Below are 72,089 nucleotides of genomic sequence, written 5' to 3'. Positions count from 1 at the left end.
TGTGACCAAACACATCTGCCAAATTTATCATATTTTGGATAGTAAGCTCTGTTGGCTAGTGGTTGCCATGTTTTCCTTTCTGCGTTGGACCCTATGACCTGATATGGGGCAGTCCTGTGTAATGTATTTGCGTAGCTGTCAGGAGCTTCATGTCCTTCAGCGATCCCAATATTGATACACGCCTCCTCCGGGGATGATTAATGGTCCCACATGTTGGCTGTCACTCCTGACGGCCATTGCCACACACTAAGTCAATGCGTCCTATACAACTGCAATCACCGAGACGCCTAAGTAAATGCAGTGGAGACATGGCTTCGAGGTGGAGCGAAATCCAGGTACAATTTGGACTGGAACATTTAACCGAACTTTAACCCCTTCCCGACCTGTGACACAGCGTATGCGTCATGAAAGTCGGTGCCAATCCGACCTGTGACGCATATGCTGTGTCACAGAATGATCGCGTCCCTGCAGATCGGGTGAAGGGGTTAACTCCCATTTTACCCGATCTGCAGACACAGGGGGAGTGGTGCTTCAGCCCCCCGTGGCTATGATCGCTCTGATTGGCTGTTGAAAGTGAAACTGCCAATCAGAGCGATTTGTAATATTTCACCTAAAAAACAGGTGAAATATTACAATCCAGCCATGGCCGATGCTGCAATATCATCGGCCATGGCTGGAAATACTGAAGTGACCCCCCCTACACCCACCGATCGCCCCCCCAGTCCTCCGTTATGGGGTCCGGTCCCCTCCGTCCGCCTGCCGGCTCCCCCGTCCTGCTGTCCGCTCCCTCCTTGTTTGGATTCACCCCCCCCCCCTGTGGTCCGATCACCTCCCCTGTGCTCCGATCCACCCCCCCACCACCCCTTCATACTTACCGATCCTCTCGGTGTCCGTACGTCTCCTCGCTGGGCGCCGCCATCTTCCAAAATGGCGGGCGCATGCTCAGTGCGCCCGCCGAATCTGCCAGCCGGCAGATTCCTTACAAGTACATTTTGATTGCTGTGGTAGGTTCTATCACAGCGATCAAAATAAAAAAAATAATAAATAAACCCCCCCCTTTATCATCCCCATAGGTAGGGACAATGATAAAATAAAGAAAATATTATTATTTTTTTTTTTCGTTTTCCACTAGGGGTAGGGTTAGGGTTACGGGTAGGGTTAGGGTTAGGGGTAGGGTTAGGGTTACGGGTAGGGTTAGGGGTAGGGTTAGGGTTACGGGTAGGGTTAGGGTTATGGCATGTGCACACAGTGCGGATTTGGCTGCGGATCCGCAGCAGATTGGCCGCGGATCCGCAGCGGATTTGGCTGCGGATCCGCAGCGGATTGGCCGCTGCGAATTCGTAGCACTTTTCCATCAGGTTTACAGTACCATGTACACCTATGGAAAACCAAATCCACTGTGCCCATGGTGCGGAAAATTCCGTGCAGAAACGCTGCGTTGTATTTTCCGCAGCATGTCAATTCTTTGTGCGGATTCCGCAGCGTTTTACACCTGTTCCTCAATAGGAATCCGCAGGTGAAATCCACACAAAAAAACACTGGAAATCTGCTGTAAATCTGCAGGTAAAACGCAGTGCCTTTTACCTGCAGATTTTTCAAAAATCGTGCGGAAAAATCTCACACGAATCCGCAACGTGGGCACATAGCCTTAGGGTTAGGGTTGGAATTAGAGTTAGGGTTGGAAATAGGGCTAGGGTTGGAAATACGGTTAAGATTAGGCTTGTGGTTAGGGTTACGGATAGGGTTAAGGGTGTGTTGGGGTTACAGTTGTGGTTAGGGTTGGGATTAGGGTTAGGGTTGGAATTAGGGTTACGGGTGTGTTGCGGTTAGGGGTGTGTTGGGATTAGGGTTGTGATTAGGGTTATGGCTACAGTTGGGATTAGGATTAGGGGTGTGTTGGGGTTAGTGTTGAAGTTAGAATTGAGGGGTTTCCACTGTTTAGGCACATCAGGGGTCTCCAAACGCAACATGGCGCCACCATTGATTCCAGCCAATCTTGCGTTCAAAAAGTCAAAGGGTGCTCCCTCCCTTCCAAGCCTCAATGTGCGCCCAAACAGTGGTTTACCCCCACATTTGGGGTACCAGCGTACTCAGGACAAACTGGGCAACAACTGTTGGGGTCCAATTTCTCCTGTTACCCTTGCAAAAATAAAAAATTACTTGCTAAAACATAATTTTTGAGGAAAGAACAATTATTTTTTATTTTCACGGCTCTGCGTTATAAACTTCTGTGAAGCACTTGGGGGTTCAAAGTGCTCACCACACATCTAGATAAGTTCAATCGGGGGTCTAGTTTCCAAAATGGGGTCACTTGTGGGGTGTTTCTACTGTTTAGGCACATCAGGGGCTCTGCAAATGCAACGTGATGCCCGCAGACCATTCCATCAAAGTCTGCATTTCAAATGTCACTACTTCCCTTCCGAGCCCTGACATGCGCCCAAACAGTGGTTTACCCCCACATATGGGGTATCAGCGTCCTCAGGAGAAACTGGACAACAACTTTTGGGGTCCAATTTCTCCTGTTACTCTTGCAAAAATAAAAAATTCTGGGCTAAAAAATATTTTTGAGGAAATGAAACACATTTATTATTTTCACGGCTCTGCGTTATAAACTTCTGTGAAGCACTTGGGGGTTCAAAGTGCTCACCACACATCTAGATAAGTTCCCTTGGGGGTCTAGTTTCCAAAGTGGAGTCACTTGTGGGGAGTTCCTACTGTTTAGGCACATCAGGGGCTCTGCAAACGCAACCTGACGCCCGCAGAGCATTCCATCAAAGTCTGCATTTCAAAACGTCACTACTTCCCTTCCGAACCCCGACGTGTGCCAAAACAGTGGTTTACCCCCACATATGGGGTATCAGCATACTCAGGAGAAACTGGACAACAACTTTTGGGGTCCAATTTCTCCTGTTACCCTTGGGAAAATAAAAAATTGTGGGCTAAAAAATCATTTTTTAAGAAAAGAAAAATTATTTTTTATTTTCATGGCTCTGCGTTATAAACTTCTGTGAAGCACTTGGGGGTTCAAAGTGCTCACCACACATCTAGATTAGTTCCATGGGAGGTCTAGTTTCTAAAATGGGGTCACTTGTGCGGGAGCTCCAATGTTTAGGCACACAGGGGCTCTCCAAACGCGACATGGTGTCCGCTAATGATTGGAGCTAATTTTCCATTCAAAAAGCCAAATGGCGTGCCTTCCCTTCCGAGCCCTGCCGTGCGCCCAAACAGTGGTTTACCCCCACATATGGGGTATCATCGTACTCAGGACAAACTAGACAACAACATTTGGGGTCCAATTTCTCCTATTACCCTTGGGAAAATAAAAAATTCTGGGCTAAAAATCATTTTTGAGGAAAGAAAATTTTTTTTTTTATTTTCACGGCTCTGCGTTATAAACTTCTGTGAAGCACCTGGGGGTTATAAGTGCTCACTATGCATCTAGATAAGTTCCTTGGGGGGTCTAGTTTCCAAAATGGGGTCACTTGTAGGGGAGCTCCAATGTTTAGGCACACAGGGGCTCTCCAAACGCGACATGGTGTCCGCTAACGATTGGAGCTAATTTTCCATTCAAAAAGTCAAATGGCACGCCTCCCCTTCTGAGCCTTACCATGGGCCCAAACAGTGGTTTACCCCCACATGTGAGGTATTGGTGTATTCAGGAGAAATTGTCCAACAAATTTTAGGATCCATTTTATCCTGTTGCCCATGTGAAAATGAAAAAATTGAGGCTAAAATAATTTTTTTGTGAAAGAAAAGTACTTTTTCATTTTTACGGAACAATTTGTGAAGCACCTGGGGGTTTAAAGTGCTCACTATGCTTCTAGATAAGTTCCTTGGGGGTCTAGTTTCCAAAATGGGGTCACTTGTGGGGGAGCTCCAATGTTTAGGCACACGGGGGCTCTCCAAACGCGACATGGTGTCCGCTAAAGATTGGAGCCAATTTTTCATTGAAAAAGTCAAATGGCGCTCCTTCCCTTCCGAGCCCTGCCGTGCACCCAAACAGTGGTTTACCCCCACATATGAGGTATCAGCGTACTCAGGACAAATTGGACAACAACGTCCATGGTCCAGTTTCTCCTTTTACCCTTGGGAAAATAAAAAAATTGTTGCTAAAAGATAATTTTTGTGACTAAAAAGTTAAATGTTCATTTTTTACTTCCATGTTGCTTCTGCTGCTGTGAAACACCTGAAGGGTTAATAAACTTCTTGAATGTGGTTTTGAGCACCTTGAGGGGTGCAGTTTTTAGAATGGTGTCACTTTTGGGTATTTTCAGCCATATAGAACCCTCAAACTGACTTCAAATGTGAGGTGGTCCCTAAAAAAATGGTTTTGTAAATTTTGTTGTAAAAATGAGAAATCACTAGTCAAATTTTAACCCTTATAACTTCCTAGCAAAAAAAAATTTGTTTCCAAAATTGTGCTGATGTAAAGTAGACATGTGGGAAACGTTATTTATTAACTATTTTGTGTCACATAACTCTCTGGTTTAACAGAATAAAAATTCAAAATGTGAAAATTGCGAAATTTTCAAAATTTTCGCCAAATTTCCGTTTTTTTTCACAAATAAACTCAGAAATTATCGACCTAAATTTATCACTAACATGAAGCCTAATATGTCTCGAAAAAACAATCTCAGAATCGCTAGGATCCGTTGAAGCATACCGGAGTTATTACCTCATAAAGGGACACTGGTCAGAATTGCAAAAAACGGCAAGGTCATTAAGGCCAAAATAGGCTGGGTCATGAAGAGGTTAAATGTAGAAAATTTACAAAAAAAATTTCAAAATTGCTTTTGACTCTTTTCTGTCTCATATTGCTATGTAAAGAATCCTTAAAGGGGTTGTCCAGGATTAGAAAAAAATATAGCACTTTCCTCCCAAGACAGCCCAATACCAGTCCACTGGATGTTGCAAGCCACAAACCCAGCTAATTCTTATCAAAATATGAAAATTTGGTGACTTTAAACCCTTCCAAACATTTTCGCACATCACACGCTAGGTGTGAGATTAAAGAAAAAAAAACATTAAAAAATATTAATAAATTAAACATATTCGGCATCGTGGTATCAGTAAATGTCCGATCGAAATATATAACAATACAACCCCTATGATAAATGTCATTAACAATAAAGAAAAACACAAAAAAAAAAGATTCCAAAGCGTTCCTCGCAAAAATACGCCCGTCGGTCTGCACCCTTAGGGTAAAAAGATCACATTCTATCAAAATTTTGCAAAAATTCAGCAAACCAAGAAAAAAAAATTCAAGCATATATAAAATCAATTCAAGGATGGAGGACTGGAGGAAATTGGTGATATTTTTGCGACTTTCTAAAAAGTCACAATTGATGAATCGGACAAAAACGTCTAGAGACTCAAAATTATCCATAATGATGAACATAAAACAAAAAGAACAAGCGAACACAAAAAAATAGACTGTAGAAGTAATGCAAATGAAAAGAAGAGTAAGTCGCAAAATAAAAGCAGGCGAAAAATGGCAAAAAAAAATAGATAAAACAAGCACAAATGCAATAAAGAGGTAAATACAGGCAAAAAAAAGACAAAAAATAAACATAAAAAAGGCGTAAATGCAATAATAAATCCGGACCTCAGTTTTTCTATTTCCAACCATGGACTTTGCTTCAAGGCTTTGTTTGCCTTTATAGGATTTATAGTTTTACCACCAGAGGGCAATATAAGTCGTCTACATGAACTAATGGACAATAGGACTTTCATGGAAACAAGAAGTCATGTAAATCAGAATATATCGTACACCCTTGTAAATAAAGTCTATGCTAAATCGACATAAAAAAATAAAGACTCCCCCTTCATAAATACATATCTCTGGCCAGGCCCTTCAAATGTAGGCCCTTAGACAAGATACCTTAACAAATATAAGCAAAAAGGAGACCCAAGACCACACTCCTGAAATAACAACCCCTAAACCAACACCCCTGCAACAAATATTTACCCCTACTTAAAATCTTGAATACACAGATGACACAACATCGATAGCAACAAGCGTACATGGAATGAAAGACTTATTGTCAAGATGGAAAGCTCAAACATGGATTGATACTCAACACAAAGATGACAAAGATATTGACCACTGCCAGGTACGACCGGGACGCAAAAGGATGGTGACGAACTGGATGATGTGAAGAACTTCAACCTACTCAGATCAATGATAGCTCAAGATGAGGCGACAACATCGGAAGTCAATAGGAGAATAGATATGGGCAAATCAACAATGAAGTCAATGGACAAGGTCTTCACATCAAGGAGCATTTCACTGGGGATGAGGACACAGCTCATACATACTTGTAGTTTGACCTTTTCTGTGGTAACATATGGATGAGAAACCTGGACAATAAAGAAACAAAACAGAAGAATTGATGCCTTAGAAATGTGGTGCTAGAGAAGGATGTTATCAATACCATGGATGGCAAGAAGAACAAACAAATCAATTTAGGAACAAATCAATCCAGACATGTCACTCAAAGCAAGGGTCACCAAGATACGACTTGCCTACTTTGGACACAGCATAGGAAGAGGGCAATCTTTGGAGAAGGACATCAGAAGAACAGAAGGAACAAGGCGAAGAGGAAGACCTGCAACGCAATGGCTTGATACTTACAAAACAACAGAGGAGAAGACCCTGGTGGACCTATCTAGACTTGCACAGGGTCGATCTTGATACAGAGTATTAATCCATCGAGTTGCCATGACTTGTGATTGAGCCGAAGACTGTTAAAAAAAATTGTATAAATATAGAAGCCTCCAGACCCCCCCGAGATAAAGACCCCCAGAGCATAAATTTATAGAAACCCTAGAACAGACTTCTAAATAAATGCAGATCTCACACCAAATCCTCTTAAGACAAAACCCAGACCAGACCCTGTGTATAAATAAGACAGAATCATCTTATTACATCAATTGACCAGACCACCCTTACCTTTGACCTCAGTAATTTTTACCCCAGGCCGAACCGATTTAATAAACTCCAAAATCATAATTTAGTTATTTTTGTTTTAAGAACATGAACATTTGCTTTTTCTTAGCTATTTCAGGTTTTGTTTTTTTTTTTCCCATCAAAATAGAAAAAAGTTTTGGCTCTCAGATTATGGCGACATAAAAATATAAATCGTATATATTGGTAACAGCTGATCGGTGGAGGTTCCAGTTCATAGACCACCACCAATTTTATTCTGATGATCGTTCCTAAGGGCAGATCTGTTTTGGAATCTCTTTTACGCTGATTGCATGAGGAGTGGAACTGTTTATTTGCTAACTACTTTGAGAATTAATAAGGATTGGACAGGAACAGTCGAAGACGTAATACATGGGATATTGGGAAAGTCTCCGTACAGTCCACCCTCCATCCCTGTCCTTGAGGATCGGCAGCCTTACAGCTGGGTAAACAGTGGTTCTCTCGGGAGATAAGCGTGTTTGTTCTGAGGTGGTTAATAAATAGCTGTTAACATGTCGCTGGTGGTTTCTTGTAGTGTCAGCACATGGAGAGATGACGTGTCCACACAGAAAAGGCACGCACTTTCTAGAATCCAAAACATGGATGGAGTAGACATTGAAGGACGTTCCTGGATTTTTTTTTTGTAAGACTTGGATTTTTAATTGCGGCGTTCCTAGACTCATAGCAAATACTGGAGGAAAAATAAAACGGATAACAAACAGGCTTGGGAGAGTTGTATTTTTTACAATTATGAGATGAAAAAAAGTTTAGAACATTTCTTTTTAGGGAAGATAACCCCTCCACTCCCCACCATCTTTCCACGTATTTTCATGTTTTGCCGGTTGGATTTCATGCAATTTATTGAGCGTTATAAATGATGTTACAATTTTTTTTATGGGTCAGTACTTTAAGGGCTCATTTACAAGTACAATTTTTCAATGCACGAGTAAACCAGACCATTATTCTGATCATAGTTTGATCAAAGTGTGGTCTGAGGATCATTCATTTTTCTTGAATGTGGAGAAATAAAAATAAAATTTTTTCCAATTTTTCACCTTCTGACTGTCCGTAAAAATTAGATGCCATCAAAGATTTTTTCACAAGATGGTTGATTTGTATTGCTGGCCTTAATCCAACCCTCAGATAAAAATCGGACGTGCCTCTAATATTTTCCAAAATGGTAATGATGATGGCTCTCCTGTGGATGGTGCCCAAGTAGGATCCTATCCCATGTAAATCTTGTAGAAAACTTCCCACTCTAAGATTTTCCATGAATACTTGGTCTCAGGAGGACATCGGACATGTGCACAGCCCAACAGCATATACTAGGTACGAGTGTGATCAGTGATAACCACAGATAAAACTCTGACGCAAAATATCGAACATGTGACGGAGCCTTTACAGTGATAGCAAATATATATATTTTTTAATATTTTGCCACTTTCGTACAATGAAAACATTTATATTTTTCATTAATTGATTTCTCTGTTACCGTAATCCGAGAGCCAATTTTTATTTTTCTGTTGATAGGAAAAAAAACAAAAAAACAAGACCTTGTATGACCACGATGACGAAGAAATAAAAAATGTTATGTCTCTGGGAAAGGGAAACAAAATCACAAAAACTAAAATTGGCTTTGATGGGAAGAGTCTAAAAGTCAAACAGAAATTTTTACGCTCTCTAAAAGTATGCAAAAAAAAAATACAACCTGGAAAGTAGACAAAAAAAAGTGATTATTTTTTAATGAAAAAAAACAAACAAATACTTTCTTATTAAGCAAAATATTTAAGAAAAAAACTATATACCGTAAATTCGGTATTGCAATAATGGTACCAACGTAAAGAATAAAAATAACATATTGATAGCACAGAGTACTTGGTGTACAAATAACAACAAAAAAGAAAGATAGCACTGTTCTTCTCACCCTATGACCCCAAAAACTAAATAAAAGATTGAGCTTCATGTTTATTCCTGCGGATTGTCTCTGTTGGCACCAGCTCTTGTTGAGATGGATCGAAGACAATTTGTTGACAAAGGCAGAAGACTTCTATTGTAGTCAGATGGGTAAGGGTCAAGGCTGACGTCACAATGGTCTGGGCTGGCAGAGAACGAGCTCTATGGGAGACCAGCAGTCAACAGGTAGACGAGGATAGAAGATCAACTGGGTCAAAGAATCAAGAAAAGAAGATTTTGCAGCTTACGGGTCCTTATTCTCAGGCCGAGACATAAGATTCGGCAAAAATGCAGTGGTGGTAAGATACTGAAGGAGAAAAGAGAATGTGAGCAAGAGGAGAAGCAAGATAAGAATAAGGATAATGGCCCAGAGGAGAACTCTATGTGGTAAGCAAGCACAGTATTATACCATCTCTCCCTAATAAACCAAAATATTCAATTTATTTTTGGAGAACTCGTCAGTATTTTGCTCGTGGGCTTTTGAGCTCAAAGTTCATAAAATATCAACCGTACAGCATGCCAAGTAATCAGATGATGGCAGCTTCAAGTCCACTATGGGGATTAAAGAAAAAATAAAAAGTATTTAAAAAAAACAGTTTTAAAAATATGAACAAATTGAAAAACATATAAAATAAAGAAATAAAAAGTGGGCATATTTGTATCGCCACTACGGCAAAATCCTGATATATCATCAAATAAATAATGCGGCCCAGCTCTCTGGCACTAAACACTGACACTTCTAGCTGTCTGGTACACACAGGATAACACAACCAGGTTATATTTTCCATCTTTGAGGTTGTGGGTACTTTTCAAGCCGCGAGGAAAAAACTTATAAAATTTTAGATATTTTTAATAAGGGAACAGAGCTTACAAAAATTGTCATTACAAAAAGACAAACATAAAAGGCAAAAACAGTATAAAAATTAATGATAAAGGAAGATCTTATGGATTGGATCAATGACTGAGTCACTGCACATGTTGTTTCTCCTGGGTCTCAGTAGATGTGACTTTATAAAGGTCCCACCCAGGCCCTTATCCCATCTTTTCCCAGAGACCTTGCTTGTGGAACAATATGACCACCAAGTTTCCGAGCTTTTTGCATTATACTAAACACACCAACCTTACAGAATTCAAGTTGATGTTACATTTTTGTGGTTTCCCAGGCTGAAAACACTGGCACTTGAAACTCCATACATTGTGTTAACAGATTATAGCGATGGCATAGACATACTGCATGCCCATTGTGTAGTGTGATGTCCCTGGTATAGGTTGGAGACAACAAGTCTACGTTATGTTGACCTGCATATGATCAGGAACTCCTTGACAATCAGTACGTACTCTGAAAAAAGATTTTGTCTTCTGCAGACTGCTGACTTTTTGTTAATTTAATTAACTATTCAGAGACAAGATGCTTCCAGGTGTGCAGTGATATGGATGATAGAAATAAAAATCCCATAACACTATCAATGAAAACTACAGCTCAGAACAACAAAAACACAAGCCCTCACACAGATCCATCGAGAGAAAAATAAAAAACTTGTGGGTCTCAGAAACTACGTTTTTTAATACAAAATCATGAGGTTTTTTCATAAAAACAAAAAAATTACTGATAATGTATTATTGCTTTACTCGTACTGGCCTACAGAATCACATTGTCAGATCATTATACCATACAAGTGAGGTAAAAAGCAAAATCCAAAATACAATGGCGGAAGTGCATTTTTTCACCCCTCTTGGAGGTTTTTTTTTTTTTTTTCAGTATATTCTATGATAAAATGAATGGAGTCCAAACTCTAACGCTTTGTACAAAAAAACAAAGTCAATGGATAAATAAAAAAAGTTATAGCTTGTGGAAGAAAAATATGAAAGCACAAATAAGAACAATCCATCAGGAAGGGTTTAAAGATTAGAGATGGGCAGACCCCTGGATGCTCGGGTCGGACTGAAAAGTTCTTTAGCAAGGTTGGTTATCAAGAATAAAGGGGTCCCCACGCCGTTTTTAGAAAGTACGTTAAAAAAAGCAGACAGTTGGGGGCTGGTATTCTCAGGCTGGTAAGGGGTCATGGATATTGTTTCCACCCCCCCAGCCTAAAAATAGCAGCCCGAAGCCGCCCAGAAAAGGCGCATCTATTAGATGCCCAATTCTTCCGTTTTGCCCTGCTCTTCTTACTTGCCCTGTAGCTGTGGCAGGTGGGGTTCATATTTGTGTGGTTAATGTCACCTTTGTATTGTCCGGTGACATCAAGCCCACGGGTTAGTAATGGAGAGTGGACTATAAGACACCCATCCATTACTAATCCTATAGTTATATTGGAAATAAACACACAGCCATAATAAAGTCCTTTATTTGAAAAAAAAACAACACACTTTTCTTACTTAAAAATAACAAACACCGTTATACTCACTTAACGCCCATTCCACTGAAGCCCTCGTCACCTGTAAAAAAAACAACAAAATAATAAACAAAAATACTCAGCTTATGCACAATTCCATTGAAGCCAACATCTATACAAAAATCAAAATAAAAATACAATATCCCTCACCTGTCCATCGTTCTGTCCCATGCCGTAATCCAGGTCTGGGGATAAACAGTTTTCAACCTGGACAGTGCCAAGATGTGACCATTTAGGCTGAGAACCACTGAGGAATGAGCTGCTTCGAGCTCAGCCTCTGTGACATCATCAAGGGTACTGCTGGTCACTGACGCTGCGTTCCCACCCGGGCCCATGAACTGTGGGGACCTCGGTGAGATCACTGCTAGTGTCATGACACAGCTGTCGAGTGACCTGCGACCAGGGGCTACTTTCCTTTTCCTTTCCTTCTTACTTTGTGCAGGAAGAGAAAGAAAGATAAACAGGGAAGGATAAGGGATTATCAAGTGTACAAACCAGTCGCTTATAACTCCTCCGGCACTCCTTCTCATACCAACTTCTCTCCATTTGTCTTGCAGCAAGAGCTAAGTCTGACAAGGACTTGGTAATAAATCCCAGATTTTATAGGGAAAAGGAGTGGCTAAGGCTAAGTTCACATTAGCGTTCGGGGTGCTTTGTGCAGGGCTGCATACATCCTCCGTTAAGCCCCGCCTACTTCCACATACTTCTGCATGCGTCCTGCGTACTTATCTTTAACATTGGGTACACAGGACATGCAGATGTATGTGGATGCGTCATTTTTACGCACTTGCATCAAAATGACTCGGCGGCCGAGTCAAAACACCACATCCGCATACATCCGCATGTCCTGCGTACCCAATGTTAAAGATAGGTACACAGGACGCATGCAGAAGTATGCGGAAGTAGGCGGGGCTTAACGAATAACGTACGCAGCCCTCCATAAAGCCCCCGAACGCAAATGTGAATCCGACTTAACCCCTGTTCTGCTGGAAGGAATAAACACGTTTAATAAATCGGAGAAGTGCTTCTTCTCAGCAGCGGAGTAGGAGCAACCAAATGCTGCAGTCTTCTGGCTCCGCTCCGTTGCGGTAACCCCGTGACAGCTAGCACAGTGAGAAAAAGTTTCATGGTGCAGCGATGAGTTCACCACAGTTTACTGTGAGAAATTTCTAATTTCTCCTGATGAACTCTCTGAGCTCAGTGCTGTACCGTCAGACATGTTCTCACTATGCTAGCGGTGATCTGTCCGAAGTTTCTTATTTTTAAATAAAAAAGTTAAAGCGTGTTTTTTTATTTCAAATAAAGAACTTTATTCTGGCAGTGTCTTTATTTACAATATAACAATAGGATTAGTAATGGATAGGTGTCTTATAGACGCCACTCCATTACTAAGCCATGGGCTTGATGTCACCAGACAATATAAAGGTGACATCAACCCCAAAGATATGAACCCCACTTGCCACCGCCACAGAGCTGGACACAGCACCAGAATTGGGGCATCTAATAGATGCGCCTTTTCTGTACGGCTGTGGGCTGCTATTTATAAACTGGGGGGGGGGCAATATCAATGGCTCCTTGCAAGCCTGAGAATACCAGCCCAAAGCTGTCTACTTTAGCTTGGCTGGTTGACAAATATGGGGGGGACCCTATGCCTTTTTTTTTAAATAATTTATTTAAATAAATAATTAAAAAACAGCATGGGAATCCCTCTATTCTAGATTACCAGCCTTGCTAACGCTGACAGCTGAGGGTTGCAGCCCCCAGCTGTCAGTTTTGCCTCGCTGGTTATCAAAAATACAGGGGAACCCATGCTGTTTTTTTTTTCCATTATATATTTAGAGCACAGGTGTCATGTCGGACGCTGTTCACACTAGGGCGTCCGACAGACAGCGGTAATTCCACATACGTCCACTCAGTGGCGTTGGCTAGACTTTATCCAGCTTGCTCAGGGTTAAATCTAGCTGGTAATCAGGTTGGAGGTTGGGTCACGCCCACGGCCTTTAAATAGTCGTGCTGGACTTTGGGCGTCGCCGATTATAGCTTGTGCTTTGTGCCTAGTGATACCGGTCTGGAGTGATGGTCTTGTTGTAGGAATATCGTATCTGGTGGTGTATTATCCTTTGTTCATATTCCTCCTTCCTATATTTGTATTTGTTTTGCCCTGTGCACATTATAGTGTATTCCTATGTGTCTGCGGCGTGGTGTGTTTTTCTGAGGGGATTGGTGTGTGGTCTCTTCACTGGGTGGCGGGTGGTGGTTTCAGCTTAGGACTGAAACAGGAGACAGGGTCAGGCCTGGCGGTCCAGACATGCACACCTTTAGTGTAACTTCTGGGAAAGGGACAGACAGGGTTTCCCTAGCCTGAGGGATACCGCAGGGGCCCGGGTAATCAGCCTTAGTCTACCCAGTATCCCCGTGACATTATAATCGGCCCCCCCCCAAAAAAAAAAGTGTATTATGTCATGGATCCCATGACTTCCATAACCCGCCAGTTGGAGGCGCTGTCCTTACAGGTCACTGAATTGAAGGGGGCAGTTCAGCAACAGGGTTTTGTGGTATCTAATGTGCAAGGGGAAACTGCAGGTAGAGTTGCAGAGCCAAAAATCTCTTTACCTGAGAGGTTTGCTGGGGAACGCAGTAAATTTGTTGTTTTCCGTGAAGCTTGCAAATTATATTTTCGTATGCGCCTGCTTTCCTCAGGTAATGAGGCTCAGCGTGTGGGTTTGGTTTTGTCATTACTCAACAGAGATCCCCAAGCATGGGCGTTTCCATTACCTTCTGATTCAGCTGCATTTAACTCAGTGGAGAGTTTTTTTTCTGCTCTTGGACTCATATATGATGATCCTGACAGATTGGCTCTAGCAGAATCTAAAATTCGCGCTCTCCGCCAGGGGGAGTGAATGGCGGAGGATTACTGTTCTGAATTTCGCCGCTGGGCGGTGGACACACAATGGAATGACCCGGCGCTGCGGAGTCAGTTTGTATATGGGGTTTCGAGAAGGGTTAAACAAGCCCTCCTGATGTATGAGACTCCTGCTTCTCTAGAGTCTGCCATGAGTCTTGTTGTCCGCATTGAATGCCGTTTGCGTCAGGGGGCGCTAGAGACGCCACCTATGGGGGAGGTCGTAGGTGCACGTGAAGTTGCTGCAGGTGAGCCCACGGAGCCTATGCAAATCACAGGGGTGTCACGTCATCAAGCCCCCTCACTCAGGAAGCAGGGAGCCTATTTTTGCTGTGGTAAAAAGGGGCATTATGTAAATGTTTGTCCTCTGTTTTCTAAGAAAAGCGCAATGGCGGAAAACTACTAAGCTCAGAGGTTGTGGAGGAGGCCAATCTGTGCTTATGCATATCCTCCATGGTGGTCTCTCAATGTATGCTCCCTGCCAGAGTTATGGTCACTGGCAGAGGGCTGCCAATCGCTGTTTTTGTGGATAGTGGTTCGGCCACATTGATGAGGACTTTGCGCGCGGCCGGGTTCATGGTCGAAAAATTGCCTCATCCTATCCGGATGGTCACCATCAATGCTACCCCTCTCCCACAGGGGGAGATTACTGAGTTTGTGGCTGAGGTGAAACTCCACATTGGGGTCCTACATTCTGAGCAAGTTACATGTAAGGTGCTCAGTAATCTTCCTGCACAAATGGTTCTGGGCTTTCCATGGTTATCTATGCACAACCCGGTTATTGACTGGAAAACTCAGGACATAATTCAGTGGCCCGGATTTTGCCAGGAGAATTGCCTGGCCACATGTGTGTCTGCTGTGACTCCAAGCATTCCTGAGTCACTGCTGGATTTCGCGGATGTGTTCTCAGAGAAGGGTTGCTCAGAATTGCCACGACATCACCCCTATGACTGTACTATTAGGTTTAAACCAGGGGCCAAATTGCCGAAAGCAAGGATGTTCAACATCTCTGGTCCTAAGAGGCAAGCTTTAAAAGACTACATTTCTGAGAGTCTGAGCAAAAGGCACATCAGGCCTTCATCCTCGCCGGTGGCAGCGGGGTTCTTCTTCATTAAAAAGAAAGATGGTGGACTACGCCCGTGTCTGGATTTCAGGGAGTTAAACCAGATTACGGTTCGTGATCCATACCCTATGCCACTGATACCTGATTTGTTCAACCAGGTGGCTGGTGCTAAGTGGTTTTCCAAGCTTGACCTCAGGGGGCCTACAACCTCATAAGAGTCCGTCAAGGTGATGAATGGAAGACGGCTTTTAATACTCCTGAGGGTCATTTTGAAAATTTGGTGATGCCATTTGGGTTGACAAACGCGCCTGCAGTTTTCCAACATTTCATAAATGATGTATTCTCGCATGTTCTGGGGAAATTCGTTATTGTGTATCTAGATGACATTCTCATTTATTCATGCGACCGTGATACTCATTTAGAGCATGTGAGGCAGGTGTTACAGCTACTCTATGCTAAACTTGAGAAATGTGTATTTTCGGTTCAGGAGTTGCCTGAAATACATAAAACTCAAGATTCCATCCTTGAAATTGGGTCCAAGGTTTATTGGTCCATTTAGGGTTGCCGCCATCATTAACCCGGTAGCCTACCGTTTGGCGCTCCCTACGGTATATAAAATTCACGTGTTCCACAGATCTTTATTAAAAAAGGTGGTGGGTTCTGTGGACACAGCGCCTATGCCACCTCCAGTCTTGGTGGATGGCAATTTGGAGTTTGAAGTCTCCAAGGTGGTTGACTCTCGAGTAGTGCATCGCACATTACAGTACCTGGTACACTGGCGTGGTTATGGGCCGGAAGAGAGGTCCTGGGTATCAGCCTCGGACATACATGCGGACTGGCTGGTCAGTATGTTTCCCCGCCGCCATCCGGGCAAGCCCTGTCCTATAAGTCGTGAGGGCCCTGGGGTCCCTCGTAGAAGGCGGGGTACTGTCATGTCGGACGCTGTTCATACTAGGGCATTTGACAGACAGCGGTAATTCCACATGCGTCCATTACACGCTCAGTGGTGTTGGCTAGATTTTATCCAGCTTGCTCGGGGTTAAATCTAGCTGGTAATCAGGTTGGAGGTTGGGTCACGCCCACGGCCTTTAAATAGTCGTGCTGGACTTTGGGCGTCGCCGATTATAGCTTGTGCTTTGTGCCTAGTGATTCCGGTCTGGAGTGGTGGTCTTGTTGGAGGAATATCGTATCTGGTGGTGTATTATCCTTTGTCATATTCCTCCTTTCTATATTTGTATTTGTTTTGCCCTGTACACATTATAGTGTTTTCCAGTGTGTCTGCGGCGTGGTGCGTTTTTCAGTTTTCCCTGTCTGTGCTTTCTGTGGGGATTGGTGTGTGGTCTCTTCACTGGGTGGCGGGTGGTGGTTTCAGCTTAGGGCTGAAACAGGAGACAGGGTCAGGCCTGGCGGCCCAGACATGCACACCTTTAGTGTAACTTCTGGGAAAGGGAAAGACAGGGTTTCCCTAGCCTGAGGGATACCGCAGGGGCCCGAGTAATCAGCCTTAGCCTACCCAGTATCCCCGTGACATTAGGCTGATGAATATTCACATCAGCCGCAACCTGCTCTCACTGTTATTAACGGCAGCAGGCGTAGGCTGATGTAGTAGGAGTTTCATCAACTGACGCCAGTGACCGGAGGTAAACTTTTTACCTCTGATAACAGCTGTGGGCTCATGCTGTCATTTGACAGCCTGGGAACGGCGGTTGTCTGACCGACAGTAATGATTTTACTGCCGATCAGAGGCAGTGTTTGCCTGTCATGCACATGATAGCGCGAGAAACACCCGATGTTCGGGGAGCCGAACCTGGACAATAACACGGACTTCCTGGTGAACTCTGTGTTCGGGGTCTGTGACCAAATGGTAGGTGTTCAGTACAGACCTCGAACTTTACTGTTCGGGTTCGCCCTTCTCTAGTTAAGATACCCTGACGTAAACCAATTCCCCTTTTCAGTAGATGTATGAATTTGAGAGATCCCTTGGTGAGGGGCCACTTTATAGGGGTATTCCCATCTCTAAGATCCTATACCAATATGTAGTAAGTGTAATAATGTAATATTAATATTAGCAAATATCTTCAGTTAGAAATGTAGTATATTTCTTCTGATAAGCTACTGTATGTATCTTACCTCATGTGCAGGGCATTGCAGTAGCTTAGTTGTGAGTGGTCGTAACCATAGATATCTAAGTGTCACTATGAGTGGTCATAACCATGGTTACTTAAGCTACTGCAATGCCCTGCACCTGGAGTAAGCGACATAGTGAATCAGAAGAACTATACTACATTTCTAATTTGAAGTATTTGCTAATATTCTAATTATTACACCTACTACATATTGGGATAGAATCTTGGAGATGGGAATACCCCTTTAAGGGAAGAGTCAGACTGCCGTATAACTCAAACGAGGCTCGCGAACAAAATTGCAAACAAAAATCTTTGAGGTTAGGATATATAAAGGAGCATTCCTTTCTGGAATATTTATGGCATACTAGGGTGGTGGTGGTCCGGCCGCTCCATTCATCATCTAAGGATACCGTGCCATTCGGACCCCAGAGCTATGAGGCCGGTTTAGAAGATGGGATAGAATGTACAGTTGACCCTACGTGGTGGGATTCCGGAAGGGAAGACCCTTTTTTATAGTTTGATGTACGCAGCAGATCTCTTATCCTTCTAGCTCCTGACAAGCATCATGGCCGACTCTATAGAAAGGAGTTTCTTATCTTCTCATTCACAGATTTGACAATGGAAATTATTGATCCGACTCTTGGAGAGTTTCCCGGATCTTTCACCAGACAAGCAAGTAAGGTCCGATTACCACCGCGTTCACTTCCTTACAATACTTAATGGTTGTTCACCTCCGGAAATGAATGATCAAAGAATATGAGTATTGACTGTCCCAGGGGAACGAAAAAAGAAACTCAATGAGTCATCTACAATAGGGATTGTATTACATGAATGGATTCCTGGAGGAGAACAAAATGAGGAGATTATTATGTAAATTAATAATAATTAATAAGAATCTTTGCAATATGAATGTTTCTTGATTTATGCTAAATATAATAAAGGCACAAGTAGCTCATTTGTAATTAAAAAAAAAAACTTTTAGTGACGGGAATGCACCACAATGTCACAGCTGCAGAGAAAACAGAAGAGCTCAGAAGAGGCCATCTTCCTATGGAACTGGCAGGATGGCTGGGTCCGGCTCCGACACTGCAGAGGTAACGCTACCACTGCTAGCAACATAGTGGAGAACAGCTACGGGTCCAAACCCCAATCATCAGGAGCAAACTGCACCTTGGTGAGCAAGAACGCAGGGAAGTGGTACATTCCTGAAAGAAAGTACAATGCTCTATGGAAGGCAGCAACACAATGGTTTGGGGGTCTACAGTAGTATGTGACTTATTGAATGGCAACATCAACTCTGATGCAGAGAATTTATGCAACCTTCCTGCCCCCTGAACGTGCATGTTGTGGGGGGGTGAGTGATTTATAAAAGTTTCCAGGAGGTCTACTTTTTTCTGGAAGCCTTTTGGACATTCTAGTAGAACTGGCAAGTATGGGTTTAAGCCAACATCTCCGGTGATCTATAAAGATGAGATATTCGCAAAATACCCGTGACAGTCTAGGGGTATAGAGAAGTTAACCTCAACATATCTGGGGGTCGACAGAAAGGGATATGATGAAAGAGGGCGTAGGGTGATGATATCAATATCTACTTGGTTGGGTTCTGATGCCTGGCGCTGATCCAAGGGCCCTTCTCTATGGATAGGCAATGAGTTGTTATGGTGGGCCAATCCTCTTTAATTCCTTACCGCCATCCGCCAGTGGCGGGTGTATAGAGCGGGCTTCATAGGGTGAGTTAACAACATACTTGGCAGATAATGACTGTATGTTACAGCCAGGACCTGCCTCTAAGGCCGGCGTCACACTAGAGCGTTTTACGACATATGAGAGGCGCAAAAACTACGCATTGCACACGGACCAATGTTTCTCTATGGGGCAGCTCCTATCTGCGGTATATTTCTCTGCCGTATTTTACAGGCTGAGAAATTCGCAGCATGCTGCGTTTGTCACCGTATTGCGCAAAAAATCCCCCAATGAAAGTCTATGGGGGCGAGAAAAATACGGATTACACACGGAGCAGCAGTGTCACTTGCGAGAAATACGCAGCGGTGTTCTATAGAAAAGCCGGTAATTCAGTGCGGTGTACAGTAAAATCACACTGACAGGTTAGAATAGAGAAAATAAATGTCTACACTTAGAATAGGTGTGTGTGTGTGTGTATATATATATATATATATATATATATATATGTATATATATATATATATATATATATATATATATATATATATATATATATATCCGTGAGACACATATATATATATTTAATGCAGCGTTAGATAGCAGAAAAGCCGGTAATTCAATTGCCGTATTTTGCTATCTCCTTATCAAACCAGACATGATATGAAACATGGATTACATACAGTAAACCATTTCATATCCCTTTTTTTTTGCATATTCCTCACTACTAATGTTAGTAGAGTGTGTGTGTTTGGGGGCTCTAGCTGTTAAAGGGTTAATTCATGGAAAAAACTAGTGTGGGCTCCCGCGCAATTTTCTCTGGCAGAGTGGGAAAGTCAGTGACTGAGGGCAGATATTAATAGCCTAGAGAGGAACCATGGTTATTGCCCCCCCCCGGCTAAAAACATCTGCCCCCAGCCACCCTAGAAAAGGCACATCTGTAAGATGCGCCTATTCTGGCACTTGGCCACTCTCTTCCCACTCCCGTGTAGCGGTGGGATATGGTTAATGTCACCTTGCTACTGTAAGGTGACATTAAGCCAGGTTAATAATGGAGAGGTGTCAATAAGACACCTATCCATTATTAATCCAATAGTAATAAAGGGTTAATAATACACACACACACAATAAGAATAAAGTATTTTATTGAAATACACACGTACGGTTGTAAAATCTTTATTGTACGCTTAATCCACCTGAAATAAAAGATTGGAAGTCAGGCCGCACCCTAAATTAATAACGTCTCTATGGACAACAGGGTGCCCGTCCACACCAGGGGATCCATCCCAGTATAAAGTCCAAATGCAAAAGAAGAAACGGACAGCACCACAGCAATTGTGACAGAACAGCTTACGTGTTTATTCTGCCATCTGCCCACCTGAAGACCCTGGTTCTGTAAAAGAAAAAAACAACAATATCCCATACCTCTCTGGCGCTCAGTCACGTCCCACGCTGTAAATCCATCTGAAGGGGTTAAAGAATTTTACAGCCAGAAGCTCTGCTAATGCAACTGTGCTCCTGCCTGTAAAAACTGGGGAATGAATTGAAAGCAGGGCAACGTAGCATCGTAGACTTGCGGTGCTGCGCCTCCTGCTGGTATAAACTCATATGAACTCTAGCGTGGGAATTTTTCTGAATATTTTCTCACGCTAGAGTTCATATGAGGTTATGCCAGCAGGGGGCACCGTTGCCCTGCTTTCAATTCATTCCCCAGTTTTTACAGGCAGGAGCACAGCTGCATTAGCAGGCTCCTGGCTGTAAAATTATTTAACCCCTTCAGGTGGATTAAGTGTATAATAAAGATTTTACAACCCCATGTGTGTATTTATTTCAATAAAATACTTTATTCTTATTGTGTGTGTGTGTGTGTGTGTGTGTATTATTAACCCTTTACTACTATTGGATTAATAATGGATAGGTGTCTTATTGACATCTCTCCATTATTAACCAGGCTTAATGTCACCTTACAATAGCAAGGTGACGTTAACCCTTTATTACCCCATATCCCACCGCTACACGGGAGTGCGAAGAGAGTGGCTAAGTACCAGTGGTCCTATAACCATGGTCCCTCTCTAGGCTATTAATATCTGCCCTCAGTCACTGGCTTTCCCACTCTGGCGCAGAAAAATTGTGTGGGAGCCCACGCCTTTTTTTTCCCGTGAATTAACCCTTTAACAGCTAGAGCCCCCAAATTTTGCACACACACTACTAACATTATTAGTGAGGAATATGTAAAAAAAAAATAAGGGATATGAGATGGTTTACTGTATGTAACCATGTCTCATATCCTGTCGGGTTTGATAAGGAGATAGTAGAAGCCGGTAATTCAATTACCGGTTTTTAAGCTATCTAGCGCTGTATTAAATAAATATATATTGTAGGGATTTCACTCACTCAGGTGCGATGGCTGACACTTCAGGAGGCACGTTCCTTTAAAAGTTCATAGGTTTATTACATCATAAACCATGTGGCAAAATAACAGCAAACAAATAGCCTTTAGTTCAGGAAAAGGAAAAACAAAGTGTCCAGTCTTTCAGGCTCAGACCTGGAACTTTAACACTCTGGAGGCTAGCAGCTCCACACATATCTCCTGTGTTAAGCATTAGCCTGTCTTATATAGAGCTAACCACACCCAGTAACCCATCACATGATTAGCCATGTGGTCTGACATCACCACAGGTCCTGACAGACATATAGGTAGCTATGGTTACATCACAGCGGCAAGCCATCTATGCGACACATATCTCCCGTCGATTAGACACCCTTTAGCGACGCTACATACCTCCCCCCTCTGCCTAAAGCCGTGGGGCTTGGCACTTTTCCCCACTAGACAAGGGATTCTTGACAGGGCATCAGCATTACCGTTCAGCTTTCCGGCCCTATGTTCCACATGGAAACAGAAGTCCTGCAGGGCTAAGAACCAACGGGTGACCCTAGCATTTCTACCCTTCGTTTCCCTCATCCACCTAAGTGGGGCATGGTCGGATATCAATCTAAATTTACATCCCAGCAGATAGTACCGTAATGTGTCCACCGCCCATTTTATGGCCAAGCACTCCTTCTCAACGACTGAGTAGTTCTTTTCAGACGAGGACAACTTCCTACTCAGATAGAGGACAGGATGCTCCTCCCCATGTAGCTCCTGGGAAAGGACTGCTCCCACCCCGACATCTGAGGCATCTGTCTGAAGAATAAACTCTTTTTTGAAGTTTGGGGCCATCAGAACGGGTTGCTTACGCAAAGCCTCTTTCATTTCTTGGAAGGCTGACTGTTTCTTCGGACCACTTAACCATTACTGATTTTGTCCCTTTTAGCAGGTCAGTCAGAGGCGCAGCCATCGTGGCGAAGTTTGGGATGAACCTCCTGTAATATCCCACGATTCCCAGGAAGGCTTTAACTTGCTTCTTGGAAACTGGTTTTGGCCATGTTTGAATTGCCTCCACTTTACTGATTTGGGGTTTTATTTCTCCACGACCCACTATGTATCCAAGGTACTTAGCTTCTTCTTTACCCAAGGCACACTTCTTCGGGTTTATTGTAAATCTGGCCTCTCTTATAGCATCAAACACCGCTTGGACCTTTTCCAGATGACTCTCCCAGTCCGGGCTAAAGATGACGATATCATCCAGGTACGCAGCAGCGTATGCCTTATGGGGTGCAAGGATTCTATCCATAGCCCTCTGGAAGGTCGCCGGAGCTCCCTGTAGGCCAAACGGCATCCGGACATACTGGAAACATCCATCTGGTGTAGAAAACGCCGTCTTCTCCTTGGCTTCCTGTGCCATGGGGATCTGCCAATACCCCTTCGTCAAATCCAAGGTGGTTATGTACCTGGCAGGTCCAAGCCTTTCGATGAGCTCATCAACGCGGGGCATGTGATAAGCGTCAAACTTGGAGACCTCATTCAACTTCCAATAGTCGTTGCAAAACCTCCACTCTCCATTAGGTTTTGGGACCAGGACAATTGGGCTCGACCAACCGCTCTTGGATTCCTCAATGACTCCAAGCTTCAACATACGCTCCACTTCCTTGGAGATAACTTCTCGACGAGCCTCAGGAATACGATAGGGCTTCACGTTCACCCGCACATGTGGCTCTGTTAGGACCTCGTGCGCTATGACCTTCGTGTGTCCTGGCAACTCTGAAAACAGGTCCCTGTTTTTCTGGAGTAACTCCCGGCACTGTTGTTTCTGGGTCTTCGATAGCGTCTCCGCTATAGTAACCGCTCCAACCTCACCATCTGGGTTGCTTAACAACGATGTAGTTACTGTCGGCTCTCTATCTTGCCACGGCTTGATGAGGTTGACATGGTATACTTGGAATGGTTTCCGTCTTCCTGGTTGGTGAATTTTATAATTTACTTCACCAAGTTTCTCGACAACCTCATATGGCCCTTGCCATTTGGCCAAGAACTTGCTTTCCACCGTCGGAACTAACACAAGAACTCGGTCTCCCGGATTGAACTGCCTCACTCTTGCAGACCGGTTGTAGATTCTGGCCTGAGCTTCTTGTGCCTGGAGGAGGTGTTCTTTCACGATAGGCATCACCTTTGCAATCCTCTACTGCATCAGGGCCACATGCTCAATGACGCTTCTGTGGGGCGTGGCTTCGGCTTCCCAGGTTTCCTTGGCTAGATCCAGGAGTCCTCGCGGATGTCGGCCATATAGAAGCTCAAACGGTGAGAACCCTGTGGAGGCCTGTGGAACTTCACGAATGGAAAACATCAGATAGGGTAAGACACAATCCCAGTCTCTACCGTCTTTCTCTATAGCTTTTCTCAGCATGCTCTTCGGTGTCTTGTTAAATCTCTCAACAAGACCATCTGACTGGGGATGGTACACCAAGGTCCTCAACTGGGAGATTTTCAGGGCTTTGCATAACTCCCTCATCACCTTGCTCATGAAAGGTGTCCCCTGGTCAGTCAGGATCTCTTTCGGCAGACCTGTCCGGGAAAAGACATGGACCAACTCGCGGGCTATACTCTTCGAGGAAGAATTTCTCAAGGGAATTGCCTCAGGATAGCGTGTGGCATAGTCCAGGATGACTAATATATACTGATGGCCCCGGGCTGATTTAACTAAGGGACCAACCAAGTCCATGGCAATTCTCTCGAACGGTACCTCAATAATGGGCAGTGGCACAAGAGGGTTCCGGAAATGAGGAGTGGGAGCAGTTAGCTGACATGTAAGGCAGGACCTGCAATAGTTCACTATTTCTCGGTGACACCCAGGCCAATAGAATCTCTGCACAACCCGTCCCTGCGTTTTTTCCACCCCTAGGTGTCCACCCAAGATGTGTGAATGGGCCATGTCCAACACCTTCCGTCTATATGGACCCGGCACTAACAACTGCTCTACCAAGTCCTCCCTTATTTTCGTGACCCGGTACAACAACTCCCCACTCATCAGAAAATGGGGAAACCTTGTGTCTGCCCCCGGCTCCTGTACCACCCCGTCAATAACTGTGACATTATTAAAGCCTTCCCTCAGAGTGGGGTCCCTATGTTGGGCAGTCCCAAAATTTTCACCGGTTACCTCTAACTCCATAGTGTCAGATGCAGGGGACACTTCCTCCTCATCCCCAACCAGCACACAAAAAGGAAACCTGTCTGCCTCTGGGTGTGGTGACACCCTTCCAGGATTCACTGGTTCCCTACTCTTGCTAGGGAGCTCAGAACCTTTTCCCCACAAATCCCAAAACAAACAGAAATCCCGGCCAATAATTATAGGGTGCAACAAGTCCTGCACGACGCCGACTATGTGGGACTCAGTGCCACATGCCGTTTCAATGTCCACCCTAGCCACAGGGTAGTCCTTTGCATCACCATGGATGCACCGCACTCCGACCTTCTTTCCCGGGAGCAGGTGGAGAGGAAAAGTGGCCCTCACCAGGGTCACTAGGCTCCCCGAGTCTAACAGTGCCGTTACTGCTCGACCGTTCACCTTTACGGGACACGCTTGAGGTCCCTCGTTGGGCGGAGAGTTCACACTGCGGGCTGGATACGCATAGTATGAACAACGGCGTCCCATGCTGCAGTCCATCTGCTCAGTGGTCTGGGAACAATGGGCAGCTATATGTCCTGGCCCGTGGCACCTCCAACAAATAATATCACCCGTAGGGACCTTGGGCACCACCTCCCCCGCCCTTTGTGACCTTGGACGCACCACCCCTTTTTGGGACCCCGCTCCCTTCTGGGACCCCCAGTACGGCATGGGTTGTCTCCCGGAGGAGCCTTCCAACCCTTGGTATCTCTCGACCAGTCCGATCAGTTCGTTGGCATTCTGGGGATCACCCTGGGCAACCCAAGTCTGTATGGACCTCGGGAGGGAATGCACAAACCGATCCATCATCATCGTTCTACCATCTGTGCAGGCGTAGAGGACTCTGGCTGCAGCCATTTCCGGACCAGGTGCAACAGGTCAAACATTTGGGAGCGAGGCGGTTTGTCCCGGTGATAGGGCACAGCGAGTTCACTCCTGAGCTTAACAGTCAGTGTCACCCCCAAACGTGCTAGAACCTCGGCTTTCAATTTGTGATACTCTTTGGCATCCTGCAAGGTCAAATCATAGTACGCCTTCTGGGGTTCTCCCGTCAGGTATGGCGCCAGTACCTCTGCCCACTGCTCTGGCAGGAGTTTTTCCCGCTCAGCGACCCTCTCAAACACCGTCAGGAAGGCCTCAACATCATCCCCGGGGGTCATTTTCTGCAATGCGCGTCTTACCGTCTTCCGGACGTGGGTGTCATCAGCCAAACCTGGGGTTGGGGCGCTTGTCTTGCCCTGGATGGCGGTTGCCAGAAGCTGCATCTGCTGCCGTTGCTCCTGCTGGCTCTGCCGTTGCTCCTGCTGGCTCTGTTGTATCTGCTGCATCAACAGCCTGTTGGTCTCTTGCTGTACCTGCTGCCGTTGCTGCTGCTGTGACTGCAACTGGACCAAGTGTTTCAGCAGGTCCTCCATTTTCCCTGGAAATGCTTGCTGGCTTACAGCCGACTTGACCCAGGACATTCAAAAATAGACTTACGTCTCCACTGGGAACGTTGCCCGCACGTCTACCACCAGTTGTAGGGATTTCACTCACTCAGGTGCGATGGCTGACACTTCAGGAGGTAGGTTCCTTTAAAAGTTCATAGGTTTATTACATCATTTGGTACAAGTACAAAAAATTAAAATATGAAGATAGTAGTGCACAATAAAGCTGCCCTGCTGGGTAATACACCCCTAATAAATCCTAAATGTCCCCGTTTGTTAACGCCCACTTGGCTAAATACCATATATTTTATTTTAGAGGCTTGTTAATATATAGAGAGATTATTCATATACAAAGTGGCTTATACAAGCCTACATATCATTAAGGAGGCAAAAAATTACCCTCAGTATTGTATATGAAAGACAAAGTCAAATAAACAGATAATTGCTATTAATACTTCATTATAAAGTGCTCAGCTAAAATAGACATAAGGAAGCGGGTATACGACCTAGTTGAGCAGTATGGGTCCCCGACGCACGTTTCGCGTTCCTGCTTCTTCCTGGGGGTAAAGAAGCAGGAACGCGAAACGTAGCTGATCTCCTACTGTCCACTTGTTTTGCTGTTAAGACTATTAAGCTGGATATACCTGCTTCAAATAAGTGAGGCTATGCCCTTTGCAGGTGTGCTCTCTACACTGTGATTAGATTGATTTAAGCATAGACTGATTTACGTCTGCTATGCTTAAGGTGTTATTGAGGTATTTCTTTACCCTCATTATTATATTATATATTATATATAACTTATGATTGATTATGTATTTGCACTGAGCACTTTATAATGAAGTATTAATAGCAATTATCTGTTTATTTGACTTTGTCTTTCATATACAATACTGAGGGTAATTTTTTGCCTCCTTAATGATATGTAGGCTTGTATAAGCCACTTTGTATATGAATAATCTCTCTATATATTAACAAGCCTCTAAAATAAAATATATGGTATTTAGCCAAGTGGGCGTTAACAAACGGGGACATTTAGGATTTATTAGGGGTGTATTACCCAGCAGGGCAGCTTTATTGTGCACTACTATCTTCATATTTTAATTTTTTGTACTTGTACCAATATTGTCTATTAATAAAGTGTTTAGATTTTATTTGGCGTTTGCTTCCATTTCCTTCTGATTGGTTTATACCTCCCGTCGATTAGACACCCTTTAGCGACGCTACAATATATATATCTATATATATATATATATATATATATATATATATATATATATATATATATATATATATATATATATATATATATAATATATAAAGCTGAAGGTGTGCGTGTATGTGTGTATGTGTGTATGTCCGGGATTGGCATCTGAACCGTCGCAGCTACACCCACAAAATTTTGCACAGTCACACGTCTGGACCCCAAGAGCGTCATAGGCTATGTTGTGAGGCGAAATTTTAACCTCGCGCTTTCCAATTCACCAAACAATTTTGCCCCTATCTACATAATGGGGAAAAAATGAAAGGAAAAGTGTTGGGGGCAAATTAACAGCTGCCAGATGTGAACAAGGGGGACTTAAAGAATGAGAGCGATGGCGCCAAAGAGTATATACTGTACAGTTGCTAAGGTGGGGCCCCGACATGGGATAATCACCACACGGGTATATGAACACACACACAAAATGCGCCACACACTACCACGTGCTCAAACACATATACGACCCTCAGCGCACATTTCACCACACACACACCAACCTCGCCACATAAAAGTCGAAACACAAAAGTCACCACTCAAAACTCGCCACACGCAAAACTCTCCACATGCAAAACTCGCCATATGCAAAACTAGGCTCACGCAAAACTCACCACACGTGCAAAACTCACCTCATGGAAAACTCACCTCATGCAAAACTTGCACACACATAAAAATTGCCACATGTACAAAAGTTGCACCACATGCAAAAGTTGCCTCACACAAAACTTGCACATACTCAAAACGCACCACACATAAAACTCGCCATGCGCAAAACTCGCCATGCGCAAATCTTGCTGCACACAACTTGCTACACTAACCTGTCACATGCAACTCGACACACAAAAAGTTGCTACACGCATGTCGCCACACAAAACTCATCTCACAAAAGTCCCTTCATGCATGTCACCACACGCAACTCAACACACACAACTTGACACACGAAACTCGCCCTAAAACACACACAAGTCTGGTATTATCCTTCAAAAATAAAAATCTGATTAATAAGCAGACAAACTACAAGAGCAACAAATGTACCATATAGGAATCCGGCAGCTGTCAGTCACATGACCTGTCTATTATGTGTATGTGTGAGCTAATATATACTGCCAGGGGGTGGGCTTACTGTTGGCTGGGGATTTATCAGGCTGCCAATAGCAACCAATCACAGCTCAGCTTCTATTTTGCTACAGTTAATTAACCTGAGCTCTGATTGGTTAATATAGGTAACAAAGACATTGTCAGTATAACAAAGCTAATATATGTTGTGAAATTCTTCTATTAGCTTAGTTTTTGCCTTTTAATAATTACATTTCTATCTGTTTTGTGCTTTTTGTGTGTAGAATAAATTTTTGTTAACACATTCTATTTTGCTAACAGCAGTCATTAACCCGGGCGAAGCCGGGTAGTACAGCTAGTATATATATATATATATATATATATATATATATATATATATATATATATATATATATATACATACCGTATATACTCGAGTATAAGCCGAGATTTTCAGCCCAAATTTTTGGGCTGAAAGTGCCCCTCTCAGCTTATACTCGAGTCACGGTCTGTGGCAGGGTCGGCGGGTGAGGGGGAGAGGGCGCTGAGGCATACTTACCTAGTCCCGGCGATCCTGACGCTCCCCCAGCCCGTCACACTCTCCGGGTGCCGCAGCTCTTCCCCTGTTCAGCGGTCACGTGGGACCGCTCATTAGAGAAATGAATATGGACTTCACTCCCATAGGGGCGGAGCCGCATATTCATTTCTCTAATGAAGCGGTGCCAGTGACCGCTGATAGAGGAAGAGGCTGCGGCACCGAAGACCAGCTGTCCGGGGGAAGGAGCCAGGGACGCCGGGAGCAAGTAAGTATCGCATATTCACCTGTCCGCGTTCCACACGCCGGGCGTCGCGCCATCTTCCCGGCGTCTCTCCGCACTGACTGTTCAGGTCAGAGGGCGCGATGACGCATATAGTGTGCGCGCCGCCCTCTGCCTGATCAGTCAGTGCAGAGAGACGCCGGGACCGGACGCTGAGGAGCTGCAAGCAAGAAAGGAGAGTATGTGTTTTTTTTTTTTTATTGCAGCAGCAGCAGCTGCGTTATATATGGCACAGCTTTATAATGAGCATCTATGGGGCCATAATGAACGGTGCAGAGCATTCTATATGGCACAGCTTTATAATGAGCATCTATGGGGCAATAATGAACGGTATGGAGCATCTATTTTTATTTTTTAAATTCACCGGTAGCTGCTGCATTTTCCCCCCTAGGCTTATATTCGAGTCAATAAGTTTTCCCAGTTTTTTGTGGCAAAATTAGGGGGGTCGGCTTATACTCGGGTCGGCTTATACTCGAGTATATACGGTATATATATATATATATATATATAGACTGTATATATGTTTTCACGAATATTTGAGCCCATGGATCCATTATTTGTCCATTTTGCAAGGTTGCGAAAAAAAAACGCAGTACGGATGACATACGGATCACTGTTTTGGGATCATTCCTGCATATTACATATGTAAACAACGGACCGTATTTTCCTACGCTGAGTGTGACGCCGGCCTAACAACCGTGCGTGGCGCATCAACAATGAGCCAACAGGGGGCGTCATTCAAGCCGGTGACATGATCGCGGGGTGTCGATGGGTTGCTATAAAAGATGGGGGTCTGTTGACGGCCTCCACGCTTGTCATTACAAAGCTACCTTGAAATCCTGCCTGAGTCCGAGGTTCCAAAGGAGATTGTGAATTTTACAGTATGAAGTATCACTGTGGAATTGCTGTATATGGTACAAGAAATCAGACGATCACAGATTTAAGTCCCCTAAGGGGACTAATAAATACAGTGAAAAGTTAAAAAAAAAAAAATGGTGAAAAAATATAAAACCTCTAAAAGTTCAAATCACCTCTCTTTTTTCCCTCATTAAAAATAAAGATAATACAAAAAAAATACACGTGTGGTTCAGAAAAGTCCAATCTATCAAGATATAGAATTAATTAACCCGATGAATAAACAGCATAAATGAAAAAAAAATTTCAAAGAAAATTTTCGATCGCTGCAATAACACAAAAAATGATGTAACAAGTGATGAAAATGTCACATCTGTCCCAAAATGGGATCAATAAAAAAAAGTCATCTCACCCCACAAAAGGTAAGTCATCACACAGCTCCATCAGCCGAAAAATGAAAATGTTATGGGTCTCGGAAAATGGAGACAAAACTGAAAAATGTTTATTTTTTTCAAACTTTTGATTTTTTTTTTACCACCACTAAAATAATAAAAATGGACAAGTTTGGTATCGATGTAATCGTATTGATGAGCAGAATCATACTGTGGGGTCTTTTTTTACCACAATATCTACACCTTAAAAACTATTAAAAAAAAAAAACAAACGATATCAGAATTGCATTTTTTTTTTTCACAATTTCACTGTACTTGGAATTTTTTTTTTTATACCATTTTCCAATATATTACATGGTAAATTGGAAGGTGTCATTCAAAAGTAACAACTCATCCCGCATAAAAAACATTAATAGGCCTATGTGAACAGAAAAATAAAAAAGTTATGGAACTGGGAAGGGGTTAATCCCCCATAGTCAGTGCCTCTTATCTGATCAGCAGGCTTTCTTCTTGTGTTCCATGGTAGAGGGGTGAAGCTCTGCTGAATTCTTTCCCTGTTAAAAAATTCTTGAAAAATGTGATACATTTTGAAAAAAAAAAAAATTGATAAATTTGTTAAATAAAAGTTTGAAAACTTTTTCTTGCAAACTTTTTGTTTTTTTTTAATCAGTCCTGGATTTATGTTGAGGGATTCACCAAAACTGCGGCAAAGAAACAGTTGCAACCAATCAGATCCCAGCGCTGTTTTTCGGAGGCATGTTAGTAAATAAATCAAGTGTCGGCAGGTTTTTCCATTTTGCACTGATTGCAGTTATTTTCTCACCAGTGACACATTTGTTTGGTGCATTAGGGTATGTGCACATGTCAGGATTTTTTGCTTTTTTTCCGCGATAAAAACGCTATAAAAACTCATTAAAAACACATACATTATGCATCCTATCATTTAGAATGCATTCTGCATGTTTTGTGCAGATGGTGCGTTTTTTTCCGCGAAAAAAACTTATCGCGGTAAAAAAAAGCAGCATGTTCATTAATTTTGCGTTTTTTTCGCATTTTTCCTGCTATTCTATGCATTGGGAAAAAAACGCAAAAAAAACGCATGCGGATTTCTGGCAGAAATGTCCGGTTTTTGTCAGGAAAATTTCTGCCAAAAATCCTGACGTGTGCACATACCCTTACAGTGATGTTCTCCATCAGATACTGGTCTGGTCATCGGCGCAGCTGTCGGACATTTCTCAGCTCATCGCTTCACTTTGGCGCCAAGGAATCTTTTTTTATGAATGAAAACCGTGAGATGAGATCAGCGATAACTAGAAGGATGTCTGAATGTGAGGGTCCCCGGAGAGGTGAGATCATCGGATGCCGCAGCACCAGGCAGGATGGGGCTATGCATCTTAGATGAGGCCGGGGAGACAGCGGAGAGACAGGAGAATCCCCCCCAGCACACTGCGAGGGGCCGACCATGAGCTCATCTGTACTGAGGCCTCCCCGGGATCACAATACACAGAGGCCCGACCACCACTGAGAGCGCGGACCCCCGACCACCACTGAGAGCGGACCCCCGACCACCACTGACAGTGCGGACCCCCGACCACCACTGAGAGCGGACCCCCGACCACCACAGACAGTGCTGACCCCCGACCACCACTGACAGAGCGGACCCCCGACCACCACTGACAGTGCGGACCCCCGACCACCACTGACAGTGCGGACCCCCGACCACCACTGACAGAGCGGACCCCCGACCACCACTGACAGAGCGGACCCCCGACCACCACTGACAGAGCAGACCCCCGACCACCACTGACAGAGCGGACCCCCGACCACCACTGACAGAGCGGACCCCCGACCACCACTGACAGAGCGGACCCCCGACCACCACTGACAGAGCGGACCCCCGACCACCACTGACAGAGCGGACCCCCGACCACCACTGACAGAGCGGAGCCCCGACCACCACTGACAGAGCGGACCCCCGACCACCACTGACAGAGCGGACCCCCCGACCACCACTGAGAGAGCGGACCCCCCGACCACCACTGAGAGAGCGGACCCCCCGACCACCACTGCCACTGTGGACCCCCGACCACCATTAAGTATAAAACACAATTTGAGCGGGCACCATCCGCTAGTAATGGGTAAGGGGATCTCCTAATGCACATCAAAATTCAGTATAGTTTATAAAGGGAAGATATATGCATAAGAAATGGGATCACCACACAAATATTCCAAAAAGTGACAATTTTTATTGCAAACACAACACAAAAGTATTAAAAACAATTACAAAATCCCAACATGGGTAGAGGTTTTAGGGTCCACATAAATATCAGGTAAATACCCAAAGCACACTTTACAGCCTATTATCATAAATCACATCTCCATAGACTCAAATCGTGATAGTCACATAGTATATATGTAATATATGTACAGTACAGTATGGTGTCCCCATAAGCGCTTTATCACATTGTGGAAACCTATCCCAAGCCAGCCTTCATGGTTGAAGAGGGAACAACAACTGTATCTTGGTCACACGGGATCAAACATCCCCCAATAAGACAGTGAATAACAGGGTTTGTACCCAAAATCCCCTTTTCCCTTACCAAGACCCTAATAGACAGGTAACCCTTCAAGTGTAGGCACAGACTGTGGAACCCAGTATCTTGATTCCTGCGTGTGGCTCTAGGACCTATTATGGTCTACTAATCTAAATTCCCCTGATGAATCCCCGGAATGAATAGGACGGGGGAGAAACGCGTCGGGATATCGCGTACATGAGCCGATGGATTCACATGGCGGCCCTGAGGAAACATCTAGAGAATAAGGAGCTAAGTGGATAACTGCATTGAGCTTTGTGTTATGACACAATTGATGGTATACTGAGCACTTGATCTAGCTAAATGAGTGAGGCATATAACACATAGAAATTGCCCGTTATCTATAAAGGAGGGAACTGGGAGTGTTGATTTGAACTGCCTATATGTAAACACAGTATATGGTGATAACTAGTTAATTGAGCGTCTTTTTTACCAAAACTCTAGCTAGTACAGTATTAGATTTTTTGGAGGCATATTCCTTTATGATAAGTGACTGCTATATGAACATTTTTCTCCTCTAATACACATAAGAGGATTTACTAAGAATTTATATCTATATATATCTATCATATATTAAAAGGAGCTACTGTTAGTATACATAGAAAAACCTAGGGGGCAGTTCCATGCCTATGTGGATCATTGCATATCCACTATATAACAAACTGTAGGTTATACATCAGGTGCATCAGTGATTTTTAATGTGTGTTACTATGGATCTCTCTTGATCCATAATTGTGTTTCTTTTGTCTGTGGGTATTAGAATTGTAGGGGTCACCTAGGGAAATAAGGGACAGCCGCCGTTGAGCGGGGGCGCCATGTCGACTATCTAGGGTGCCAACCTCCGCTGCAAGGAAGGTGATCAGACCTTAGGGCTCATTAGGGTCAATATAGGCATACTATATCAATTTTTCATTTTTTATGTTTTTTTCATGTTTTTTGGTTTTTTCAGTATTATTTTTCACGTTTTGTTGATTTTTTCTATTGTGTTATTTTTGGTACACAAATGAGATATAGCTAAGCGGTGTCTCTTATTCCCAGGTTTTGGGGTCCCCTAATTGGGATGTTTTTTATCTTTAGTTGTTAAATTATTGTATATTTTATACTGGTATATTAATAAAGATTAATGGTTTTAAGGGGTAGGATTGCTCTCTGAGCTGTTGGTTAACCCTTCAAGTGTAGGCATAGTAGACAGCATAGACACAATCGGCGGTACCAGTGTTAAGACCCACGCGTATCAACGCCTGCAGCGTCCTCCTCAAGGTCGACCACCATTGACACTGCGGACCCCCGACCACCACTGAGAGCGGCATTGCATCACATGCGGAACAGGCACCATGGGGGTCTCACACCAGAGAAAGAACCAAGAGACAAAGGCAAGATACCTTCACCTCAGCTGCTGCAGAACCTAATACACCTCAGCTGCTGCAGAACCTCATAATAGATCTCAGCTGCTGCAGAACCTCATAATAGACCTCAGCTGCTGCACAACCTCCTAATACACCGCAGACGCTGCAGAACCTCATAATACACCTCAGCTGCTGCAGAACCTCATACCTCGGCAGCACACCGCCTCACGCTCACTGTACCTGTGAATATACCGGTCACATTTACAACACGAAACCTAGAACGTCACAGTTCTCAGCGGCGGCTACTTCAGACAGGAAGGGGTTAAGAGTGACGTCTGCTTATTGTGAGACCCTTCCTCCACGTGACCCGTAGCCCCGCCCCCGGCGGACGCTCAATACTGTTTCTTTAATTCAATGGCGGCGGCTGAGACACTCAAATCCAGCCACGTATATAGTGAGGTCTCCGCCAATCAGCGCTCTGTCTGCCCCTCAGTGTCCCGCCTCCTTCCTCTGTTGACGTTATCAGTAGCCAATGAAATGCAATCTTTTCAGTGAATCTCTCGTCTAATCAGCTTCTAAGGACGTTCCGAAGAAAAAAATAGTAAACAGAAGGAAGCGATGGAAGGACGTGATTGGCTGACAGGTGGAGGCTACGCAGGGAACTTCCCGAGATGCTTTGCGTTCTCTACTGACAGCGCTTCACTCATTCACCAATAGACTCGGGCTGAGTTTGTTAGTGGGCGGAGACCTAGAGAGAAGAGTGACAGGTGTGGTAACCAATAGACGCACGATGTGTCATCTCTTCGCCCTGTGATTGGCTCGGAGGCGGCCCTGGTGGCGGCGCACTCGGGGGGAGTCTGCTATACCTATATAGGTATCATGGCGGCGCGGAGGGAGGACGTGTGAGCGGACGCTCCGTGCAGATGTGAGCTTGGCCATGGTGGGCCTGATGCGGCGGCTGTGCGGGCCTGTGACTGCCGTGCTGCTGCTGCTTGGAGTGGTCGCTGCCGGGCTGGTGGAGCAGGGCGCTCCGGGGAGAGACGCCGGATACCCCTGGGAGGAGGAGCAGGAGGACAGCCGCGGGCTCCGCTCTCTGGCGCCGGGACTCGGGGCTGCGGCGGCTTTTCCGACCGGAGATGTGATCGTGGAGGACGACGAGTCTGCAGCGGAGCAGGAGGAGAGCGGCCGGGAGGAGCGCAGACCCAGGTGACCGCAGGAGGCGCTGCCGAGTCCATCCTGCAACTCACCGAGACTACTACTACCAGCAGGGGCTGTGCTGGGGCTTGTAGTCCGCCTGCAGGAGATCACTGCTCCCATAGGGGTCTGCAGGCACTGTTCCCCTCACCGAGACTACTACTACCAGCAGGGGCTGTGCTGGGGCTTGTAGTCCGCCTGCAGGAGATCACTGCTCCCATAGGGGTCTGCAGGCACTGTTCCTCTCACCGAGACTACTACTACCAGCAGGGGCTGTGCTGGGGCTTGTAGTCCCCATGTAGGAGATCACTGCTCCCATAGGGGTCTGCAGGCACTGTGCCTCTCACCGAGACTACTACTCCCTGCAGGAGCTGTGCTGGGGCTTGTAGTCCCCATGTAAGAGATCACTGCTCCCATAGGGGTCTGCAGGCACTGTGCCACTCACCGAGACTACTACTCCTGGCAGGGGCTGTGCTGGGGCTTGTAGTCCCCATGTAGGAGATCACTGCTCCCATAGGGGTCTGCAGGCACTGTGCCTCTCACCGAGACTACTACTCCCTGCAGGGGCTGTGCTGGGGCTTGTAGTCCCCATGTAGGAGATCACTGCTCCCATAGGGGTCTGCAGGCATTGGTGCACTGTGCCCCTCCCTCTGCTCCTGGCATGGCTGCACTATGGGGCCCCACATGGGATAAGTACCTGCACCACACAGCTGTGGCCCCTGGTGCACGTGGCCTGTATGGAGCGGCCGTACTTGTCTCCATTGCCCTAAGATGCTGATCCTCAGTGAGGTAAAGACCCCACTAGTGCGACACTGGCTGCTCCGTATTAGGGAAGCGCTCCTTCCTGGCTCCACACTCCCCCATCATGGTATATTTATTAGGGAAGACCTCCAGGCCTCCTTGTATACATTGTTGGTGCTCGCTTGGTAGATGGGCCGGCTGCGGAGTCGGGGGCTCTCACTGTAGAGGGGCCGGCTGTGGTGTCGGGGGCTCTCACTGTAGAGGGGCTGGCTGCAGTGTCGGGGCTCGCATGGCAATGGGGCCGGCTGTGGTGTCGGGGGCTCACAAGGTAGATGGGCTGGCTGCAGTGTTGGGGGGGCTCACACGGTAGAGGGGCCGGCTGCGGTATCGGGAGTTTGCACTGTAGAGGGGCCGGCTGCGGTATCGGGAGTTTGCACGGTAGAGGGGCCGGCTGCGGTGTCGGGGGGCTCACACGGTAGAGGGGCCGGCTGCGGTATTGGGAGTTTGCACGGTAGAGGGGCCGGCTGCGGTATTGAGAGTTTGCACGGTAGAGGGGCCGGCTGCAGTATTGGGAGTTTGCACGGTAGAGGGGCCGGCTGCGGTGTTGGGGGGCTCACACGGTAGAGGGGCCGGCTGCAGTATTGGGAGTTTGCACGGTAGAGGGGCCGGCTGCAGTATTGGGAGTTTGCACGGTAGAGGGGCCGGCTGCAGTATTGGGAGTTTGCACGGTAGAGGGGCCGGCTGCAGTATTGGGAGTTTGCACGGTAGAGGGGCCGGCTGCAGTATTGGGAGTTTGCACGGTAGAGGGGCCGGCTGCAGTATTGGGAGTTTGCACGGTAGAGGGGCCGGCTGCAGTATTGGGAGTTTGCACGGTAGAGGGGCCGGCTGCAGTATTGGGAGTTTGCACGGTAGAGGGGCCGGCTGCAGTATTGGGAGTTTGCACGGTAGAGGGGCCGGCTGCAGTATTGGGAGTTTGCACGGTAGAGGGGCCGGCTGCAGTATTGGGAGTTTGCACGGTAGAGGGGCCGGCTGCGGTGTCGGGAGTTTGCACGGTAGAGGGGCCGGCTGCGGTGTCGGGGGGCTCACACGGTAGAGGGGCCGGCTGCAGTATTGGGAGTTTGCACGGTAGATGGGGCCGGCTGCAGTATTGGGAGTTTGCACGGTAGAGGGGCCGGCTGCGGTGTCGGGAGTTTGCACGGTAGAGGGGCCGGCTGCGGTGTCGGGGGTTTGCACTGTAGAGGGGCCGGCTGCGTTGTCGGGAGTTTGCACTGTAGAGGGGCCGGCTGCGTTGTCGGGAGTTTGCACGGTAGAGGGGCCAGCTGCGGTGTCGGGGGTTTGCACGGTAGAGGGGCCGGCTGCGGTGTCGGGGGGTGGCTCGCACGGTAGAGGGGCCGGCTGCGGTGTCGGGGGTCTCGTACGGCAGAGAATCTGTGATTATGATGACGCCGTCTGTCCTTTCCTCCGGCCTCAGTGTAATACGACCGTTTTACAGATCTGTTCTGTCCCCTGATATCTGTACATGGTAATAAGTGGCCCTTAACCCTTCGTTTTCGCATTGAAGCCCCCCGGTTTCCTTCCTCACCCTCGATATAGTTCAGCTTCTGACACCTGTAACTGTCACTTATCCTCCCGTGGATGCAGCGGAGCGAGGATGTGCAATGGCCGCCGTCATCCCAGGACGCTGCAGGAGCCATTTATCCCAGTTCTAGAAACAAAGCCATAGGATCCCCCACTGATGTGGGCCCTGGGACTGGTGGGCAGCGTGGTGGGCCGCTCTGGGCTTCCGATATCACATGTAGGACACCATGTCTAGTATCTGCCTGCCACCACCCATCTAGCAGTCACTTGGACCCCATGTTACCACGAGGCTCCAGGCCAGACACCGGGCACGGGGGGCCGGACCTGACCGGATGCTCTTGTTTTATTACAAACCTAATCCCACCATTCCCTGCCACCACTTCATTCTAAGTCTATAAGGCTGTTGCCGGTGGGCTTGGGTGCCATAGACTTTTGCGGGCAGCACCGCTTCACCTTCTGGCATTGAGCTCGGCCAGAAACTTTTCTGGCCTTTTTCTCCAACCGTCTGATAATCCAGAATATCCGCTAATCCGGCTTCTTCCTCGATGTTTCTCATCTTCATTTTCCGTCTCCGCTCGGCTCCTGATCCAGCAGTAAATCTTGCTTCGTTCCGGTCTGTGCAGGGTAAATATTTGCGCAGGTCACATGACCCGGCGAAACGTTTCCATTGCGGGTGGCCGGGACACCTCACTGTCGGTTTTGAGCAATTTCTAGTCCCCATCCATCAGGAATAGTGCAGTCAGTCCCATGTAAATGTCACCTTCTCCTCGTTCCTTCTCCTGACTATGGGGCGGTGCTGCTTTTGCTGCTGCTGTGCATTCCGGGCTATTTCTGCTGCCTCGTCCGCCCCTTGGGGGCAATTAGACGACAGAGGAGGGTGCGGAGGGAATTGTCGCCACTTCTTCTCTAGCAACCGCTGCAGTAAAACCAGTCAGCGTCTTGGCGGCTTTGTAGTGATGTTGCCCGTCAGGGGTCACCCAGCTTTCCTGGAGACCATCGTAGTCATGTTACATGTCAGGGTGGGGGGGGTCACCCAGCTTTACTGGAGACCCTCGTAGTCATGATACCCGTCAGGGGTCACCCGGCTTTCCTAGAGATCCGAGTAGTAAGTGATTATACTTTTACTCGCAAACACTTTTTTTTTTTTTTTTTTTCTTTTTGTTTAATCTGAAATATCAGCCTTCTGAGTCAGACTTAAAGGGATTTACCAGGTCTTTGATATTGATCAGATCATGGGGGTATGACCCATTGAATTGAATGTGATCTGAGCTGCAGTACCTGAGGACAGCCACTACAGTGCGCAGTGCTCTGCTGTAGGTCAGACCACCAACAGTCTGATATGGATGACCTAAGTGCTTGAGAATTCATTTTAAAGGGTTGTGTTGCTAAATTTATTTCTAGTCTCTCCATGGGATACACGATGCATGATCTCTAGAATGGGCGTCCATAGTCCTATCGTCTGTGCACCGCACCATCATTGTGGTCTCGGTCAGTGAAAATCAACCTCCATTTAACCTGAGGAGGGTTTGGGTGTTCAGACCCCACCAATGGCTTGTACGAAGGGGCAATTCTTCTCAGATTGTAATCTGAATACGTAGACTTTTTTATTTTTAGAGGGAGTCCGCAGGCCGGGTGTGTCAGAGGCTGCAGACAGTCGCTCTACATCTGGCTGCAGGAGGTCTCTGGGTTTGGCACTGCAGACGTCTTCTTAATTCTTCTGTAACACCAAACGTTCTGTTGGGAGGACGTTTTGGTGTTACCGCTCTGGAGTCTGCTCAAGTTAAGTTACTTCTTCCTTCTCTTGAGTGTACAGTGGGGACTGACCAGTGACACCCCACCCCCTTCCCTCCTCTGGGCCTAGCTCTGAGTATATACTGAGCTTGGGTTCCTGCTCGGCGATTGGTGTGGAACCAATATAGGGATGATGGGGGCGGCAGGGTGCTATTAGATCTGCCTAAGGATCTCCACTCCCTCTTTCCATAGCGTTTGGGCTTCCTTCCCCTTGGGTTGCACTCAGTCTTCCCACACTGTACGTGACATTCTGTCAGCACTGGAAATGAAAACCAAAGGACCACTGGACATGGATTAAGACACAGAAGTAGGGGGAGGGACACAAATATAGAAAGTATAAAATGCCTTAAAGGTGAATGACAGTGTTTTTTTTTTTTTTTTTATTAGTGTGCAAGAGTACCTGCACAATTACATGGTAAAATAAATAACAATGATATACAACCTAATTCATATGAACGAATCGGGGACCACAAGAGGTATAAAACAAGAGGCAAGTTTGACTGGAGGTGCAGAAAACTAAGCCCAAGATGGGGAAACCCAATTATAATAGTGGAATGAAGATCTGTGGGTTTAAACCCAATAATAAATAAATACACAATATAATATAAAGTTAAAAGTAAAAATAAAGATGTGGCAAGCATGCTGAACGCAAAACAATGAATAGTGCTTCTCTGTGAACCCATCCATGTCGTATGGAAAACTGCAGTGCTGAAAAAATGAATACAAATGTGTAGGTCAATCACCTGATAAGTAATAAGGTAGCCATCAGGAGAAAACATGCAGCGCATAGGTGTGTAGCGTATGACAATACAGATAAGGTCATAGTAAGATAAGATAGATAAGGATAGTTTGAACAGCATAAATGAGTACCTGGTGGTGGTCCCCGGTTCACAGTGCGGCGCACACCCCGACGCGCGTCTTGGAACAGTGTCCTTTGTTGTCTGTTTTTTGTTTGTTCAGCACTGGAAATGGTAGTACGGCGGTATATAATAATAATAATAATCTTTATATAGCGCTAACATATTACGCAGCGCTTTACAGTTTTTGCACACATTATCATCACTGTCCCCAATGGGGCTCACAATCTAAATTCCCTATCAGTATGTCTTTGGAATGTGGGAGGAAACCGGAGTGCCCGGAGGAAACCCACGCAAACACGGAGAGAACATACAAACTCTTTGCAGATGTTGTCCAAGGTGGGATTAGAACCCAGGACTCCAGCGCTGCAAGGCTGCTGTGCTAACCACTGCGCCACCGTGCTGCCCTGTGCTTGTCCCCTGATAAAAGTATGATGGAGGACCCCAACAGCTCGCCCCTCAGTATGATGGGGACCCCCCCACAGCCCCCTCTACACAGTGTGATGGGGGACCCCCACAGCTCCCCCTACACACAGTATGATGAAGGACCCCCCCACAGCCCCCTCTACAGTGTGATGGGGACCCCCACAGCCCCCCCTACACACAGTATGATGAAGGACAACCCCCCCCCCCACAGCTCCCCCTACAGTGTGATGGGGACCCCCACAGCCCCCCTACACACAGTATGATGGACCCCCACAGCCCCCCTACAGTGTGGTGAGGGACCCCCACAGCCCCCCCTACGGAGTGATGGGGGACCCCCACAGCTCGCCCTACAGTGTGGTGGGGACCCCCCCCCCACAGCTCGCCCTACACACTGGTGGGGACCCCCCACAGCTCGCCCTACACAGTGTGATGGGGACCCCCCACAGCTTGCCCTACACAGTGTGGTGGGGACCCCCCACAGCTCGCCCTACACACAGTGTGATGGGGACCCCCCCCCACAGCTCGCCCTACACAGTGTGATGGGGACCCCCCCCCACAGCTCGCCACACAGTGTGATGGGGACCCCCCCCCACAGCTCGCCCTACACAGTGTGATGGGGACCCCCCCACAGCTCGCCCTACACACAGTGTGATGGGGACCCCCCACAGCTCGCCCTACACACAGTGTGATGGGGACCCCCCACAGCTCGCCCTACACACAGTGTGATGGGGACCCCCCACAGCTCGCCCTACACACAGTGTGATGGGGACCCCCCACAGCTCGCCCTACACACTGTGATGGGGACCCCCCACAGCTCGACCTACACACAGTGTGATGGGGACCCCCCACAGCTCGCCCTACACACAGTGTGATGGGGACCCCCCACAGCTCGCCCTACACACAGTGTGATGGGGACCCCCCACAGCTCGCCCTACACACAGTGTGATGGGGACCCCCCACAGCTCGCCCTACACACTGTGATGGGGACCCCCCACAGCTCGCCCTACACACAGTGTGATGGGGACCCCCCACAGCTCGCCCTACACACAGTGTGATGGGGACCCCCCACAGCTCGCCCTACACACAGTGTGATGGGGACCCCCCACAGCTTGCCCTACACACAGTGTGATGGGGACCCCCCACAGCTCGCCCTACACACTGTGATGGGGACCCCCCACAGCTCGCCCTACACACAGTGTGATGGGGACCCCCCACAGCTCGCCCTACACACAGTGTGATGGGGACCCCCCACAGCTCGCCCTACACACAGTGTGATGGGGACCCCCCACAGCTTGCCCTACACACAGTGTGATGGGGACCCCCCACAGCTCGCCCTACACACAGTGTGATGGGGACCCCCCACAGCTCGCCCTACAGTGTGACCTCTCATCACTCTTGTTCATATGGAATTCCTAGAATATGGAGGACGTGACTTGTGATGGTTATTTCGGAGACTATGAAGTGACGGGTTACCCCCTGGCGCTGTAGCAGCAGTGCTGTGTGCGGAGGAGCAGGCCTCCAGTGTGAGCAGCTGGCACTTCTGTGGACGGTGACTTCCTGCGTCTCCCATGTTTCCCTTTCCTCCAGTGACCTCACAGGGGCAGCAAATGAGAAAAATCTCCAGGCCATAATATAATGAAGAAATGACAGTCCATAGAATGAGATGTGCATGCTGGTATTTGTAGTCCCCACTCCTGATATGGTTACTTTGCTTTTTTGCTTATCTCTTCACTAAAGGTTTTTTTTTTTTTTTTTTTTTAATTTTATTTCCCCCTTCTCCAGATCCCTGGTGATCATCAGCACACTGGATGGGAGGATTGCAGCGCTGGATGCAGACAATCATGGCAGGAAGCAGTGGGACCTGGATGTGGGCTCGGGGTCGCTCGTGTCCTCCAGCCTCAGTAAACCAGAGGTACGTCGGGTCCTCGGGCAGGAGGTGGAGTAAAATGGCTGCTCCAACATGTCGTATCTTATGAAGGGCTGATTGTGTCGGCTGACCAGAGGTTGCCCTACATATTTCACATGAGCGTAAAACTACTCCTTTTAGCATTTTCAAGACATTTTTGATCGAGGAGGGTATAAGTGTGAGGTAAGCGGTTAATCAGGGGCACGCTGATCCCCCTTCCTTCTGACTTGTTTGCTTGGGTGTAGTGCTCTCCTGATGATTGACAGTTCAGATCAGCAGCATGGGCTGCCCCTCTCCCAGCGGCGCCGGCTGCTCTTCATCGGCTGCCCCTCTCCCAGCGGCGCCGGCTGCTCTTTATCGGCTGCCCCTCTCCCAGCGGCGCCGGCTGCTCTTTATCGGCTGCCCCTCTCCCAGCGGCGCCGGCTGCTCTTTATCGGCTGCCCCTCTCCCAGCGGCGCCGGCTGCTCTTTATCGGCTGCCCCTCTCCCAGCGGCGCCAGCTGCTCTTCATCGGCTGCCCCTCTCCCAGCGGCGCCGGCTGCTCTTCATCGGCTGCCCCTCTCCCAGCGGCGCCGGCTGCTCTTCATCGGCTGCCCCTCTCCCAGCGGCGCCGGCTGCTCTTCATCGGCTGTCTCTCTCTCAGCGGCGCCGGCTGCTCCTCGGGTCCTGGTTACTTCTTCCAGACTCCTAGCAGTCGCAGCACTTACATAGAAGACCATCAGCCAAACTCAGAGCAGCACTTAAGAACTGTATAGCAGATGCTTTGTAAGCGCATGCTTCTCACTTACCAGACTCGATCTGAGGTGGCCAGTAACCTTGGCAACGAGCTGTAAAATTTAAAGCATTTTAAACCTTTACGATGTGACCTCAGTGTGAATAAGGGCAGATAAAGGACTTTACAGTGGGGAGTGTGATCACTTACTTTCTTGTGGGCTCTGTCTGTTTAATGGCCAAATGTGAACATGTGTTTTGTTGCATGTATACTAACTCCGACTCGGCTCGTTTTTTGTGGTTTTTGCCCTTAAGAATGGAGAAGCATTTTAAAGGCATAAACCGGCCAGCATGAAGAATTTTATTTTAGTTTTTTTATATATACATGTGCAAACTGTCACCCACCTGGATCCTTAATCTGTGCAGCAATAGGAAGTGGTGACGTTTATCAGTTGCCTGACCGCTGCAGCCTGTGATTGCCTGCAGTGGTCAGGTGAGTTTGTACAGCGTACTTCTTAGTCACCTGACTGCCGCCAGTGACCACTACCCCCACACTGGCTCTAGGGGAGTATGACTGGGGGTTTAAAGGGGTTTTCTTTATTAAAGTGGCCCCTAAAGACGGAGCAGCCATTCGCACAGATGAGTGTCACCAGGTGGTGGAGCCCTGCCGCATGGCTGTAATATTGCAGGCTGCCGGAGGAGCGTAGTCTCGTGCTGGGAAAGCTGTGGTGGTCGGTGACAGAGGGCGACGTACATGACGGGGCACTGACACCGTGGACCTCGGATACATCCTCAGGACACGCCGTGCACATCCGCTGCTAGCGATGGGGCAGGTCTCGCTTGTGACGTAGTGTCTGTTGTGTTTTTGTTTTTTTTTCTTTAATGTCTCGGTCACTTGGATTCTTGTGATCGGTTGATCCCTTAGCGATCGTCCATCTGTCACCGTGGCATTCCGTCATCCAGCGCTGAGTCCTCGGCAATGTCACCGATCGCTCGGGGAGAGCTCGTTATTCCAGGCCGGCACTGATCACCTCAGGGCAGGATTAGCTCTATCTCTAGAAGATCAGATGTTGTTTTTTCTATTGAAGGGAAAGTACCTCACGGCTGCTCCTCAGTCAGGCGGCTTCATTATGTGTTTGCCCTGCGTTGGCTGAGGCCGCTCGTACCGTGACTCATTACATGAGGGGTGAGGTAATGTCCTCACACAGGGGCTGATGTCATCCGGCAGCTACAGTGGCCTTCACCTCCCGCAGTCCCCGGGGGCTGACGCTGAGCGGCGCGGGTTGTGGAGCCTGAGGCGGCTCATTCATAAATATTCATCTCTCCTATTCTGGCACCTGAGCACCCGGCCGGCAGTAATGTCTGTCACATGGCAGCCCCCTATAAATCACTTTATTTTGTCTTCTGTTTTTTTTTTTGTTTGTTTGTTTTTTTTCTCCCCCTTGAACAATTTGCATCCTTTTTTATTTTTTTTGTTCGCTCCAAAATCCAACCAAATAGTGAGCTACATTACTCTGTCGCCTCATTGGGGGACACAGGACCATAGGCTTAGTGTCGCAAAGGAGGCACACCTAAAGATTTTTACTCCGTTTTACTCCGTTTCCCGTTTTCCGACGGGATTACAGATGAAGAAAAGAGGGTCTCCTGTGAGACTCCCGGCATGGCTCCTTCCTCGGCCCCCTATTATGGGGTGCCCAGTTGAAGTTGAGATGGCTATTCCCCATGCTGCTCCTTCCCCAGCCCCTCGGGTGTTGGTTCGAAGTCGAGACCCCCCTCCTTCCCCAATTCCTTTTGGTTTCTGGGTTGAGGTCGAGGCGAGGATAAAGGCCCCTGAAGGTGTGACAAAAGCACCCTCCCTATCCCCCTCTGGGGGTATTAGGTTGAGACACCTCAGGTAGGGCCTGTACAGGCAGCATCACTGGGCACCCCATAATAGGGGGCCGAGGAAGGAGCCATGCCGGGAGTCTCACAGGAGACCCTCTTTTCTTCATCTGTAATCCCGTCAGAAAACGGGAAACGGAGTAAAACGGAGTAAAAATCTTTAGGTGTGCCTCCTTTGCGACACTAAGCCTATGGTCCTGTGTCCCCCAATTAGAGGCTAAGAGAGAGATTTTACGGTGAGTACACAAAAATCTCCTTTTTTGTGAATGATTTCTGCTCCTTCATAATTTTTTTTTTTTTTTTTTTTTTTTTTTTTTTTAAATTTACTTTATTTTGGGGCATCTGTCACCCGTTGCACTGGCAAAGATGTATGTAGTGCCCCAGGGTTGGGATATAGGGGTCTAACCTGCACTCTGGAATCTCGGCTCTGAACATTCCGTCTGAGATTTGGGGCAGAATGTGGGGATTTCGTGGAGCGGCAGGAGAAGCTTTACTGTATAGCCAAGATGGAGCTCAGTCTTGGTCATCTGACTCGTGACCTCCAGTGATCCTAGAAGGAATACAGGAGCTTTTCTTCATGTTATCACCTCTTCTAACATGTCGCATCTCTTCACTGTCATCTCTCCAGTGGGATACAGGAGCTTTTCTTCATGTTATCATCCTTCTAACATAGAAGACAAGGAAGATTTTGTGTAAATCTCCCACTCTTGACAAGACACTATTTGCACTACTCTCTCCATAGTCTTTGAGCCTTCTAACGTGTCACAGCTCTTTACTGTCCTCTTTTCCCCTTGTGATCTTGGTGGCATACAGGAGCTTTTCTTCATGTTATCACCCCCTTATCAATCACCGTTGTTAGGGTACCGTCTCACAAAACGATTTACCAACGATCACGACTAGCGATACGACCTGGCCGTTATCGTTGGTAAGTCGTTGTGTTATCGCTGGGGAGCTGTCACAAAGACAGCTCTCCAGCGACCAACGATGCCGAGGTCCCCGGGTAACCAGGGTAAACATCGGGTTACTAAGCGCAGGGCCGCGCTTAGTAACCCGATGTTTACCCTGGTTACCGTCGTAAATGTAAAAAAAAAACAAACAGTACATACTCACATTCCGGTGTCCGTCAGGTCCCTTGCCGTCTGCTTCCCGCACTGACTGACTCCCGGCCGTAAAGTGAAAGCAGATCACAGCGGTGACGTCATCGCAGGTCCTTCACCACACCATCTATAGGAACAGAAGCGGCAGCATGCACCTGAGAGGCGGGAAGACTGCGGGGGCCATCGAAGGTGAGTATATGACTATTTTTTATTTTAATTCTTTTTTTTTTTTACCAATTATATGGTGCCCAGTCCGTGGAGGAGAGTCTCCTCTCCTCCACCCTGGGTACCAACCGCACATAATCTGCTTACTTCCCGCATGGTGTGCACAGCCCCGTGCGGGAAGTAAGCAGATCAATGCACTCCTAGGTGTGCGGAATCCCCGCAATTCCGCAAATTTAATGAACATGTTGCTTTTTTTTCGCGGAAAAAAATGCAACACTTGCACAAAAAATGCGGAATACCCTGTAAATAATAGGAGGCATATGTTGGCGTTTTTATACCAAAAAAAGTGAAAAATACTGAACGTGTGCACATGGCCTTAGGGTGGTAGGGCAGTTCTACATCTAATTTCCTCCTATGCCTCATCGATGCTTTTAGTGTGATTTATGTAAAGTTGTACTCGCTCTTCCTTTTTCTTTTTTGTGCTTTCCTCTGTTATTCCTTTTGGAAATATACGCATTACATCTTCAGAGTGATGTTACAGCATTGAGATCTGAATAAAGTTTCACCAGCTTCTATGTAATGCATAAATGAGTATTGAAGCCGACGTTTCAGGTCTGTTTTATTTAGGGCCATGCATGAGGCCGCGTTGACTCGCTTGCATCTCATGGGCATCTGAGATCTCATCAAGCCAATTTTAATACCGATTAGACTCTCTATAGGTCGTACCCTTATTTTACGCCCGTCCTTCTGTCCCCAGTTGCACAGATGAGGGCAGATCCCTGCCCGGGCTTCTAGAGGGTGCTCCTCTCTCGTCTCCCCCATAACATGACCACACCGTTCTTCTCGCCTTAGGTCTTCGGGAATAAGATGATAATCCCCTCCCTGGACGGAGACCTCTTTCAGTGGGACCGAGACAGAGAGAGCATGGAAGCCGTACCGTTCACGGTGGAGTCCCTCCTGGAGTCGTCGTACAAGTTTGGCGACGACGTCGTGTTAGTTGGAGGAAAGTCCCTGACGACTTATGGGCTGAGTGCCAGCAGCGGTAAGGTGAGTCATCACGGGCCGGAAGAATGCGGGCGGCCAAGCTGCCGTTACCCCAGGGCGACGACTTTACTTACGTAATTGTGCCGTGTACACACTGACAGGTGAAGTACATCTGCTCCGCCATGGGCTGCCGGCGGTGGAACGAAGAGGAGACTGAGCAGGACGACATCCTACTGTTACATCGGAAGCAGAAAACCGTGCGAGCGGTGGGACCCCGCAGCGGGGGTGAAAAGTAAGTGCCCCTCCGACGTGATGGTTTCATTTAGAGGGGATGGTGGGTTCCTTAATTTGGGACATAGTGGGGTAATGGGCGGCTGCAGTAGTCGTCCTCTTCATGACACGATTAATGTGGCTGTAGATCTTCACTTCCATCACTTATTTTTACTTATTTTTGCAACATCGGACCCCCCCCCCCACCAATCATTTAGGCTCTGTTCACATGTCCAGTTGTAATATTTCCAGTAATAAATAAAGAAGAAAAATTTAAGACGTGAGCAAAGCCTTTCTGCAACCGTTGTCTTATTTAGAAGGCTCTGTGGTGATCTGAGGGGTTTGGTTCCCTCACTGTGCCCCCGACCCAGGAGGACTTGGCTGTCTGGTTCTATCTGCTCCTGAAGAACTATTTTGGTGACTGAGGGTCCTGCCGACCCTTTTACCTTCTGTAATTGCGCCTTTTACTTCCCCCTCAGGTGGAATTTCAGCGTCGGTCATTTTGAGCTGCGTTACATCCCAGACGTTGAGCCGGCTGTGGGTTTCATCGAAGGTCACGTCGAACCCAGCGGTGGCACAGACGACTCCAAAATCATCATGGACGTCGACGACCTGGAAGTTGGCACGAAGGACATGGTCATCAAGATCTCTGTGGCCGACTGGAAGGTCATGGCTTTTAACAGACAACTGGGACACTTGGAGTGGGAGCATCAGGTACAGAGGGGCATCATCTCCGTGTAGGGGGTGGTGGGCAGGGAACCCAGTGGAGCTCCATTATATGCCTAAATAGGCACAAGGCATTAGTGGTGACTTTGCCAATGTTTGGTCCTGAATCCTGGCTACTTGAATTATCTAGACTAATACATATTATCTGAACTGGTTCTGCTCCCTTTTTAAAGGCTTTGTAAACCTTCATACAGACTTAATTTGCTTCCAAAATGCGTATAGTTATTACAAACCCCCACCTGTGTTTTAGTATTAACCCTGATGGCTTTGAATCCATTTATCAATTGTTTTAATTCACTAATGGCAAGCAGAGTTCTTGAGGTTACAAAAGGCGTCCATCTCTCTGGGGGTCCCGTAGTGTATCCTACAGACTGCCCATTAATGGTGTGCAATGCTTCACTTCCCTAGTGGTGGCGCCGCTGGTAAACTGGACACTTACTGCTGTTTACCTCCAGATTGCTGCCTCGTACAATCTGTAATTGTAGGGAACACCCGTAACACTTGGTCTCCTCTCTCCAGTTCTGCACTCCCATAGCGTCGGCCTGGTTAGTCCGGGACGGGAAGGTCTTGCCCATCAGTCTGTTCGATGACACCAGTTACTCCTCAGACGATGTCCTGGAGGATGAGGAGGATCTGGTGGAAGCTGCAAGAGGAGCTACCGAGTCCAGCTTCTACCTCGGTACGTGTGATGCCGATACTGCGTTTGTGAAGCTCTCCGTCCGCTCTCCGTCCGTCCTCCATATACAGCTGCTGATGTCCTCCCACCAGCATTGCAGAGCAGCCACAGTTCATTAGATACCTGTGTGGCTTTTAAAGACCACCATTGGATTATTTGTACAATAAAACATCGTCGTGGACATCCCCTTTAACTTCAGTAATCTTAAGGCTGTGTGCACACATTGCATTCGAAATGAAGATGCATAATGTATGCCTTTTTTTTTTTCATAGTGAAAAATCTGCATTCTGCAATTTTTGTGCACATGATGCGTTTTTTTGTCCGCGAAAAAATGCATCGCTGTAAAAAACACAGCATGTTCATTAATTTTGCAGGGTTTTTTTTGCGGATTTCCCACTATATTATTGCATTGGGGACCTGCGGTAAAAACACTCAAACGCATGTGGATTTATTGCAGAAAATGTCTGGAAATCCTGAACGTGTGCACATAGCCTTAAGCTGCTTCTCGCCTTTCTTGTGTAAGTGAAGCACTCGGCTGACGTCTCGCTCCCACCTGCAGGGATGTACCGGGGGCAGCTGTATCTGCAGGCCTCTGTTCGCCCATCGGAGAAATTCCCAGTTAATCCCACAGCATTGGACACCAGGAACGATGGGAACGCCATCATATCTCTGCCCAGGATCAAGTGGAAGCCTTTAATCCGTAAGTCTCTTATCTGTGGGACTTGTATCCAGTGGGGGATCCATAATCTTTGCAAGTGGCGGCCGGCGAGCTAGATGAGTGAAGTAGTGAATGGCTGCCTTGACCTCTCAGTCGGTGCTGTTGGATCCTATGCAGAGCACAGCAGACAAGGTGAGTTTGTTGGTTCCTGCTCTACTCTGCATAGGCAGCAACTTCCAGTTTTTACATACTTCTCACAAGCACTTATTATATATTAAGGGGTTTATTATGGGACTAGTTGTCCGGGCGCTTGTAACCCACGTGCCGCCACTGCTTATGTTCTGCCACCTGTGAGTTGTCAGGGAATGCTGGGAGTTGTAGTTCCATACTATTGTTTCCTCATACAACCTGTATAGATCTAATGCTCCTTCCTTAGATTCTCCTTCCCGGACGCCTGTGATGGTCGGATCAGACGAGTTTGATAAATGTCTCAGTAATGACAAGTTCTCTCATGAGGAGTACAGCAACGGGGCGCTGTCTGTGCTCCAGTATCCGTACGGTGAGTGTGCGCCGGGGGAGACTCGTTCTGGGGGGGACGTCACACAGCTTACTGTTGTCTATCGGGGTGCTGACATTTGTGCTCTTTTGTGTAAGTTCCTACATCAGATGCTCGGCCGCATGCGATCAGAGCCGCAGTTTCAGTAATTTTAAGGCCCCGTACACATTAGACTGGCGTCATCGGAACCCCACCGATCTCTGCTGACAGTCTAAAGTGAATGGGGGGCTTCTGAATCATCCTCAAAAAACATGTCAGGGGATATGAGGATCGGCCTGCTGGTCTTTGTTCTCTGCCCGATAAGGCGTGTAGTAGAGTATATGAGAGCGTTCCTGTGTATTGCGCAGTCAGGTGAGATGGCCGCCGCTCGTCAGGTGAGATGGGGGTCTATCAGGTATGGGAACAGAAGATATCAGGTAGCCGCACAGTCTTACAGGTAGAGCACCTCCCTGATTGTCACTAGAGGCGGAGGACAAGGTCCCTGTAGTGTGTGGACGACCGCAGCAAGAGCCGCTATGACGGTAGCACCATTGTCGGGGTCATAGAGGAGTCCCCTCTCTGAGGTCACTGTGTTTATAGGGAATACAGTCTGTACGAGGCATCCCCCTGTAGTGTAGGCTCACCAGACCACCCCAATGTCGTGTCCTTCTGACCTTGTACCTTGTTTCCAGCAAAGAACGGAGAATCCATCAGACTTGAAGAGCAAGACCCTCCTGTGCCCCCAGTAGCGGCCGTCTGCCTGGCTGCCTTTCCCGGCCAGCACCCTTCTCTTGGTACATGCGTGTACTGTGTGACGTCACCCACCATTGTCCTCATGCTGTAACGTCCTCCATTCAGTAACGTGGGTGGGCTGCATCCGAGGAGCGTTCATTTACAGCCTTATTAACCCCTCAGTGCAGATCTAGAACATTAGAGATTTAGAGCATCGGCTAAATGTGATTTGTCTTCAGCCCTAAAAATAAAATGAAGTCTGATCCGAGGTAAATTGCTGCAGCTCCATCCCCCCATTATCACCAGTGATCGTACATATCGTGTGACATAGTGTGTGCAGTGTTCATCATCACTACTGTCCTGCTCACTGGTTTGTCTGATCTCCTTAGATAGTTCTGTAACATGAAAAGCTATATATTACTTATGAGTAATGCATTCTGAAATGTGTTCTCACTCCAGAGCTGCACTCGCTATTCTCCTGGTGCAGTCACTGTGTACATACATTACATTACTGATCCTGGGTTACATCCTGTATTATACTCCAGAGCTGCACTCACTATTCTGCTGGTGCAGTCACTGTGTACATACATTACTGATCCTGGGTTACATCCTGTATTATACTCCAGAGCTGCACTCACTATTCTGCTGCTGCAGTCACTGTGTACATACATTACATTACTGATCCTGAGTTACATCCTGTATTATACCCCAGAGCTGCGCTCCCTGTTCTGCCGATGCAGTCAGTGTACATACAGATGTATGTACACTGACTGACTGTGCTCTGACGTTCCGTTCTTCTCTCCCTAGATAACGGTTATTACCTGCCGTACTACAAGCGAGAGCGCAGTAAGCGCGGGACACAGATCACCATTGGGATCCTGGAGAACCCGAACTACAAGAACATTCGCAAGAAGGATCCGGTGGTTCTTCTCCCCTGGTGGAAGGAGATCATCGGCACCATCCTGCTGTGCATCACGGCCACCACGTACATTGTCCGCAGGCTCTTCCAGCCGACCAGCAGCGCCCGGGTGAGTGAGGGGCCGGGGGTCCGGACGCCGATTCTTCAGCATTTTCTACATTTCCGCTGTTTGACTAGAAGTTATTAGAATTTTTTTTTTTTTTTTTTCCCATTCTATTCAACTATTCTTATATTCTATCTATTCTTCCTGCAGAAGAGGAAAGAATCGGAGACTCAGTGTCAGACGGACACCAAGTACGAAGCCGTGAACGGGGACCCGGCGGAGATCAGACGCGAGGACAGCGGCTGCGGATACGTGTCACGGTAATGTCCCGTCCATCTGTGGACCACCCTTCCGTTCATTCACCTCTGTGGGACTGATGGAGAAAACTGAGTCTGCAGAGGAGGAGCGTGTGTGCCGCTGCTCGGGGAAGCTGGATTCCTCGGGGGCGGTTCTCAGATTCCTCCACCCCCAGTAGTCATACAATCCTGTATATGGGGGAGAGGGGGTATACATTTATTTAATGGGGGAAACTCCTTTTCCAGTGGCTGCTGCGGTTTAACCCCTTACTTCTTCTTTTAGGTATCTGACCGACTTTGATCCTATCCGGTGTTTAGGACGCGGGGGCTTCGGAGTGGTGTTTGAAGCCCGGAATAAAGTTGATGATTGTAACTACGCCATTAAGAGAATCCGCCTCCCCAACAGGTAACAGACGCCATCGTCCACACTGTAACTTCTGCTATCAGATGAGCCTTGGACACTGCTGTGTTTCAGCCCTTTTTCAGCCTGGCTTTTAAAGTTGCTGCCTTGATATAGAACACCTAAGGAAACTCTCCCAGGGTTAGAAAACACCTGTTCTAGCTAATAAAGTTGCCATATTATATAATGTGTAATAAAATATTATATTATTCAGTATCTAATCTTCGTTCCTTCATGAATTTCAGATTTTTCTCTTGTTGGATTTTCTGTCCCAGTAATACAGGCTGGATGTGAGCTCAGCGTATTGATGTATATAATGGCTCATGTGTCGGTGCAGCTTCTATCCTGCACTGATTTCATCTGTTTTTCTTTATTCCTTTCATCTAGCCTGCTGGTTCTACCCTCTCATAGACTATTGATACTTCCCTTTGCACCCCTCTCCACATTGTGGATAACAGTGAAGGCAGCATGGAGAGAGTTGTTCACAAACACTGGAGGAAAGGGATTCAGGGGGAGCGTGGAATTATAATGAGCAGAAGCTATGAATGAATAAAAAAATAATATATACATTTTTAAGAAATGGCTTATTTGAATAATTGACTCGGACACTGCAGTAGCAAAATGGTAGATTTTTTTTTTTATTTTTTTGTCTTAAGGGGGTTGTCTGGCTCTGATTAGTCTGCTGACTTCTGAATCCTGACAGTGTGCAGTCACAAAGACTGCAGACTTCTATCAGAAGAAAGACCTCCCCTTTTAAATTTGCTTCCTTAATGCCAAGTATTTTTTTGGGCGGGTCGTTTTAGCATGTTAAGGGGCTGTCCAGCCAAAAGGAAAATTTGTAAATTGCTTGCTTTTCTACCTTACTAATGTAGTTCTGTTAGGCCATATGACACCCCCTTTATCTGCTCCATCATGTGTCGGCGTACATCCAGGGCTGGCTAACTTCGTATTTCAATAGCCAAGCCAGCCCCCTTCTGCCTATACATCAGCTGTGACAGAACAAAGGTTGTAATTACATTTAATAGCCCCATGATGTAAGGTAGCCCCCTTCTCTAATAATCTTCTGATCTGTGCCCGCTTCCTTCTAACCCTGATGTGTTCTGCCCTCTCTCTAGGAAACTGGCCCGAGAGAAGGTGATGCGAGAGGTGAAGGCTCTCGCCAAACTGGAGCATCCTGGGATCGTGCGCTATTTCAATGCTTGGCGTGAAGAGCCGCCAGAATTATGGCAGGAGAAAATGGATGAGCTGTGGCTAAAAGATGGATGGTGAGGGCTGTGATCATCACACTTTATCACCGAAGATAAACTTATACTTACTGGGGCTAAAATATATGTATGTATGTATATGTGTGTGTGCATGCATACATACATACATACATACATACATACATACATACATACATTTTTTATTATAAATATTCTCCATTCACCTTAGTTTTCGCTTTATAAGACGCACCCCAAATTTTGAGGAGAAAAATAGGAAAAAAACTTTTTTAATAAAATGGTGGTGCTTCTTATAATCCATGCATCTTATTGCTTACTGGGGTGTTGGCTGTGGTGAAGCGGGGTCTCAGCGTTGCTGCTGGAGGAGGTGGGTGTTGCCATCGCGCTCTGTCCCTTGCTGCCGGGTGCTACCACCATGCTGTGTCCCTGATGCTTGCTGCCACTCTTTTACCGGGTGCTGCTGCCGTGCTGTGTCCCTGATGCTTGACGCCATGGTCTGTCCAATGCTGCCGCTGCTCTCTGTCCCGTGCTACATGGAGGAGTTGTGCAGTTCCATCCATGCTTTCCTGTGCGGTGGATTCCTTCCGGGAAAATGGCCGCCAGGAGGTGGCACATGCGCAGATGGAGATCTCAGCAACAAGATCTCGGGAGATGAGATTTCAGCACTGAGATCTCATCTCCCGAGACCTCCCGGTGGCCATTTTCCTGGAAAGAATCCACCGCACAGGAAAGCATGGATGGAACTGCAGAGCCCCCCACGCAGCACGGGACAGAGAGCGGCAGCAAGCACCTGTGACAGCGCGGAGGCAGCAGCACAAGGCCGCATCGGGGACACAGCGCTGCGGCGGCAGCACAGGGGACACAGCGCTGCGGCGGCAGCACAGGGGACACAGCGCGGTAGCAGCATCGGGGATAGTGTGGCGGCAAGCATCGGACACCCGCAGCGGCAGCACCGATAAGGTATGTCCGCATTGTAAGACGCACCCCCCCCCCCATTTTCTCCCAAAATTTTGGGGGAAAAAAGTGCGTCTTACAAAGCGGAAAAATACGGTATATCTCAACTTTCAGAAACTTGGTGTGCAGAACATAGGTTTCACTGTGTACACAGTTGGGCAGTCATCCCTTTGACACACATACAATTACAGTGATGGTTAACATCTGTATTAAAAAAAAATAAAAAAATTTGCTGACAGGATCAGTCTATGGCAATAGGAGACGGTGCTGTCTCCTCCACCCTCTCTGCGCAGTAACCTCTGCTCAGCATGCCAGCAACACTCCTATTATAATCTATATATTCCCTGTATGGAGCGGGTTGGCTCTGGAGCTGTGCAGTGAGGAGCTGCGCTGTTCTCCTTCCCCATCACCTGACCGTAACAGATGTGATTATTCGTGGCTCAGTTTAAACTTCAAAATGCTAATTATTACGATGGCCGTCCGCACCACGTGCAGTGAGATCTGCTGACAAGTGTGAGGTTTTAAGGGTATGAGCATGCAACTTCTATTTCTGCTAGGTCCACTCTGAAGCCCACCAGAAAAATGCTCTAAAAGAACATGTAAAACAGCAAGTCAGTGGCCAAAAAGAACTCCACCAAAAGAAAGAAGAAAAAAACAAAAAAACATAAAGGGAAACTGTCAGCAGGATTGTGCTCAGTAATCTGTAGTGTCAGGTCGGCGCCGTTATACTGATTACAATAATACCTGGTGATGAAATCCGTCTTCTGGTTGTTGTTTAATCTTTATTTTCAGTTTTGTGTTAATGATATGCTCTTGCTCTGGGCTGGGCCTAGAGATGAGACCGCCAACTCTTATTTCACATGTATAGTGTTTTCTCCCCTTGATGGTGGTGCGGTGTTGTAGCTGAGCTGCTGCGTTGTGGTAGTGCGGAGCTGCTGCGTCGTGGCGGTGCAGTGCTGTAGTAGCTGTGCTGCTGCGTCGTGGCGGTGCTATATTCAATATCAACCGAACCCAAAACAAAGATGAAGACACACTGTGGTGTCATTGTATTGGACATAAAAGTGATCACTCGAACGGAAGCTTCAACCTATACTAGACATAGAGTTCAGAGTCCAAAGAATATGTAAAAAAATTACAAATGTTATTACATTGATACAAATATTAAATTCACAAATAGTAAAGAAAGACGATGGAAAAAATGGCGCAGAGTGTCAAAAAATTCCCACTGCACAAATCCACACATAGTACAGGGTAAGGACCATGCAAACATCCTACATAATCAATAATATACCATATAACAGTGTAAATAATGCTTGCTAATCCACTTATATCTGACAAGTCAAAGTTATTAGTATAACCAAAAAGCATCCATCTCATAGTACTGTTCTAATCATCATTTGTTGTAGATGAGACCAGAGCAAAAAAAGCCCCTAAGAATGCTGCCCGCTTTGTAGAATTAGACCATGGTAAGTGAAGGTTAGAAACCAAACTCTGATCTCACCCATGATAACCCGTGTGTGGAGATGCCAATGGGACCAGCCCTGACGCGCGTGGGCTTCTTTGGGGGGCCGTGGTGGTGCTGTAGTAGCTGAGCTGCTGCGCCGTGGTGGTGTCATGCTGTAGTAGCTGAGCTGCTGCGCCATGGTGGTGTCATGCTGTAGTAGCTGAGCTGCCACGCCGTGGTGGTGCTGAAGCGGAGGAGTGTATATTACACATGCTGCAGAGGAACACCTACTATACACTGATGACCTCTAGTCTACCTTTTTAAACTAATTCCTGCCGCTCTGTGTTCCCCGGCGGGGCCAGTCATTTTTATATATGGCTGCTGCCTGCTTATTGTCGATCTCCGCTCTGTCTTCATGGAGCCAGAAAACATCAAGTCAAACAGCAGGGAAAACAAGCAGGTGGGGAGGTGTGTATTAATGACTGGCTCCACTGAGCGGCAGGGCTTGGTTTGAACAGTCGTTCTATGGTGACGAGTCTCTTTAAACCACCCAGCTGAGAAGACAAGTTGGTGAATAATTATTGTGACTCCATACTGAGACGTCTTCCTTTTGTCGTTTCAGCACGGAGTGGCCCTTCAGCTCCCCGACGCCTGTGGACGGCCTTTCCCTTAAGGTCCGGAGTGCAGACCCCTACTCCATGAGGGAGCAGGTGGAAGTCATCACCCCTTCTTCAGAGAGTCTGAGCTCGCCGTCCACCGGATTTATCCTCGTTGACCCCGGCCGGCATCGGAGGCGCTCGTTTCCTCGCCGCTTCTCCTCGGACGACGTCGCTGTTGTGAACCTGCAGGACAGCGTCCTTACAGACTGTGATCTGGAGCACAGCACGGAGGAGGAGGGTCCCGGAGGGCTTTATTCTCCGCGGGATCTCGGGTTACACGAGAGGACCTCCTCCTCCATCATCTTTGAAGACTCTGGTTGTGACAACACATCCAGTCACGTAGATAACAGGCCAGACGTGTCCGTTGTGGTCACCACCAGTGAGTTTTCTCAGAGAGACTCTGGAACTAAGGACTCGTGCTCCAGCGAGAGCAAACCCAGCACTTTGTCTATTTCTCCTCCAAGACCTAAAACTTTGAACTTGGACTTAACCAAAAATACTTCGGAGAAGCTGAACCCCGGCTCCCCTAAGGTGTACCTCTATATACAGATGCAGCTGTGCCGCCAGGAGAACCTCAAAGACTGGATGGAGGCTCGCTGCACCCTGGAGGATCGGCCGCGGCCTGAAAGCCTCCATATATTTCTGCAAATTGCAGAAGCCGTTCAGTTTTTGCACAGTAAAGGTCTAATGCACCGAGATCTGAAGGTACGAACGTCCATTCATCTAGGTGAAAGTTCTCCAAGTTCTGGTGTCATCAGTCGTTTTTGCCCAACCTTATGAATGGTCTACAGATCGGTGAAGACTTGACACCTGACACCCCACCGAGCTTCTGTCAGAAGTAAACTGTGCTGGGCCAGATTGTCCCAGGCAGTGTAGTCTCAGCTCAGTTCTTATTGAAGTGAATGGGATCTACACGACAAACTGCTATTCTTGGGGGTGAAAAATATTAGATCGGTGGGGATCGGGCCTCCTAAAGAGAGGTCCTCAGTATCTAGGACCTGGACAACTTTTAAAGTCACTATGACCTTGGTCTCCTGCCTGATCTTGGATGATGGGATATGACCATAGAATAACTGAGGGGTTCTATGATGTGGGTCCATTAAATAGGACCCGACAAGAGGCTCCTCAGGTGTAGGTGCCTCATCGAGCAGTAATACCCAACGTGCGCCCTGATGTCCCAGCACGGTGATGCCACCAGTCACTTTCGAGAGGTCAACAACTCCATTGAAGAGACTTAACAGGTGGCTATGAGCCATGATGTGCAGGGGAATTGTCCACCCCAAATAGTTTGCCTCTGAAGGTTGGATCCATGCCTTTTATTTGGCTTGTATTCTTGACTTGGGAAGCAGGATACCATCTCTGGTTTTTGAAGACTTTGCTTGCTGGCCGGTGAAGTCAGACGGCAGCTGCCATATTGTGCGCAGGAGCTAAGGGCGAGACCTGTAGAGTGCTGTAAATCGGGAGTTGGAAAGGGCACCGCTGTGATAAGGGGAGATCTGGTATTTCTCGGATCCAGTGCCGTCTCTTGATGGATTCCTCTTCTCTTTTGTAGCCATCCAACATTTTCTTTACGATGGACGATGTTGTGAAGGTCGGAGACTTCGGGTTGGTGACGGAGATGGACCAGGAAGAAGATGAAGAAACCGTTCTGACGCCCATGCCAGCCTACGCCCGACATACCGGGCAGGTGGGGACCAAGCTGTACATGAGCCCCGAGCAGGTAGGTGGCGGCGATGCCGACCTCAGCATGGTGTATGGAGGAGCGCCTCCTGATAGGACGTCTTCTGCTCCGTCCCCAGATGTGCGGCCAGAGTTACTCTCACAAGGTGGACATCTTCTCCCTGGGCCTCATCTTATTTGAGCTGCTGTATCCGTTCGGGACCAATATGGAGAGAGTGCAGGTCAGTGACCGTGCCAGAAAGTGCTCTAGTGTTGCAAAATCTGACCCCCCCCCCCACTTCACATCCGGACAGGTTCTCGCTGTCCTCTGAGCTTGAATAGTCTTATGCTGTAGTATTTTCTTATTTATTTTTTTATCTGGTTAAATGTAGTACATGCAGTGTCCAAGCTGTCCACTAGGTGGCAGTACACGCTGTGTAATGGCAGCTCCTGTGTACAGTAACGCGTCCATGTCGCTCACACGTCTGCTCTCCGTTGACTCAGACATTTACTTTTAACTTTTTTTTTTTTCCCCTTTTTAGATATTAACAGACTTGCGGGACCTGAAGTTTCCAGCCCTGTTTACACAGCAGTATCCCCAGGAGGTAAGCGGCTCCTGCTCGTGACCTAGAGACTGCAGAATGAGTCAACAGAGTATCTTTCAGGGAGTTTAACTTTTAGGCTGGGGCTACATTGGCTGCACAAAAAGCAATACTTTTGACTAATGACCACATGGAAGTTCTACTCTCGTTTGATGTGGTCATAAATCAGCTGAGCAGAGACTGTCATAATTGTTACCCCCCCCCCCCCCAAAAAAAAAAATAAAAAAAAAAATATGCTAACGCTGCATGTAACGAATATGATATTATACTCTAGAGCTGCACTCACAATTCTGCTTATCGGAAACCATCTGCAAGCTTGTCAATCGTGACCCCTTAACGGGTTTGCTGAGCTCTTCTGAGGGGCAGATGTTTCCTTCCTACGTGCTGACTTCTGCCTTCCTCTGTATAAGCATAAGATATGTAAGAGTTCAGCTCTGAAGTGTGAGTGCAGCTCTCAGAAAAGGGGGCTTGTGGACTGGCAATGTAGGAGTGTGATTGGTTGCAGCGGTCTGTCTCGGGTGCACGGTTTTGATCACGTGACAGCTGCCACCAATCACAGAACTCAGCGGTCCTTTCACTAGAACAGTGATGCCCTTCCTGTGCCAGTGGAGCCTAATATCTGACCCCCTGTGTTTGTCCTTGCAGCACACCATGGTCCGGCACATGCTTTCTCACAACCCGAGCGAGCGGCCGGAGGCTGAAGACATCATAGACAGCCCTGTGTTTGAGAACGTCGAACTTCCCAGTAAGCTGATTCTCCGGCAGCGGTCGCGGACCCTCAGCTCTTCCGGTCTGAAGAACCTGAAACATTCCAGCAAGTGACCGGCAGCTGGTCACCGGTCCAGCCCTCCAGAACGTCTCCTGCCAGGCCGGTCACCGGTCCAGCCCTCCAGAACGTCTCCTGCCAGGCCGGTCACCGGTCCTGCCCTCCAGAACGTCTCCGGCCGGTCACTGGTCCAGCACTCCAGGCCGGTCACCGGTCCAGCCCCCCAGAACGTCTCCGGCCAGGCCGGTCACCGGTCCAGCCCCCCAGAACGTCTCCGGCCAGGCCGGTCACCGGTCCAGCCCCCCAGAACGTCTCCGGCCAGGCCGGTCACCGGTCCAGCCCCCCAGAACGTCTCCGGCCAGGCCAGGGTCTTCCGGACTCAGAGCTTGCACAAGACTTGTTTTATATTGTTCGGACGCGTCTTACAGTAGACAAGGAGCACAATGGAGGATTTATGCGGACTTGGTAATGGCCGTCAAGTAGGATGAGCTTTTTATTTTTTATTTTTTTTTCCCCCCCTTGATCTGTCCTTTTGGGGCATCGCACCTCTTATCGTTCGCTCCAGACCCCGTAGTCTTCTAGAAGATGATGTCTCGATGTCTAGTTTTTTATTTTTATTTTTTTTAGCTTTTTTACACAACGTGAAGCACAGACTGGAGCAGACGTTGGATTTTGGGGGCCGGCAATGGTTTATATGAGAACAAATATTTTTGTAAAATGAAGGAAGGCGAGGAGATCTGTCTGTCGGATGAAGCCCATGAAAACCCGATGTCGTGTTCTGCGCCGCGTCTTTCTATAGGTCGTGTCTGGTCCCAATGAAGTAAAGCTGCAATACCAGATGTCACCTGTACACACATGGAGGCAGAATTTCCCTAATCCTCAACAACCCCTTTAAGGCTGCGGCATAATGACAGGTCTGCGTTAGCCGTATTATTATGGACTTCTAGACTTAATCTAACAATATAATGTCGGGACTGAATAAATACTTTTTTTTTTTTTTTTTACTCTAGTCGCCTCCAGAGCTGCATTCATAATGTTCCTATGACTGTGCCGGCATCGCCCATCGATGGCCCTTGTAGCGTCCGGTAGAAAGGTTACCGATCGCCCATAATCCATGTAGGAGTACTAGTACGGTCGCCCGCTGCAATATTTCAGGGGCCACATCTTTTTATGTTTTCTTTTATGGATCCAGTAGGAGTTTTTATATTCGGGGTCCGGTCAGTTTCGGGGTCCGATGGGCCGCTACCAAACCTTTCTGATATCCCAGGACCGGATCCAATGGCTCCACGGAGCTTTAAAGGGGGCGTCCAGACAGATGTGAGGGGGAGAGAGGCGGCCGTATCATGGGCCGGGCTAATAGGGGTAGGACCCAGGCACAATGTGTTTCGCTGTAGTGATGGCCGCCTATCGTGCTGTCGCGTCTTTCCACACTTCGAAGTCACGGACACCTTTTTAAAGAACACTGTCAGGACTAGACGGGGGGAAAAATGGCCTCATGTCTGATTTTGTATTTGCTGTTGCAGTGAAATTAACTTTTTTTTATTATTTAAATGCACACCTTTTGGCCTCAAAAAAATAAATCTTACAAATTTTTTTTTTGTAAAGAATTTTTCACAATTTTGGCTTTTGCATGCTTTTCACCTCCCTCCCATCCCCCCCACACACATGCGCGCGCGCGCGCGCGCGCGCGCGCGCGCGCGTTCGCGCACACACATCACTCCTCCACCGAGACGTTGCTGCCTGATAGTCTGTCAGTGAGCTTACCCCACTAGTGGGGGTTTTAATTCTTTTTATATTTTCTGGGCTCCTCTGCGCGGATTTCCGATCACTTGAAGGTGGAGATGAACTTCATGGTCCAAGATCAGCGGACAGGAGCTCGGAAGAAGAAAGATAAGGGTTGTACACGGTCTTGTTGGTAAGGGCTCACTGACTGATTCTCATGACTGAACGTGGGGGATGGGGAAGCGAAGGACCCCATAGGCAGCCAGATCCCCATATTTTTTTTTTTTTTTTTTTTCTTAAAGCTGCAATACCAGACACCTCCTGTGGTGCTAGTGACTACTGATCCGGTTTTTTATTTAAATTTTTTTTTTTTTGGTTTTTACTTTTTTCTTTTCTTTTCTTTTATTTTTTTTCTCATTTCCACTTTTTAAGGTGGCCGTGCAAGACAGTTGTCAGATGCGATGCTGGAGCTAGAAATAAGCGGCGTCTGAGCTCATGCCGGACGACCGATACGACACGGGTATAGCTGCATATTGGTTTTATTCACCCCCACTCCCCGGTATATTAGTTCATGTATCGGCTGCTGTTTAACCCCTTGTAGTCCTGAGTCTGTTCCCTATGAAATTATTCCCCCCCAACGACTGTTCATGATTCCAGGAAGGCTGGCGACTCTTCTAGACTCAACGCCCCCGGGCGGCCATATTCCCCCTTTGCATTGCACAATGACCGTTTGCCTTTCCTGTAATCAGTCCTTTTTTTACCTGCACAGATGAAGTCCCGATTGCACTAGGACGCGGCTTCACCATTGTTTCTCGTACATTTGTGAACTGTTGGGATATTTGTTTTTAGTTTCTGATGGTTTCTAGTGATGAGCGTGCTGGTATCGGGTGTTATCTGAGCATGCTCTAGTCTTCGTGTGCTCGAATACTATGTATGACAGCCTGATAGGCGATTCCAGCAAGTGTTGCGGCTGTTGAACAGCCATGAGACACGCAGCCACAGGGGCTCGGACGTGGTATTCGAGCAGCTGAAGACACTTGGTCAGAACCCGAGCATGCTCAGATAACACCTTATCCGCTCATCACTGATGGTTTCCTCTCTTGATGTCCTACATGCTATACGTTTTGCAATTCCAGGCTTGTGAATCATTGAAGGGGGTAAAGTTGTGCTTTGTCTTATGTACATACGTTTTATTTATGAAGCACAGTCAATCCGTTGGGTTGGTGCTGTACAGAGCACTTTGTACTGATCCACCACACTAAGTGCATTACATTGTGACTTTTTTCAAGTCTTAAGTGATTTTAATAAAAAAAATAAATGTAAAAAAAAAATTGGTCCTGGATTTCTTTCCTGGTTGCAGGGGGTGGGGTGTGGCTGAGCCGGCTTGTCTGCCAGAGATTGGAGTTAATGCTTCGTAGGTCGTGTGGAAAAATGAAACTCTGGAAGTTTTTGGGGATTTTCTAATTCTCCATATGCATTATCCCAAACGTGAAAATACAGATTCACCTAAGGACCGATCCTTGATCTATATAGTGTGTGCCCCCTCTACATTACCCTACAGGGGGCTTTTCTGACCTCACATCCATAGACCTTAATATGGAGTCTGCCCTCTGCAGCTATGATGGCTCCTGCTTGTCTGGGAAGGGCACAGTCATGGGGAACAGAAAAGGGTCTCCACCAAACTGTTCCCACAAAGCTGGAGGCTACAACTGTCCACAATGTCTTGTGCTAATGTATTAAGATTTCCTTTTACTGGTACGAAGAGGCCGAGCCCTGAAAACATCCCCATAGTATTATCCTCCACAACCATCGGTAGAGCTGGCACAAAGCAGTCATGGGGTGACGCCCTCTGGGTATTCGCCGAGCCGCGACTCCTCAGATACTGTAGAGAAGTGCGATCCGTCACTGTATAGAACACATTTCCTTCAGAGTCCAGTGGTGGCAGCTTTACACCACTCCTTCAGACGCTCGGCGTTGTGCTTGGTGATGTAAGGCTGCACGCAGCTGCTCGGCCATGAAGCCCCCTGGCGGGGGTGCAGTATTTAGGCTGATGTAATTACCAGAGGAGGTCTGGACTCTGCAGTTATGGAGTCAGCAGAGCGGTGGTTACTTTTCTGCCCACAGAACTCGGTGACTCCACTCTGTAAGGTTACATGGTCCCCACTTGGTGGCTGAGTTGTTGCGATTCCTTCTGCTTCTCAACAATATCACTCATTTAGGAGGAAGAAATGTCATGGACGCACTTGTTACCCCGGTGGCTCCTATTACAGGACTGCGCTGGTATCAGCGAGCTCTGCGCCATCGGCCGCTCTGTCACATGTTGGTGAAGGCATGCTCAGCCCTGGATATTTATACATTGGGGAGGGCAGTGGGGTTGGATTTTATACATTAGGGGTTAATATAAAAATTCCTGCTGTCTAATAAATGTTATTCATCCTTTGGTTGTACGTGCACCAGTCACGTGCTGGCAAAGACTTCAGCTGCAGTTCCTGCCACTTTTCTGATGCACATTTTTACTAAATTTTGTCAAGTGATTGCTGTCCACACCCCTTTTTTTTTTTTTTTTTTTTTTTTTTTTTTGGGGGGGGGGGTGGGAATGACTGGACAGAAGTAGAAAAAGGTTCATGTTTTTGACAGCCAGAGCACTATGGTAGAAGAATGATCATTTTTGTTTTTAAGTAATTCCCCGCAAAACAGTGGGCGAAAAGGCAGAAATACAAAAGCAGGTGAAAATGTTGTAGCTCATCTGTTGTTCAAGAGTCCAAGATTGTAGGGCAGCCGGAAACCTTCTGTGCCCCATTATCCGCCTCACCCTGGATGATGAGCCTTATATTCACAGTGCATAATCCGGACACCTTACAAGTGGTAAGTAAGCACTGGAGCATAATGTGTAGGTGGACAGCTAGTAATTAGTCCTGAGTAGTGTTGAGTGTCGTAGCTGTTTTCATTCTGACCCAAATGTCAGCTGACAGATCACCAGTGAGTCCTAATTGTGGATTTACGCCCTTAGTTGACAAGCGCTTGGAGACAAAAGACACCTCACACGTATCCTGTGAGCAAGTCACTTTTATCTGATATATAAAAAGCCAAAGCAATGTTTTATACCATTTACATCCAATGCATTTCAATGTAACTCATGTAGCCCCCACCAGCACCCAGGGTCATATTCTATTTACCATAGCTCAGAACATATTGTAACTGACTATTGAGAATGTTGAGGGAGGATTTAAATTGATCCTTCACGGTTAACCCAGTGATTTCCAAATTAATATACAAGGTGTTGCCGGCAACTGAAAATGACCAGACGGAGACGTGTGTCTCTGTATGGGGGATCGAGCTGATCTCTGGCCCCCGTTTATTTTGTATATGAGTTTTCATTGTCACAGAAATTATACTTCAACCAATCAGCATAAGAACACGCTCACAGTTCTTAAGCTATAAGAATGCAGGAAAAACTTAACCCATGAGGATACAGAAAAAATGGAAACTACAGATATAGTCATGTCTTTTTGGCATAGTATATGTTTTTCTAACAGATGCCTCAGTCTTGTATAGTGATACACCCCCGAATCTATTATCTGGCTCGAGACAGAAAACTCAAGGTCTTCATACCAATTATGAAACATAGCCTAGTTGCATACCAGGCTTGTGAACAAAAAGATAAAGTTACTTCATGGCAGCTGTAACCTTTTACCTAATTAAATAACAGAATTTATCTTTAAGCAACAAGAAAATGGAGTCAAAAACACAAAATGGAGAATCTAGCACAAAATGGAGAACCTTTCATAATTTGTTCCTTCACATTCCCCCCTAGATAAATTTTGTTAATTAATGTCCAGCATCAGAGATACTATCCCGAGCTCTAAGCTCGAGGGGTACTGTTCTTCACATGACTGGTGCCATGTTACCAGCCATTTTAAATACAGTTTCATTAATATCTACAAGCGAGGGAAAAATCTTATTATTTCACAGTCTAAGATATAGCAGTACAAAAAATATATAAGAAAATATATTTTCACCTTGACAATCCCCCCTAAACACTAAGTTTTTTCCCTTAAAGAAAGATCCTTCGAGACTGTCCATGTGATGGGAAAAGGGGAGGTGGATTTCTTCATCCAGACACCTCAGAAACTCTCCCCTAGCGAGAGGCCTCCAGGCAGCTGAACCCTTCACTAACCTCACATGGAGTTCTCCCACTGTCCCTAAACTAAATCTCTTAGCATCATCTGAGAATGGGGGGTTCTGTCTACTCTCTTGAGGGGGACATACTTAGGGATCTCCCCTGGATCAGTACCATCGTACTCTGGTGGGTCTACTTCTTGATTGAGGAAGGTGCCAGTCGAGAAAGGTTGGTTCTCAGGGTCAGCCAATTGTTTTTGCATAGCTAGCTAGTCAGAGGGCCTCCAGGGATAATATTCCTGTATATGTCTTACCCTACCTGATGTGGTTGGTTCCCTGGTGGTGGGAGCGACATGACATACTGGTCTACAGCTCTGTTGTGATTCGGTTCGTGGGCTCCCCCGGTGGTCTCTTGTGGTACTGGTGTCCTGCAAGCTTTGCCTTCAGTTCACCTGTTCCTATCAGGATGTGGGAGTATCCTATTTAACCTTGCTCCTCAGTCATTCTAATGCTGGCCATCAATGTATCCAGAGTGATTCTGTTGCATGTTCCTGCTCCCAGTTTTCTGCTCAGCTAAGTTGGACACTTTAGTCCTTAAGTCTATTTTTGTATGTTTTGTCCAGTTTGCACTTATGTGAATCTCTGCAGCTGGAAGCTCTTGTTGGGCTGAAATTACCACTCCAGTGGCATGAGTTGTCACATGAGTTAAGGTAATTTCAGGATGGTGTTTTGAAGGGTTTTGCAGCTGACCGCGAAGTCCTCTGTTGTATCTTTCTGCTATTTAGTTAGCGGGCCTCTCTGTGCTAAATCTGCTTTCATACTACGTGTGTCTTTTCATCTGCTCTCACCGTTATTATATGTGGGGGGCTGCTATCTCCTGTGGGGACATTCTCTGGAGGCAAGCCAGGACTGTGTTTTCTTCTACCAGGGGTAGTTAGTTCTCCGGCTGGCGCGCGGCATCTAGAGACAACGCAGGAATGCCCCCTGGCTACTTCTAGTGTGGTGTGTAGGTTTAGCATCGCGGTCAGCTCTAGTTTCCATCACCCGAGAGCTTGTCCGTTTATTCTATGCTTCTGATGTTTCCTTGCCATTGGAAACCATAACACAGCTCCTTCCCAAAAGGATTACTGTCAGCCTACTCCTAAAAGTTAATGTCCCCACTATCCACCAACCACAATCCTGTGTCAGCTTATGTCACTGCATGTGATCTTGTCTGGACAGGATTCAGTGTAATTTTCTTAGGTCGGGTTGCAGCACGGGTCATACAAGTGTTAGGGCCCAAATCCTCAACTATATCCTGGAAGGCATCACAGCTATAATTGACAAATCTTTGTTCTCTGTAATATATATATTTGATCCATTCAACATTTTTATTAATCTGCACCTGTGGGATTATAGAAGCAATGCCGGCATAAATCTGGTTCTGGGCTTTAAACTGGTCAGGCACCCCCCTTGGCACTCCAATGGCATCGATATATACTAGTGGATCTTCTTCATAACTCATGTGGAGCTGATCGAGACTTCTCCTCTTTCTGGTAGGTTCATCAGGTATCTTTGGTGTACATATATTGTGTATGTTTAATTAGCAAATCAGTATCTAGAGAACTGTTCTCTTTGCAGAAACTTGTCTTGAAGATCCCTACTGGTATACCTGTGGTGTCGTGGGAATTATAGCAGGTGTAATTGTCAGCTAATACGGTTACTTCTCCTGGGACCTTTAGTCTAGGTTCCTTATGAATTAGTGGGACATAATCTGGGCAATCAGTGGACTTCAAACCTTTCAACAAATTCATGACACAGGCAGTGGTGTTGTCATCAGGGAAAAGCAATGCATGTGTGTATAGGTGTGTATTCGCAGCAGCACAAGCAATACATCCTACAGAGATATTCTGGACTCTTACATTATATCTCACCCATCCTAACCATAGGTTTTTCCTTGGGGCTGTTTGTGTTTCTATGGAGAAAACCTCTTGCCAACTGAGACCTGGAATGGGGATCACTTCATTGACTACATTTTGCAAACGCTCACCTGGGCCTAAATTCCCATGGTATCCACTACTAAATACATAATTATAATGCCTTCCCAGTACAAATGTCTGCAGGTCAGCAGATTGGGGGCTTTCAAGATTTAGGAGGAGGGGGTGACAGCTTCTACCCCATTTACAGCCCCTAAGTGGTTGCAGAAGGGCTGTTAGATGCATTCTCTCACGAAGACTCCTACCCGTCCCATCCTTGGGAACATGGCTTCACTAGGTTTATATCCCCAATCATCTCCCGTATTCCAGGCAGCATCTGCCCAATAATAACAGTTATTGTTGTCATTTCTGGTAACACATATATAAAACTGGATGATTCCCTCTACCACCCGTCCAGTCTCAAGGCACTTGACTACATCACAGAAATCAAATCGCCAGATATTCACCGGGGCTGTCAGGTTTACCCAGAGAATAGTGGGGCCAGAATTCTTATTTACAATAGGGGCCGAAGAGGTAGGGGCAAGGATGGCCCTCAGTTCCAGGATCAAAAACAACAGCAACATTTCCCTTCAGTCACTACTGTGACTAAACACTGGTTCGGTCTCTTTTACAGTGTGAGGCGTGGATCCAGGTGCTCTTTCCTTCAAATTTTACTGCAGTGGGGGTGACCGGGATCACCGTGTGGAGTCCTTCAAATCTTGTCTGGAGACAATCTCTGCACACAAACGTTTTCACATACACCAGGTCTCCTGGCACAAAGGGATGATGTCCAGGAACCTTGTCTGGGTCTGGAAGAGAACTGAAGACAGTTAAATGCACTTTGGCAAAGTGTCCATGTAAGGCCTGCACATAGCTAGTCAAGTCCTGGTACTTGAGCTGCAACTGTTGTGGAAAGAAACATTCAAGATTGGGGTTCCTGCCAAACAGAATCTCATACGGTGACAGTCCTGTCTTCCTGTTTGGGGTATATCTTACTGGAAACAAAGCTAGAGGAAGGCATTCTGTCCGTGGTTTACCAGTCTCTGTCATTGCCTTCTGGATTTTAAGCTTAAGAGTTCCATTTAGTCTCTCCACTCTTCCACTACTCTGCGGATGGAGTATGCAATGCTTGACTTACCCCCAGTGCTGCCATTACCTCTGACATGATCTCTCCAGTAAAATGGGAACCCTGATCGCTTTCAATGACTTCAGGAACTCCATACCTGCATATGATCTCAGCCATCAGTGTCTTCGCCGTTGTCTTAGCCGTAGCTTTGGCAACTGGGTAGGCTTCTGGCCAACCTGAAAATAAATCAATGCAGACCAACACATACTCATACGTCCCTACCCTGGGTAACTGAATATAATCAATCTGCAGTCTCTGGAATTGGTTAAAGGGCCGGGGAGTGTGCTTGGATGGGGTTTTCACTGTCCTACTCTGATTATGTGTGGCACATATCATGCAGCTCTGTACCTGCCTTTCTGCGCAGGTGGAAAACTCGGGGGCAATCCATTGTTTCTGTAGGGTGTCACACATGGCCGTCTTCGAGTGGTGCACATTCCCGTGCAGAACCTGTGCCATCATTGGGTACAGTACCTGTGGTAGGCAGACCTTTTCACCCCTCCCCCATAGCCCAGTGACGGTATCAGAGCAAGCCCCTATCCTTTGCCACCTATTTTTCTCCTCCTTACTTGCCTGTTCTTGTAACTGGGCTAAGATGTCTTTCAACACAAGTGGAGATGGTGGGGTGTCTAGGTGATGTACTCTAGAGGCCACAGGAGTGCTTGCTGCTTTCTTGGCAGCCTGGTCTGCCAGTGCGTTACCCTTTTGTCCGTCCATCAGTGCCTTTGGTATGTGCCTTTACCTTTATGATGCCTGCTTGGGTGGGAAGCTGTAGTGCATTCATAAGTTGCTGGACTGCCTCAGCATGTTTAAAGGGGTGGCCATTTGCTGTCAGGAAAGCCCTGGCTCTCCAGATAGGCCCATAACCGTGTGCAATGCCAAAAGCATACCTGGAATCAGTGTAGATATTTACAGTCTTACCTTCTGCTAGTTTGCTCTGCTTCTTGTGCAGACATATGAGCTGGCATTGACTCTGCCTTGATTACCTCATGTTCTGAGACCACAGCATATCTGGTACAGTAGCGTCCTTGGTCATCTTGGTGACAGGATCCATCTACAAAAAGCTCAAAATCAGCATTAGAATGGGCACACTAGAGACTAGCCGTTTCCTGAGACATCAATTCTAGACATCATATGGTTTGGAAACCTAATCTTGTTCCTCTGGATCCATTCTAGAAAGAAAAAGAGTGTCCTTTTTCATGTCACCTACTCCTCCCCCCTTTGGATCCATAGGAACTAGGAGAAGAGTAGCGGGGTTTAGGACAGTGCACCTTTTCAAAGTCACATTAGTAGGCATGAGAATAGCACACCGAAGTCGCAGCTGTCTGGTCATGGACATGTGGCTAGATTATACTTGGTTAGGGATACTATATACATCGTGTGGGGTATGGACCATCAGTGGGTAATTTGATTGAATCCATGAGGGTTTTAACAGCTTCAGCATTCTTCACTGGAGTCCCGGCGGTGGTAATAAACCCTCGATTGGCCCATAGGGCTCCTAAATCATGAGCAATACCAAATGCATACTGTGAGTCCGTGTATATATTAGCCCGCCTGTCTTTGGCCAGAACACATGCAGTAGGCAGAGCCTGAAGTTCTACTTCTTGTGCTGACAGTGAGGGAGGGAGTGCAGCTCCGTGCACTACAGTGTCTTCCGTAGTAACAGCGTATCTGGTGTGGAATCTGCCAAATCATCAGCATATCTTGAACCGTCTTTCAGGGCATTGTAGAGAGGTTGCATTATACGGGATGCGTCCGGTATCCACTGACAACAATAAGTACATAGTCCAAGAAAACGCTGGAGTTCAGTCTCATCTTTTGGTAAAGGAAGGGAGCTGACGGCTATTTTTCTTTCTTTTGTGAGGTGTCTGGCACCCTGAAGAAGACAGTGACCCAAAAATATCACTTGACCAAGGCAGAACCGAAATTTCGAGGCCGAAACCCGACAGTTCAGATCTGCCAGATACTTGAGAAAACTAACAGTGGCAACAATGGTTTCCTGCTCTGTCCGTTCACACAACAAAAGATCATCCACATACTGAAGCAGCGTGACATAGGGGTGTTCTAACTGCCAGGGTAAAAGACACTCTCCCATATTTTTTGCAAACTGATTGGGACTTCTTTTTTTGGGCCCCCTGTGGCATAACTGTCCGCGTCAATTGTCATCCCTGATAAGTGAATGCAAACAGAAACTGGCAATCTGGGTGTAATGGAATGCTGAAGAAGACATTGGCAAGGTCAATAACTGTGAACCAAGCAGCATCCTGAGATATCTGGGACAAAAGAGTATGTGGATTAGGCACCGGAGTTTCTGGAACAGTAACTGCATTAAATGCCTGTAGATCTTGTACCAGCCGGTACACAGGGGGTTGGCCGGGTGGGGTCTTTTTCTTAACGGGAAACAAGGGTGTGTTACATGGGGAAACACAGGGTACCAGGACACCATTATCGAGTAACGTTTGTATTTGCCCCTTGAGGCACTGCTCCTGATCATGTTTCAAAGGGTACTGATGGACTTTGGGAAAAGGGGCACCAGGTTTGAGAAACACTTTTACTGGTTCTACAGGCATTATTGGGGGAGAATCTGGGTCTATCAGGACCATCATAACTGTGGGAAGGGCATGTAGGATACAGATCTCATTATATTCATCTGCATAGGGGTTATATAACGTAAGGACCATCTGACCATCATCTTGGAATTGTATTCTGGAGCGGAACTGTGATAATAAATCTGCCCCCAGTATATATTGGTGCTTTGGGATTGAGGGGCACAGAGCTTACAGTCGGGAGAAGAGGCTTGATTTCCTGGGGAGGGACCTTATCATCAAGCAGGGAGACCCCCTGTTCCAGATCATCATTTTTAATTGTTTGTCTTTCTGACACATTATTCATCAGAATTCACTTCCTCTGT

The 72,089-nt window shown here is 46.8% G+C and overlaps 1 protein-coding gene across 3 annotated transcripts; it reads left to right on the top strand.

The window, feature by feature from the left end:
* The first annotated feature begins 35,227 nt into the window (after positions 1-35,227).
* EIF2AK3 (eukaryotic translation initiation factor 2 alpha kinase 3) lies at positions 35,228-61,853 on the top strand. Of its 3 annotated transcripts, XM_077280263.1 has the most exons (19): positions 35,228-35,573; positions 42,737-42,866; positions 47,566-47,760; positions 47,859-47,989; positions 48,447-48,681; positions 49,213-49,372; positions 49,929-50,069; positions 50,464-50,586; positions 51,255-51,356; positions 52,102-52,322; positions 52,467-52,576; positions 52,836-52,958; positions 54,068-54,217; positions 57,196-57,937; positions 58,785-58,952; positions 59,032-59,133; positions 59,434-59,496; positions 60,139-60,321; positions 60,362-61,853. In XM_077280263.1, exons 1-18 carry the CDS (start codon positions 35,305-35,307, stop codon positions 60,313-60,315), a joined length of 3,342 nt encoding a protein of 1,113 aa, XP_077136378.1. In that variant the 5' UTR covers positions 35,228-35,304; the 3' UTR covers positions 60,316-60,321; positions 60,362-61,853. The 3 variants fall into 3 exon arrangements, with proteins under 3 accessions (XP_077136378.1, XP_077136377.1, XP_077136379.1); XM_077280262.1 differs by having other exon boundaries at positions 60,139-61,853; XM_077280264.1 differs by lacking the exon at positions 51,255-51,356 and having other exon boundaries at positions 35,229-35,573; positions 60,139-61,853.
* Positions 61,854-72,089: the final 10,236 nt, after the last annotated feature.

This window comes from Ranitomeya variabilis, chromosome 1 (assembly GCF_051348905.1).
Source record: "Ranitomeya variabilis isolate aRanVar5 chromosome 1, aRanVar5.hap1, whole genome shotgun sequence".
In the NCBI taxonomy this organism is placed as follows: Eukaryota; Metazoa; Chordata; class Amphibia; order Anura; family Dendrobatidae; genus Ranitomeya; species Ranitomeya variabilis.
The sequence above is the reverse complement of the archived record's forward strand: the minus strand, read 5'-3'. Positions and strand labels throughout refer to the sequence as shown.

Excerpts from the sequence above, each read along its gene's own strand:
- EIF2AK3 (XM_077280263.1), top strand. The coding sequence starts at position 35,305 with ATGGTGGGCCTGATGCGGCGGCTGTGCGGGCCTGTGACTGCCGTGCTG. Across the intron at positions 47,761-47,858 it reads TGAGTGCCAGCAGCGGTAAG|GTGAAGTACATCTGCTCCGC; the intron begins GTGAGTCATCAC and ends ACACACTGACAG. Across the intron at positions 54,218-57,195 it reads CTGTGGCTAAAAGATGGATG|CACGGAGTGGCCCTTCAGCT; the intron begins GTGAGGGCTGTG and ends TTGTCGTTTCAG.